Raw genomic sequence first — 72,089 nt, forward strand, 5'->3', positions numbered from 1 at the left:
AAACGACATCGGGTCTTTCATTGAATATTTTGATGGTTGGGCCAAGAGTTCAGCAAGAGCTGTTTCCAATTCTTCTACGGTTTAGAACTCACAAAATTGCAGTATGTGCCGATGTAGAGAAGATGTTCAGACAAATAAATTCGTGTCCACCCAGAAGATACAAATTGGCAACGAATGCTTTGGAGGGATAATCCTAGTGAGCCCTTGAGTACATTTAGATTAGTGACAGTTACATATGGGACTGCCTGTGCGCCATATTTGTCTACTAGAGTAATGAAACAACTTGCATTAGATGAACAAGTGAGATTTCCTTTAGCATCAAAAATTACCCTTCGTGATTTTTATGTTGATGATTTGCTTTCAGGGGCACAAAGTGAAGAGGAAGCGAATGTTCTAGTTCAGCAGTTGAATGAAATGATGAAAAGGGGTGGATTTCGCTTAAGGAAGTGGATTTCAAACAATTCAGCTATTTTAGAGAATATTCCCGAGTGCTTACGAGAATCCAATATTTCTCTTGAAATAAACAGTGACAAGAAAGTAAAAGTATTGGGAATTAATTGGAACAACTCTAGTGATACGTTTCACTTTTCGGTATGCATAAGTGATAAAGAGTTTACTAAGAGGACTATTTTATCAGAAGTAGCGAAAATCTTTGATCCAATGGGATGGTTAGCGCCAACAATAATATACGCGAAAATATTATTACAAGAGTTATGGAACTTACAGCTGGGTTGGGATGAACTCGTTGATAAGAGAATAAGTAGGAAATGGAAGCGTTTCTATCTAGAATTACCCTTACTTTCATGCTTACAATTTCCGAGGTATGTCTTGAGTCCGAAGGCAGTAGTGATAGATATCCATGCTTTCTGCGACGCTTCAGAAAAGGCTTATTGTGCAGTCATCTATCTCCGTACAATCGACCTTGATTCGTCAGTCAAAGTCAGCCTTCTGACATCGAAAACCAGAGTAGCGCCCTTAAAAACCCAGTCTCTTCCGAGATTAGAGTTGTGTGCTGCGTTACTTTTAACCAACCTCTTACATGCAGTATTATCATGCATAGAACTGCCTATTAACAATATTTACGCATGGACCGACTCGCGGGTTACATTGGCATGGGTTTCGTCCGAACCTCGCCGCTGGCTACCTTTTGTGGCAAATCGAGTTGCAAAAATCCAAGAAGCTGTTCCAGGTATTCAATGGAATTATGTTGCTGGGAAAGAAAATCCTGCAGACTGTGGGACCAGATGTTTTATTCCATCAGAATTCCTACAATGTGAGTTATGGATGAAGGGACCGCAGTGGTTAAACGAATCCGTAATTCATGTACAGCAAAATTCAAGTGTAGAATTAGAGGGTGAAGTTATGTTGAAGAAATTGAAAAAGAGTTTCAGTTCAAATGCTTCCAAATTTGAAGAGCCTAGTGTGTTTTCATGATTTTCGTCATGGTTAAAGTTATGTCGAGTGTTAGCGTGGTGTTTAAGATTTAGAAATAATTGTAGTAAGTTACCTACAGAGCGTATAAAGGGGTATTTATCTACTGAAGAATTCTGTGAAGTTACTTCTATGATTGTTAGGATTGTGCAAAGAGCCGAATTTCCAGAAGAATTATTCTGTTTAGACTCTGGTAAACCCTTGAAGACATCAAGTAAATTACTGTCTTTAAGTCCTTTCTTGGATTCTGCGGGAGTAATGCGTGTAGGCGGAAGGCTCAGAAAATCTACAGTTTCAAATAATCAGAAACATCCTATGATTTTACCTAAGAATCACAATATTACGCGTTTAATTATTAAGCATTATCATGACACGTATCTTCACGCAGGTACGCAGCTACTCACTTCTGTCATACGACATAGATTTTGGATTGCGAATGCTAGAGATATTATAAGAAAGTGTATAAACCAATGTGTTATCTGCCGTAGAGTTAGAGCGCAAACTGCAACTCAGCTAATGGCAGATTTACCCGCTTCAAGAGTTACTCAAAGTAGAGCTTTTTCTCGTGTAGGGATTGATTTAGCAGGACCATTTAACGTTAAATAGATAAAAATAATCGTCCTGGTAGAGGAGTCAAAATCTTTAAGTGTTACGTATGTTTATTTATTTGTTTTACTACAAGAGCAATACACTTAGAATTAGTCGGAGATCTTTCAACAAAATCATTCCTCGCGACACTTAAGCGGTTTATAGCTCGTAGAGGCAAACCGTGTGAAATTCACAGTGATTGTGCAACGAATTTTATAGGAGCTAATAAAGAATTAAGGAAAGCCTTTTCTATTTTTCAACGTGATGAACAGCTACAGGGTTATATTTCTTCAGAAAATATTAAATGGTTATTTAATCCTCCCTCTGCCCCTCATTTTGGAGGGCTTTGGGAAGCGGGTATCAAGTCTATGAAACATCACTTAAAAAGATGTTTAGGAACACTTATTTTAACATACGAGGAATTTTTGACATTAATAACCCAAATTGAATCCTGTCTTAATTCTAGGCCTTTAGTACCAGCTTCAAGTGATTGTAGCGACTTGGAGGCGATAACACCAGGACACTTTTTAACCGGAGCGGCTTTAAGCGCTATTCCAGAATCTAACCAAATTCAAGAAACCATGAGCTGCAGTGACCGTTGGAGGAACGTGCAAAGGTTATTTCAACATTTCTGGAATCGTTGGAGCAGTGAGTATTTATCTAGATTGCAGCAGAGACCCAAGTGGTGCAAGGTACAACAAGACCTGAAGATTGGTGATATGGTTCTTATTAAGAACGAAAATCTACCTCCGCTACGTTGGAAATTAGGTAGAATTATTAAAGTGCATCCCGGTCTGGATGAGAAAGTTCGAGTGGTGAGTTTACGCACGTCTAATGGTGAAATAAAACAACCTATAGCAAAGCTATGCGCTTTGCCATTTAATTCTTGATTTAGAGACTTTAATTTTTTTTTCAGGTTTATGCAGTTCAACAGTTTAAATTTATTGTTTGAACCCCCTTGGGACTTCAAGGCTGGGGGTATGTTCGATGTTATGCAAATTGTATTTCTTTCTTTGTACCGAGGAGCGGCGCAGACGCAAATTTGTTAGGTTGTTAAAGCTCGCGGTTAGAGCTTCGAGGTTGCTGTGAATTACTGGAGTTTCAACTAAGCGGAGGTTCTTCTGAATTTGTGTTGGTAAGCCGCCACTGAAGTCGGAGTTTGTGTGGTCTTCGCCGTTCCTCTTCGCCTAACTTACTATTTGAAAGTCAATAAAGAAGTTTCGGTCAACGTTAGGAGTCTGAGGTTTTTTGAGTTCTATACTGAAGTAACATCAAGTTAATTTACAGTCCACTATTTTTAAACAACGGAACGTACATCATTATTCACAGGCTTCAACTATTTTTACCCTCTAATATAATTCTTACTCGTATTAGAAGTTATTGACATGAATGTATTAGAAAAATTCATGATAGTAATAGTAAGCATTTCTTGTACATTAGGTGGACTTATAATACCGAAGTTGTCTCTCTCGAGTTCTTTCTGTAGAGAATTTTTTTTTTTTTTTTTTTTTTTTTTTTTTTTTTTTTCGGTTACGAGAATGTGCAATCCAGTTTTTTCAAAACAACTGGCCCCTGTAATCTCTTATGAAATACTTCAGTTTTCCGATAAAAACATTGTCTTCATTCGCACTAACAAAGTAATTGAATTGTCGTGAAAGAAACAACAGGAGCGGAATCTCTAGATAACGAATTCCTATTAATTCTCATTTAGACATGAACGAAAACTGGAGATAACTAGTTGTTAGATTAAGATAAAATAACACGTCGAACAAGTATCAATTTAGAAGACAAACAACATTCATTTGCGCTTTGGCAGCTGAGAATGCTGTTTCGGTAAAACCATCGAAACTAGTCCTGTGAAAATTTTGCAAATATAACGCTGATTTTTGTTGTTTGACTTCTAAATTAATAGCTGTTAGATATTGAGAACTGTAAGGAAAATTAGAATTTTTTTTTTTAATTCCCTGTCCTTCTGTACTATTGCATGCTATTTGTAACTTATCAAACAACACATTTACGATTATATAAAGTAAAAGAAATTAAATTTTCAATTTATTGAGCCATTTAATCAATTAACCGTATTTTCATTAATATCATGTTTTTTGAATGGCATCTGAAGTAGGTAAGCAAAATGAATTTAAAACAGTAGAATTTTCAGTTATATGGATTAGCTGCAGTCAAGCCAATTTGCATAACCGGAAATAGAATGTAGGATTTTATGTTAATTAACCAATTATTATGATCTGAAACTTTACTATTACTTCTTTCCGAAGTTCTTACCAGAATGCAAATTAATTGTACAGTATTTAAGGCAAGGATTAGAGTGTTTTAGAGTAGTTCTTGCATCCTCGCTTGCAGTTCACGCGCTATCGCCAGCTCTGAAAAAATTTATTTTGGCTTCAGCCTTCCTGTTTTTGCTAGCAGACGTTAAATAGACGCCGTTAATGATTTAAGCCAATTTAAGCCGTTTATTTAGTATATATTCACAGACGACGTTGCTTAAATTTGAATTCGAATAATTTTATTTTCAATACCCACAAGTTGCGAAATTTCATTCTGCAGCACAAGTAAAGCCTTCTATTAAACTTCAACAGTTAAATAAAAAGGTTATTTTAATCTTCATAAGACCTTTGTGGATTTATTATTATGAATGATGGAAAACATTTGTATATATATTCATTAATATAAATCTTATTCATTACATCAATACTAATATCAACAAGTAAGTCTGAACCTCGAATATAGGATAGTCCCATATCCTATATCCTAGGTTCAGACTTGGTGTGTGAAGGTGCACTTGCCCTTCGCTCCCTATTTTTTGACTTTGCTGATTTGTTTGCTTTTTAATCTATGTTTTATATGTTTGATCAAATAGCTGGGTCAGTAAAAGTAGGCAGCCAGTGTAAATCTGATTCAAAATCCGGTTGCGACCACGTGTGTGCTGATAACGACCCCGTGTTTCTGAGACTCCTTTGCCAATGCTTTATTTTTATTCTTTTCCGTTTTCTAGTAATTTCATCCTCCTGATGAGGAGAGACCTTTAGCTGCCCTCGAAATCGATTGTTTTAATTATATGTACGCTAAATGCAAGGTTGTTATTGCGATTTTAATTGTCACATTGGCGTGTTTCTCTTCTATTCTATACTATAAATTACCTGTTTAATTTATAATTAAACAAATTTTTTAAAACGAGAAATAACGATTTAAATTATCAAGATGTGTGTTTAATTGCTCAGTTTTTAATTAATAACAAGCTGATTAAATTTGAACTACAAATTAAAATCCCCCCCTGAAACAAATTGAAACACTCTGGGAAATGGTTATGTGTGACGACGCGAGGAAGATAAATGTTCTTATGTTTCGCCCACTAGCAATATTTTCCAAAGACTTCTATATTTTTTCTATTCTTCTTGACCGTCACTTTAAAAGGTATGATCGTTCTATGGATTTTGTTACACCATGACAAGACTTTACACATTTCCTGATTTGCGTGATTTTTCCCTGTGTGTAATATAATTACGATTTTCATTTTATTTAGTAAGGTCTTTACAAAAGCATGCCTGTACATAGGATAGTAACCTTGCCATGCCTTGTCTCAATCAATTAATTAATGAAACCAATTAATTTGAATATTCGAAGTCCTCATCAGCTACTGATTTTAGGCCCTTTCCCCTTTCATTTTTCAAATATCACTAATATGAATTATATAAAGTATTTTATTATTTTATGAAATAATCTAATAAATCAATTTTTTCATTTAAAATAACAAAATTTCACCTTTTTATCCATTTTGTTCTAGTCTGTTTATATGTTGCATACGTATGTAACAGACTGAAACAAAATTGCTGCCTAAAATGCGAATTTATATAATTTATACCAGAGTTTCTATTATACGCTCATGTCCATAAATTAAGGATAATGCAAAATCAGGCAACGGAAGAGTTAGAAGCAAAACAAATTTGACTTCTTTGTAAAGCTTATTTATTAAACAAAAGGTAAAGAGCAAGAAAAGATGCTATATGTTTGATATTATTAAAAAATTAGCAATTTTTTCTCCCTGGAGCAAATTACAAAAAAAAACCTATTTACAAAAAAAACAATATTACATGGTCGGGATGATTGTTAATACATTGTATGTCTCCCAGACGATGCAATACAGTCCGTACAACGCCTAGGCATGCTGAGTATCAAATTATCTATCTGATCTCGGGGGATATTACACCACTCAAACAGCAATGTTCTCTCCGAAGTTCCGGTAGACATGTAGGAGGAGGTTGACGGGCTGCAACTCGTCGGCCAAGCATGCCCCACACGTGCTCTACTGGATTCAAGTCCAGTGATAATGCTGGCCACTCCATACGGGTGATATCCTCCGATTGAAGGCATTCGCTTACGATGTTTGCACGGTGAGGACGAGCGTTGTCATTCATAAACACAAATTGTGCGCCCATGGCGCCCCGAAACAATCGTACATGTTGTTCCAGAATGACGTCCCGATAGATTTGGCTTGTCATGGTTCCAATTTGAACATGCAGGTCAGTTCTGGAACCCGGAATAATTTCACCCCAAACGAGCACTCCTGTAAAACCGTAACGGTGTCGTTCAATGACGTTTTCTTGGTGGTAACGGGTACCTGGAGCTCTTCATATGAAAGCCCGGCGAGAATCACTGCAAGCTAAACCTGGACTCGTCGGAAAACATCACACAAGCCCACTGTTGCGGTGTCCACAATGCATGCTCTCTACTCCATGCTAACCGCAGGCGACAGTGAGTTGCAGTAAGTGAACGCATCTGACAGGTCTACGAGCATATAGACCAATCTGCCCTAAGCGTCTGTACACGGTCTGCCTTGAAATTGTCGTACCAGTGGCTGAAGATATCCGACGAGACAGGTCTGCGGCTGTGCTCCGCCTGTTTCGTTTGGCAGTAACTGCCAAATAAAAAATGAGGCGACCTGTGCTGTAACATCTACTCACATTACCATCATCTTGGAATCGTTGCCAAAGCCTGGAGATGACACTCTGGGCAATTCTAAGTTCGTCTGATACTTCCAGTTGGGTACTCCCACATTCCAGATGGCCGATAATTCTGCTACATAAAAAATCATCCAAATGCGTCCTTTGTGTCATAACTATTTGGTTATTGCACTGAAATGCTTATAAAGGGCCTGCGAACAATTTTACTTCTTTGCCGGTATTCCTTATATATCACTCTCTTACACTCTCGTCATTGTGACGTACCATCAGTGTCATCTGGTTACTTCCTGAAATTTGCATATGATTCTTGAAGATGTGTGTAGTGATTTTACAGGTGATATAATTATTTTAGAGTTCGATTTCCGCGTGACTCCGAATTATCCTTAATTTATGGGCATGAGTGTAGATATAATACCGAATTAAGGCAGTTAAATTATTTTTAATTTAATAAACAAGTGCATGAATAAAATGAATTAAAAAACATAGTCTCCTCTCGATCGTGGGACAAAATTACTTCTTTTGGCTCTCCCCCCCCCCCACTGTAAAAGCGATTTGCATGCATAATGTAAAAAGAAAAGGAAAATAGGCTACTATAAATTAATTATTCTTGGCGCAAACTGAAAAAAATGCTCCAAGAAAAATTTTGAAATTCATCGATACGTTTTTCAGTAAATTTTATAAAATTTAATATTTGAGCATAATTTAAGTCTTAGAATCGAAATATGGAAAAAAATCGGCATATAATTTCAGAAAAAGTCCGATTTTATGTCAAAATACCTACATTAGAACAATGCTACACATAAATGTAATATATATTCTAAGTTGCGCTTTCGAAACAGGAAAAATGCAATTTAAATTTCGTCAGTCGGCCCAGTAGAACGGAAGATATAGAACTGTCCTATTGTTTTTCTGTGGAAGTGTACTTCGTTCGCCTCTGTTTAAATTAGAACCCAGTTGTTAAATTAAGTGAGAAGATATGTTTCATACAAATGCAGATTACTTCTATTCCTTCATTTTTGTTACACTTGCATGATGGGTTATTTATTAGGAATTTACAACTGGTATGCTTTGTAGTCATTCGTTTTTAAAAATTTTGTTGCATTTATAATTTACAGTGATTAAAAACTGTATTGAAACAACTTTGACTGCTGTAAAAATATACAAATATCATACACTTAATTATAATATATTAATGGTAAAATGTTAGTACCACATTTTAATAGCATCTTTATGCTATTCCTTACAAAATTATGTATGAAATTACGGCCAAAAAATTGGGGGAGGACATAAAATTCTTGAAACATCATTTCCCCAGTAAATTTAACACTTAAAAAGAGTCTTCGTGTGTTATTTTTGTTAGAAATTATGTTTAAATAAAAATGGTTTAAATAAATCTCGCTTTAAATTTGATGGTTTTTAGGTTTGGTTTTATTAGATTACGGCAAAGCACTCGAGGGCTATCTGCCCTCGAGTGCTTTGCTTAAGGGAGGGATGCCTTCATGAAGGACTTTCTAAGGGAAACTGGCTCGTATACACGTTACACATGGGGAAAACCACGAAAACGCCCATGCAGCCAGCCCGTTCGCTGCTTTAAATTTGAAAATTGTAGGGTTTATATTTATTTTAACTAACATTTATTTTAAGTTTAAACTATCTTTCCTGTCAAGCCTTACTTTTCCCTGGAATTGCCAATGCCAGAGTATGTAAATTTTAGTAGAACGCGCAAAGTATTCAAAATAGTCAGCGGAAAGTATTCTGAGTTAAATAGAAGGGAAACGAGTTCGAAAGTGTGCTTTCTTGCTTCACGAGCGTGGAGGTGGCTAGTTAGAAATTGAAGAACCACGCGTTTCGGCCTGTGTGCTTGCCTCAGTAGATAGTTAAATCTTTCAACGTAATATTCAGAAGTTTGCTGAATTGTCATCGGTATCTTAGAACTCGGTTAGGTTAGTTACGTTTTAGAGAGCCTCGTAGGTAGTCACTTGTTATTATTCATTTTTAGTTTCTTATTTTTATTTTACCGCAGGGTCGGCGTAGTTTGTGAGCGTCAAGAGCACGCATCTGTAATTTCTAAAGTTGAATAAAAAGGGATTTAAACCTTTCTCAAGACTGTATACTTTCCAGTTCATAGCAGTCACCACTATTGTTGCGTGCAGGTTGGAAGCGGGCAACATTACAAAATTTATTATGTAAATAAATTTAAATTTTGTACATCATCGTACAAAGAGAGAATAAAGTAATGTCAAAGAGTAATGGGATTAGAAAATCCGCTTTTTTTCGTTTCCAGAATAAATATTTTTCTGAAAATTGCTAAAAATTTAGATTTACTGCATTTTGTTTACTATACTGTGAAGAATTATGTCCTTGCGCGATCTTGCAATGCAACTCCTAAAAACAAGTCCAACAAGTGAATTATCCGTGCTTAGCATTCCAACGAATTGATTTTTGATGCTTCATTCTTAAAAGCCTAATTGTTTCTACATATTGTTTTCACTGTTATAAAACAATTCAAAAAAGAAAACCGAGTTCCAAATGAGAAAAGAAGCTGCCATCTGCCAAACCTTACCAGTGAGACCACAGTTTTCTATTTCTAAGAATTTCACAAACTTCCATTCATTAGTGATATAAAAGTTTCTGAAGTATTTAATGAAAATTTCACACAACATTTTCTCTTGAAACAATCAAAATAATTGTCAGATCAGTCAGACCTTCAGTGTTGATGCGACCCTGCTGATAAATAAATCAATTATTTGTAATTTGTAGAGTTAATTTTTCAGTACTAGTAAATTCAGGGGGGATTTTTATATGTTCGAACATTTCAGAAATTTTCGTTTTCTTTTGAATTCTTATATGAGATTCTATATAATATTCTGTATGCATCTCAAATAATTAAAACGAAACAGGCAAATAAAGAAAATGGCGATGAAATTAGAATTTCAGATAATATTTAGATTAAAAAAACATTTGATTTGACACAAAGTTTTAACTTAAAATAAGGAAAGTTTCTGACTGAGCTTTGTTACTGAAAGCGTCTGAAATTTGGATATATATAAAAAAATGAATTTTTATTGTAATTTTATTATACATGGAATCTAAATACTATAAATACTTCGCATTTATATATAAAAATATTTTCATTATATTTTTATGATTATTATTCATTTTTATTAGCAAATGGATGTTTTCCATTCCCCCAAACAACAGTTAATATTAATTATAAGTGTGTTTGGTTTCGTTTTAAAAATAAGAAACTGATTTATATTCTGAACTACTGTAGAAGAAGTTGATTTATTCCAAACCAGTTCCATTTCAGTTTTGTTTTCATTCGTAGATAGAAAAGGCAGATTCGCATCTATAAAAGAGGGGGGCGGGAAAGATATGTAAACTTGATTATCCTTTTCAGAAAATGCACATCTAACGAAAATTGATTTTTTATTCTATTTTCAATTCTAAATCACTTTTTGATATCAATTCCATTCTTCTTTTCAATCAACCAGGAGATATTTCGTGTGCCCAGCGGAACCTTTATCACTTTCACTTATTGCCTCAATTTTTTGCTGGTTCTTCAAGTTATTTTTCTGCAGCGAGTCTGTAACAAAATTCACAAAAGCGTATTGGAAAACATGCAAAAAGAACAATCAGACATTAATTTCTTCCTACCATTTTTTGTTCAAGCATTCTTTGCCCTCGCACTGGTTTTTAATATTCCTGGTTTACCGATATTCTTTTACTCTAATAAAACTACTCAAAATTTCAAAATTTATTCATAATAACATGCGCCATTACATTCAATCTTATTTTGATGCAAGTGAATATTTAATAATTAGACTTTACTTTCTTACTATATATAGTGAACTTTGATGTTATTATTTACATTTTAAAGTAATAAATCTTTATATATTACAATGATGGAGAAACTTCATTGCTAATATAATTTATACAAAATGATTTAAAAATTTGGTATTTTTAAACAAAATCCATTACATTTATATTTTTCGACTATATTTGAATAACAGAATAACATTAGTTAGTTTAAGGTCTTTTAACATTTTAGGAAAATATCAAGAATCAATCTTTCGGTATAAAAAGACCTCGTAAATGTGCTGAGATGCTTACAGATTAATCAAATAGCAGTTTCTCTTTTTAAATTTTCTTCATATAAAATATGAAACTGATTTAAAAATTGAATGATTTCGAATTTCAAGGAATAGAGAAATACAATATTCTAAATCAATTATATGCTGCAAATATAACTTAATTTAGAAAAGAAGCATTAACTGAATTTCGAAACTTTATATTTTCGCGTTTTAAAGGAAGCATCTATTAGAAATATGTTTAACATTGTTAATTGTCAATATGCTTTTGAAATTGCTAATAGTAATAGCGCTCTTAGTAATAATCCCAAGTAACACAACAACGTCGTAACGACGTTGCAAACTCATCACAAAAACGTTGCAATATGTCGTCTTTAAGACGCCCAGATGTCTGCGAAACTCCACTGTTTTGCAACCGTTGCAAAGACGTCTTTATTACGTCTTTGAAGATGAAGTTTTCGTCGCATAGACGTCGTTATTGCGTCTTTCGGAGGTGATATTTTGGTTGTGAAAGCATCGTATCACGACGTCTTAAAGACGTCTAAATGTTCGCAAAATCCCACCTTTTTGAAACAGCTGTGAAAATGTCGTTATTATGTCCTTGTGTTACATATTGATTTATGCAGAAAAATAAGCTTAATAATTAATATAATTTCCTTTTTCTTTAAAGTTTTGTATTCCTTGTACGTTTCTAAAATTTAAATATTTTATCATTTCCTGAAAACCAGGAGATAATACATTTTTTTCTCTTTAGACTAAATATGCATAATTAATAATAGCTTTAATTATTTTCAGTACTTTAAACTATATTTTTTAAATAACTTAAATTCTAAGTTGCGATTATTTAAGATTTCATCATTTTTTTTAAGTGAGAGTAATTATGAAAGGGGTTATTATAAATATATAACATTAATAGTAGGTTTTAAATAAATAAAACTCAATTAGACATAAAAAGTAACGATATATATGTGAGTAAAAAAAAAGAGCGTTTCTGATAACAGCATTATCACATTTATTTCTATTAAATCTCAGAGACATTTAAAATTGCCCCTGTCATGATAAATTAGCAAGCGGTTCTTAAGGTAACATAATCAGTATTTTACCTGAACTCAAGTAGAAATTTATTCGCCTTTCACAGTAAAAAAATATAACCATTAACTTCTATATCTCCAAGATATGCAAATGAAAAACTGTATAAAGTAGTTAATAAATGTGATCAAAAATATTTCACACAAAAATATACCTAAAATATTCCCATATTCATATCTAAAATGAAATAATAACCTAACAAACAACATACATGACAGCACTATTTAACCGCTTCTCTTAAAAATCTTTTTGAAAAAAATTGCTAAAAATCATCACATTTTTTTTATTTTATTATCTTTTGTAACAAATGTAATTTAATCTAATGCATTTATTATCTATTACACAACGAAACGAAACACATCAAAATATGTAGGTTTTAAGTTGAATTTTTAATTTTTCGAAGGTGTAAAAGCATTTTTAATATTAGTTTACCATCCCGAGTTATCTCGGGCAAACGAAAAAAGTTAAATATTAGTCTTTGTATGATAGTTTTTCAAACAAAGGACAACACAAAGTTATACCTGTCATTCTACACTGGTATCTGGTCTCTTTTCTTACTGGCTTACCGCTGGAATCTCTCTCACGGGAGCACAGAGTACACGGTCTTGTTGGATTTTATTTTTATCACTTTTTTTATTTTTTCCACCTTTTCATAATCACTATCTGAAAAATCATCGCTTTCGCTATCTTGCATCGTCGCCATTATTTTATTTTTTTTCAACACATGTATCCTTCTTTATACATTCAGAGTCGTAGCTAGGCTTTTCAGCGAAGATTTCGCGCCCCCTACTGCTTGCCAAGGATGGAAAACATTTAATTCTAAAATGTCGTAACATCAGTTTGGCGCCCCTTGGATTCTGCGCCCGGGGACAGATGCCCTCCCTTGCCCCGCTCTAGCTACGCCCCTGTATACATTACTAATCCACACGCCGACGTATACTATACAATAGGGAAACGCGCGTAAAGAACCGTGCTACCAACAAAATTTGGCAAACCGCCGATCAAAGCTGAATGTTTCCTTTCCTTTCCCCCATGCTGAGTAAAACCGTGATAAAACAAATCGTACTAACAAATTCTGCTTCGTCCAGGTTTTTCTCGGGATAATAATTAACTGCAATATATACGAATTCGAGATAACTCGGGATAATCAGTCAAGCGGTTAAGAAAAAACATGAACTAGTAGTGTTTGAAAGTATAAATAGCAGAAGGAAGGTAACAAAACTAAATTTTCCAATTAATTAAAAAACATTGTGTTTTTTAAATAGTAAGCAATTAAAAGTGCAATAATTATGGATTGCAGTATTTACTAGTAATGCTGATGTTCCTTAACACCATTTCTTTCGATCATATGTTAATGTATTTACTTATTTTTAGTTTCTACATTTTGCTGTAGATTTAAAATGATTATTTCATGCACTTTTTATAATCAATAACTTTCCTTTTGTTACTGTACAGAAATAATTGAAATGCGATAGTAAGCTAAGTGCGTTAAATAGTACATGATGAAACTTTTTGTTTCTATTTATTATGAATTTCTTTATTATAACAAGCACATAAAAAGTAAGCAAAGAATATACTTAAATTTAATAAAAAATAAAACGTAATTTCCAACATTCATTTATTGAGATAATCTAATAAACATACATAACGGCAATATTTAAAAAAAAAAACGCGAATTACATAGTGTTTGGAAGAATAAATACCAAACGAAAAGTAATAAAACTGCAATTTACAATCAATAAAAAATATTTATTGTTTTTTAATATTACACAATTAAATATCACATAAGTATAGATTACAATATTTCATAGGAAATGCTAATGTTTCCTTAACACTATTTTTTTATCATACATTTCATACACTGTTTAAAATCATTAACCTTTTCTGCATACCATACAAAAGACAACATACTTATAAAATGTGCATTATTATTAATTTTAATGTATTTCTTCTTGCTATTACATATATCTAATTCATCTGCAGCAATCATATTAAGTACTAGTACCAGTCCAATAATTTCTTTCTATTTTGAAAATAATGAGCATATTATAACAGATTGAATTGTTTTTGCTTCTGTATTGATTGCATTTTCAGCAAAACCAGAAAGTGCCTTACCGTTGAATGTTATTTTTGGTTTTATATGAATTAATTCTGAGAATCAGCCTTTTAATATGAACACAATAATCGATTAATATTGTTGCGTGCGTACGGGTTCGTTACGAAATCAATGCACAAGTCCGAAGAAAAATGAACAAAAATTTATTATTATAACAACAAATACTATGATTAAATGTCCTCAAATAATCGTGCAGTATCACAATATATCACAGTAGTTATATTTTAACTACTGAAACGTTCAATAAAACTTAATTCAAAACAGCTAAAGAAAGCTAATCCGCGAATTCGCTACAGTCAACAAGAGCAGTTTTCTAAACAACAACAAACGAACTAACAACAAACGAACTGAGAGGTTTTCCTCCTTTTATAAGATTTTAAAATCGCACGAGAGAATTGTCTAGTACTTTCTCGAAATCAAAAAGAGATATTTATTAAATGTTTAATGCACGCGCTCTTGTATTTTCAATTTTCCGGCTTAGCTTTCTTTTAATATTCGTCACGCGCTGCACTGCGCGGGAAATAAAACCATTTAATTTATAATTGAACTAACATTAGTTTTTTAATTAACAAATTCGTAACACTGCCACCTTCCCAAGGACTGCACGTCCCGGGCAGTACAATCCCTGGACAGGAAGCCAAACTTACAACTAAGGCATAAGTGCAATACTAAGCATTACATTACAATAATAAACAACATAAACATAAATGTAATAACTAACTTAAACAAATCAAATGCATTTAAATACTAAATACAAATCAAATACTAAATACTCATTTAGAAACAAAAAGGACCATGGTCTTACACTATTTACAATTATTTACACTACGTACTATGGCCATAGTAATAAGCTATCCTGTCGTAAAGAACGACTTTAGGTTTACAGTTCGAAAACTCTGAACGTCATTCAGCCTGTTTAGGACGTGTACGGACCATCCCAAGGTGACTGTAATTTAGGATTGACTCCTTTTCGTCGTATCGAGTTCCACAACCACACCTTGTCTCCTTTGTTGAATCTATGTCCAGTAGCTCTCGTGTTGTATCTGGACTTCACTTTCTCCGTCGCCAAGTTCACTCGCTTTCGTGCGAAACGGTGCATCTGATTGATATTGAAATTATTTTCATCATTTTTCTTTTCTGAAAAACAGAATTTATGTAATAATTCCCACGAACCATTTTGTTCATGATCCAGAACTTCGTCTTAAAATATATAAGCACAAATTAATTTAACTTTTGTAGAACTATCGTTATTGCCCTGAATTATTTAGTAAATGCCACAAACAAGTAATCTTTTACTTTTGTGAATTTAAAAATCTTAATTTATTTTACAAATGCCATCTACATTTTAATCGGGAATTAGATTAAACTAAGTTTTTTTTATTGGAATAAAAAGTTTAAATTTTTTGTTTCGATGAATTTTCTGTAGGAAATCAAAAGATAATGCCATTAAATTTTGATTTTCATTACAGGGATTATAATATTAATGCTTTCATACTGTATTTTTTGTTGTTGTTGTTGTTGTTGAAAGGAAAAGAAATGTAACCAAGTATAAACAAATCATTGCATTACATTTCATAATCATTTCGAAGTGGACAAATACATAAGATCCTTCAAAAACGGTCTGAGGTACTTGGCACACTTTTTCGATAGCTAGAATCCTTTTTCGCTTCCTTTAATTTTGGCTTATACCACCTCGATCATAATTCATACTCCAGGAAATATTATTTAAAAAATTATAACTTTTTTCGCTCATAAAAATTTTGAAATATGAAAAGTTAATGAAACACACTTTTATGATAAAGAATAATCGCTGTTATCTGTTAACAACAGACTTGTATATAAGATGTGCCTCATTATCTTCTTATTGGTGCACCTTTTTGGCTATAGCAGAATAAGTGAAAACATAGATGGCTATCACTTTAAAAAAGGTATAAAAAAATCGCTTTATAAAAATGATAGATTCTGAATTTTACTTGTTTGATTATCAAAGCGGTTGATAGTGTATAATAAACCTAGATAGAGAAGACTACATTTGATGCATATTAATGAAGCTTTCAGCCGGTCTTGTTTCGGAAAACATAAATGATTAAGACTGGAAAACACTTTTCTTTATTTGTTTTGAGAGAAGGAGGGAATTTCTGTTTTATCTACGGCAAACTTGTTTCAAAGCACTTTTTTGTTCACTCTTTGCGATTTCACGGGAAGCTCTCAAAGCCATTTTATTTCACAAATAATATAATTTAAGTTGCAAACACTTTTTTAACGCTTATTTTGGAGTTTAGCTGAAACAATTCGAGATTTTCGGATTTCGTCATCATTTCTTTCTTAATATTTTAATTTAAAATAATGAAGTAAAATATAAAATTAATTTAATCATCCTGTTTTAGAATACCTGTGGAAGATTTATATGACTCTCTAAATGTTCGCATCGAATTTAGGCTTGTTTGATTAATTTGCATTCATCGAAAAGGACAACTACAACCCGTAGTTCTTCCTGACCAATCTTCCTGACCTCCGTGATGTAAACGACGTCAGCAGTCTAGAGTTCACATTTTCAGTGACTTGAAGACGCTAAAAACCATGCCAAACATGTTCATCGTATCGAAATCGATGAGTTATATCATGGGATGATGAAAATTCTGTAATCATTGACTGTTGATATAAATGCTGATTATAGTATGTTCAACATGTTAATTACCTATTTATACGTGGTCTTATCATATAATTAATATTGTAAGACAATTTTCCTAAAAAAGTGCAGATATTGCTTTCACTAGAAGAGTTGGATATGATAGTTTATCAAATCTAATTTCGTTCTAAAAAATAAGAACGATGAAATTCATTCTTTGAAATAATTTTGATCCAAAAGTATTTTGAAATTCCTAAAAATATATTATTTACAAAGAATAATGTTGAAAGCCTTTCTGAAAATAAAATGCTAGTTCTTTCGTGTATTTCTCTCTTGTATTCCTTTCTTGTTTTTCTTTCTTGTATTAAAGTACTTCTCTCTTATTTCAATTTTAATAGCTCTAACCTTGTAATTCTTTTTTGGGGGAAGGTTCAGAGCGAGTTGACAAAAACACTTGAAACAGTTCATTATTAAAAAACTTCCTGTTATTTCTCAGTGCAGTCTTTCTCCCTATTAGCATAGTCTTCTCAACTGGATGTCAAACTCATAACTCCAGTGTTGTAAAAAGATTCGTCACACAAGACTCGTGATAAAATTTACAGGGGCTAAGGCTGATGAATGGTGATGGCTGTTGATTATTTGTATTTCGTCTCTTCCGAAGCAATCCTGATAACATGAGATGAATGCGATGGTGTATTATCGTGTAGCTAATTCACGGAATAATTATCTTTAGAGCCATTTTATGACGAATGACTTGATACAATTTAGTTTGTGCGCAGGATGTAACTTTAATCTTTGAATTTTGGAGCTGAAATTTGGGAAGCAGTCGATATTTGTACCCTTCCCCCGAAGAAAAAAAAAAAAAAAGAAGAAGAAGAAGAAAGAAAAAGAAAATTCAGTTATTTTCGTGCTGATATTTTCCCTTCGCTTTCTTGGTGAAGAAAAGAGCCTATGCTGTTACTATATTAAAGTTTACTTCCTTTCGATATCATAATACATTGCTTTTCGTTAAAACTGTTACGCCATGAACGAAATGAGCAAAAAATCTGAGATTAGCATGAAAGGTAGAACATGTTGGAATATGCAAATATTTAACATTTCACAGCAAATGCACATGACAGGTAAGAGTAATAAAACCTTGATCATTATTCTTGATCAAGAACCAGAGTGAATAATAAAACATTAGACCTGGCATAATAAATCAGACCAAAATGCCAATTTTCCGTTCTGAAATCGAGTTTTCTCACTGTTTTACATTCGGAAATCGCGACATTTCTCCTCTTCACCATGCGTTAGAAGTTATGAGAAATTGCGGACGATGAATCCAGGATAATCATGCAAAGCGACGTGTGAGATCGCAGTGGCACCCAGTCACCGATGTTCGAAACAACAGTGTTCTTGACCTGTGCAACACACACACACATTCCCTATTCTGGAAATGTGTGTGTGTTGCACAGCTCCAAATATCCCTGTACACGGTGCGATGATATCTGCAGCTCCCCGGTTGTCAACAAAGCAATTATTGCTGTTGTTTTCCTTTGCGATATAGCACAGGAATGAGTTTCTGGAATGGTATGTTCAAAGACGCGTATGAACGTATCAATGGCACGACATCATCTTTTTTAAAAAAATCCTGCTTTTGCTTACAAGATCACAGTCACATCCATGCGTGGAGTAGAGATGGAGGATCCGTTCAGGAACCGACTCAAAGAACCAATGCCCTTGACCGAACGAATGATCAGCGCTCTGGCGAAAATGGACTTGCAGTTCTTTCAGTTCATCGAGAGCTGTTGGGAAGAGTACCAACAATTTGATTCCCATCAGTGTAAACACTAGCAGTCGTTCCTTTATCATTTACTGGAAACGTCTCTGACGTATTTTTAGGTGTGTATATGTGTCATGTATGTAAATATGTGTGCTTTTGTCTTGCTTGTGTTCCATCTAGTATTTAAAAAAAAAAAAAAAAAGTAAATTAAACAACGCATTTCAGCGAAGCTGATCACCCCTGTTTGCAAATGGGTGAGTCTTTTTCCCCCATTTGGCAGTGCGAGGATCTGTTTAAGTACGTAGATTATAGGAACTAGTTCTTCGGATTCTCAGCTCTCAGCGCTCCGGAACTCCGACACTGTTCAGAGTCATGACGGATCTGATTCCGACGAGTCTTCATTATTCATTCTGTCAAATCTAGCTCCTGCAGAGATTATTTGCTTCTTTCGTTTCCTCAAAGTTGTTTGTTCCTTTGAGTTCCGTTTCGATTCCTTGAATACTATGTTATAGTATAGCTATGTTCATTACCCTTTTTATTCGATATTACTGCAATATTTATGTAAAATAATAAATTATATTATTATTTATTTACTTATTTTACTGACGTCTTGTAATCAAGAGTTGTGAATTTCTCTTTAATCTTCTTTAGAATTAGTATATATTTATACACAAATTTTTCCATCTAATGTATTTTTTCAAGGTTGAAGAACAAAATGCGGATTCTACCAAATAGAAGAGAACCTCGAGCGATATTTTGGTATCATTTTGTCAAATGAGTTCTTAAAAAAAGGAAAACACTGGTATTGTCAGCAGACAATTTCCTGTTCTTCGGGATCTGCCTCCAATCTAAAAATTTATTTTAACACTGTGCTTTGTAGTACCAACAAAATAGTAATAAATAAATAGTAATACCAACAAAATAGTAATAAAATAATATACAGACTACTAAAAACACAATACAATTGATTGGTGCCATTCGGCGAGCTTTGACCTGGAAAGACTGAGCCCTCAAACTACTCTGCACGAAGAGTATGATATGACCATGTACACGGACGGTTCGAAAACGGAACGCGGAAGGGAAGCAGCTACTGTGTAATGGTAAAGAGTAATATGACTCATAGTTGAAAAAAATGCCTAGGAGCACAAAATTCTGTGTTCCAAGCGGAATTGACTGCTCTGCAAGCAGCCATTTGCTATGCTCTCGAACGATCTAAATATAGTACCATCTCTGACTAACAAATTTGAGAAATTGTCATGCAATAACGTTAATAATAATGATTCTGATGATGTCTAAACATTAGATGATTCTATGAATACCCAAACTGGATCTAGTAATGATATTAATCTTGTCCAGCCTCCAAAGGTGAGACCAATAATGGTAAAACCTGAGGCCAAATATAATGATTTTCTTAAAATATTTTTTAAAAAAAAGCTAAACGTGACTTCGCAGGCACAGTTAATGGTGAATTTTTAAAGATTTTCCCTACCACCGCAGATGACCACAGAAAAATTACCAGATATCTGGATTCTAAAAAAAATCTACCATTATGTCAAAAAGAATTGAAAGGCATTTAAAATAAAGCTATTAAATTTTTATTACCCTTTTGCTCAATCTATTTGTGTGAACAAGGAATTTCTTTCGTGGTTTGAGAAATAAGTACAGAACAAAATTAAAAATGGAGCTTAATTTACGGTTAAAATTAAGTAAATTAAGACCAGATATAAAGAAATTGATCGATGGTAAACAGGCCCAAATTTTCCACTAAATTTTAGAATTAAAGTATTATACCTTAATTTTGATAATTAAAATTGTAATAAATTTTTAATCTAATATTTTTATGTGTGCATATTGAATACAAATAGCCAATAGGTTGGTCAAATGGCAAAATATGTCTTTTTTTTTTTTTTTTTTTTTAGACTTAGACCGATAATATAACCGAACTATTGCACAGCGCACCGTTACCGGTTCGTGAATTTAAACCCTAGGGCACATGACATATAGAATTTTGGACGTGGAGACTATCTCTGAAGAGAAAACGGAGTAAAGGAAAAGGAAAGAAGTAACAAAAAGGAACAAGGCCAAAGTATCTGACAAGTTCTCAAAGGTGACGAGAGAGATTAGTTTTCCATAAGGATCCTAAGACAATGCAGGTTCAATGACAATAACTAGAGAAATACAATATACAAAACTGGCAACAATGACTAAACTCTAAGACAACAATTCTACAGCAATCTATTCTACGAAAAATACAACACAACTTCAATACAACAATACTACAGGAGTCAGGACTACGAAATTACAACACAACTAATGCAACAGTTCTACGTACAATACAATACAACTTCAGTCACAACAACTTCCAAAGAACTACTTCCAAACAGCTTAGAAACAACAAAGCAATAATCAGATGGATTGGAAGTATAGACAGCTACCAATTGACGAGCTAAGTGATTAAATTGTCTTCACCCATGAAAGTTGGAGCTGCTAGTGGCCGGATGCTTCTATCTTCAGAAAGAACTTCATAATTAAAAACTTGAGAATAATTCACGAAGTCGCATTTTACAGCTTTGGTGAAGAATTTTTCATTGGTTCTTTTGATATATTCTGGAATAGTCTCAAGTTTTAAGTCTCTGTGCAAAAGTTCATTTCGAATAAGATAGTGGAAATCAGTAATAATACGCAAAAATTTATTCTGTACGACTTGCAGTTGGTGTAGTTGATTTTGAGTAGCCGTATTCCGTGTAGGAGCTGCATAGCAGAGAATTGGCCTAATGCAGGCAGTGTAGATGTGCCTCTTGGTACGGAAGCTAAAATTAGAGTATTTTCCTATGACTCGGAGAAATCTACACGAGATACCTATGGCTTAGCTTTTAACACTTTTAATATGGTTAGATCAAGTGAGTCGTTGATTTAAAATAATGCCTAAGTATTTTGCCTTTGTGAACAATGGTACTGGTTCTTGAAATAGGAAAAGATCTTTAAAAATTATGTGCTTCTTGGTTTTGCTGAGGATTAAAAATTGCGATTTACTATCATTAATTTTCACTCGCTAATTGGTGCACCAATCTTCAACTGAGTATAGATAGTTTTGCATTTTATCGACAGCGTGATTTGCTTTGATAGATATAATGGTAATCGCGATATCATCGGCAAAACATGCTAGAAGAGAGTAGTTGTCCAAACCAGGCTGGGAAAAGTCCGAGATGTAGAATAGATAAAGCACAGGACCAAGGATACTGCCTTGCGGGACGCTAGATCTTATAGGTCTTGGAGTAGACTTTTCATTTCCTTGAGCAGCGAAGAATGTACGGTTTTGTAAAAAGGAGAAGATCAGAAGTATAAGCTCTCTAGGAAGTCCCAAATTGATAAGCTTGAAGATGAACGCCTCATGCCAGACGCGGTCAAACGCTTTTGCCACGTCCAGCAAAAGGAGCGCAACACTTTGCTTATTGTGGAATGCAGATCCGACGAATTCTACATTTCTCACAAGTTGGCGAGTTGTACTAAGCGTTGTCTCACAAGTTGGCGAGCGTAGTGATCGTTAGGTAAAAGATGAAAATATGGCTCTAACCTCGTAAGTATTAGGCGTTTGTAATTTTTTCCCAGACTGGATAACAGACTGATTGGAGGATAGCCGTCAGGTTTGGTCACATCTTTACCCGGTTTGGGAAGAAGAAAGATCTTTGCTTGTTTCCAGAGGTCAGGAAATAATTAAGTGTGAAACAAGCGTTAAGAATCCTGGCAAATTTACTGATAAGATTTCTAGGCAAGTTACGAGGCATTTTGTTGGTAATTTGATCATTTCCTGGAGCTTTTTTGATGTTAAGATATCTAATTATATTTGTAATTTCCATTGGGGGTAGTAAGTCTTGGAATATTATGAGCCGATGGAGAATGGAGCCAGGAGTGAACATAGCTTTAGAGCACATCTTTAAAAGTCCGGTTCATGGGTTCCATATTTGGAGTAGATTGTTTTTCCAGATGTTCAGCAAAGATGTCTACTTTACCTTTAAGGGAGTAGGCAATTTTAGTACCCGAGTCTTTTTTTTTTTTTAATATTTTTATTGAGAAATTGGAAAATAATTATTTTAAAATGTAGTGGTGGCACTAAAGTTTTTCAATTTTTATTTAGATGGCACGCGTTAGTGAAAAGTTAAGAAACGCTGTTCTAAGGTATCATTCCTTTGATTGAAAATCTGAATCAATCTTGAGTGAATTTTTACTGCAAAACGGCTATTTCCTTTTTAGCTTTAAAGCATGATTAAAAAAATTCAGATCCCGCCCTTTATCATAACATTTCTTAATTTTTCAAAATTTGTTTAATTTTAAACAGAATCAAAATTTAATAGTGGGATGTGTAAAACCGCGCGTCTTTAAGACACAATAACACGCCGAATAAGTACTAATTCAGAAGTCAAACAACAAAAATCAGCGTTAATTTTCAGAGTTAATTTTTAATTTCGAACGTTTCTGTTAATCAGCGTTAATTTGCTGATTTTTATCGTTTGACTTCTGAATTAGTACGTGTGTCTTTGTTTTGGTCTTTTTTACGCATTTGTTTTACGCATTTTTACGCTTATAAAAATATTCCTTTTTCCCCAGAATTTTTTTCATTAAATGATTCATTTCGTAAAAAGATAGAAGACTAGTGTAATTCAGACATTTTGTTTATTTATTTTTTTAAATAGTAAAATTCAATTTTGTGCCACTGTAAACTTTTTTATCGCCTACGAGTTCGATGCTTTTCGTTCGAACGTTTCTGGTAAACACTTTCCCGGAATCCTTTCTTAAGCCCACGCCATTTTTATTCTAAAACGTTAAAGAAGGCAAATAAACGCATTACATCCGTTTCTTATGAAGCGCTCGCTCCTTCATTCACTTATCGCAGATATTTTCTACCTACATGCTTGTAGTGTTTTCATTAAAAATCAAAGTTCCCTGCTCAGTTTATTTTGACGTATTAGAAGTTCCTTGACTGATTTATTAATGAAAATAATTAAATCATTTTACTTTTTATTATGTACGGGGAAAAGCGCTATTGAATTAAAAATAATGAAAGGAGAGATTTATTAAATCTTTCTTTCTAGGTGTTAATTTGCGCTGGAGTGACATTTTGTTCCTTGCCTCCCCCGCGTCTTTATTTCGGCTTCAATCTCAGAAGCCGGTCGCGCAGTGGAATGAATGACCTTCGTACTACTCGTCTTGACCTTCAACCTGCGATCACAACGCACTAGCGACACTGCCTGAGGCACTCCGCTAAAAGTAACCTACATCTTCAGGATCTGGTGGAAAGAGTGCAGCTGTTCTTGTTGCCCTTTCTATGAGTCTTTTGCACTGCGAATTTAATTTTGCTTCACTAATGTACATCTTAAGCGTTGCATAAACCCAGGGAATGAATTAAGTTAACGTATAAAAGGATTTCGAAATATATATCCAGTAGGACATCGACACAGAATTAATTTTAGTTATTTCCAGTAACTACCAGTTTTAAAACAATAGAAAAAAACTATATACAACAGCCATAACATGATTTCCCCCCCCCGTTTGAAAATCTTACGGTGATTTATCTACAGTTATTTTAACAATGACAAATGCCTTTTTCTTATAAGTGTATAGGAAAGGATTGAATTAGAGTTATTTGAATTACGGCCAAGCACTCGAGGGCTATCTGCCGAAGGGAAGGGATGCCTTTATGGAGGAACTTTTTAATGGAAACTGACTCTTATTCTCTTTACACATGAGGGTGGAAAACACAATACCCGGGAAGCCGGCTCGTTCGCCGGAATTTAAACCCAGCTGGAACAATTAATGTTCTACAGTTTCATCGCTTGGCCACTCCTGAGTATAAATAAGAAAATATGAATAAATTTCTTTGTTCAGCAGTGACTGATAATCAGAGTTCATGTAATTTTCTCGACAATAACGAACGGTTACATTTTATTTATGAAAAATAAGCTATCTCTTAGAAAATTATTGTTAAAGGAATTATATGAGGTTGTTTAATAATTTATTAGCACCAGATGTGCTATTCTCTCTATCCTAATATGTGCATATAGAAGTTGGCCTTTATGCTGCAGAAGAGACATTATTGCAAAATTCTGTAAACATTTAAAATTTATCAATGATGCTTATAACGCAATCATCGTTTGTAACTTATTTTTTAACGCTTATAACCCATGAATGTTTATAATGTTAAAAAATATTACAAAGTTGCCGAATTTTTGCTTTATCGGACGATGATGTGCATCGCTTATAACGCATGTAGCGCTTATAACTTATTCTCTCTTTTGCATCAAGTCACTTTGGAGGTGGTTTGGCTTGGTACGGTTTATTTCATTATGGCAAAGCATTCGAGAGCTATCTGCCTAAGAGGAGGGATGTCTTCCTGAAAGACTTTATAAAGGAAACTGGCTCGGATACACGTTATACACGGTGAAAACCACGAAAACGCCCATGCAGCCAAACCCGTTCGCAGAATTCGAACCTCGGACCAAATTACCAGGGTTCAGCGACTTTACCAACTGACCGCTGGTGGGCCACTTTGGAAGTGTACCATTTTTCACATAACGTATGAACCCTAACAACGCTCAAAAATAACATGTCAAATGTTTGCCTTTCGGATGATAACGTGTATCGCGATTAACGCTTGCAACTTACTTTTTTATAACACTTAATATATATATACTATATAATGTTGTATGATCTTAAATTCACTTATTTCGAAAACAAGTTATTCTAATACTTGCGCAATAGCTGCAAAGTAAGGTAATAATAATTTATTTACTAAAGAAATATTGATTATATTATTTCCTAATATTAATTTTAGTAGAAGTATCTAAAAAGAGGGAACCCATGGGTAGGAAGTTTAATTCCGAAAATTGTTTTAAAGTAACATGAATGTAAATTGTTAAAAATGTTTAACGGGGACTTGAATTAAATCATGAATAACAAAATTTCAATTGCAAAAAAAGAAATTAAATTAAAGACAAGTAATTAAATTAAAAGCAAGTAATCATTGCCAATGATCGGAAATTAGTTGACTTTTCAAGGGGAACAAACCACCTCCCGTTCAATGAACAATAATTAAGAAAGAAATACGAAGGAAAATAAATACGAAGGTGTTTCATCCTTTACTCAAGTAATAAGGCGGTGCCAAACTGACAATTTAAGTTAGGCCAAATATTTCCGTGAATTGAAGGGATCGAGAACCAATGCAGAGCCCCAAAGAACTCATTCTGATTAAGCATTTTCCCTAATTCAATTGTGAGTAAAAAGCAATTTATGCAGTAAAATTTGATAAATTACTTGAGTAATTGTCCCCCGACACCCTCGTGTTTATGCATTTTAATTAAAAACTATTTGTAAGAAATTAAACATTAGAAAATTACGAAATATAAGAAATACAATACAATCTTTGCAAAAACAAATCAATAAATAAAAATTGAAATTTAAAATATATATAATAAAAAAAGGGAATGTACATGAAGATATAAAATGCCAGAAAAAGCATTAATTAACTTACGTTCTTTCTAGTGGGAAGTGGGCAAAGTGTTGTCTTCGCGTCTTTACCAGAATTTGGTAAACTTGGAAGCAGGTCCTAGAAACGACCTGTTGAAAAGTTTCCACATTCTGAACTAAAATTCAAGAGCCTCGTTTACATAAAACGAACTGTTTTCTCAAAAATTAGAATACATTTCTGTAGATATATCATTTTACCATCTCTTCTTACAGGAACCTTTCCTGGTCTTCAGCAATCAGACTTTTCTCTTCCTTCCAGCATCTGGAAGGAATAAGTATCAGTATCTTCTAAATACATTATAATTTACACTTTCTTAACACTGGACAAAGTTTTTGTTTTTGATCGTTTTATTTTCCTCAATTAACTGCTTAATTCACATTCATTCAAGTATTCAAACATGAATTTAACTTTACGCTGATTCTCCACCATGTGGGGTGTCAAACGGGAATATTCGTGTTTTAGTATTACAACACTTCCCCTAACCACAATGATTTGTTATAATTCAACGACCAAATAGACACACCTTAATCGACATTCTGAAACTCGATGAGCTTTGTTTAACATTCTTAAAATTCAAGTGTAGGTGGAGAACCCTACAAAACACATTCATTCTAATTTACCCCTCATTCATCTTTAGACATGCAGGCTTTCGCTCTAAAGCATGATTTTATCTACAGTTTAATACTTAAATTTGAATTCATTTCTTTCGAGTATTTACTTTTTTTAGCATCTAAAATTTTATACTTCTAGACTAAATTCTACTTTTACATAACTTTCAAGTATTTACGTATATTTACAAAATTCTAATATGTATGATTTTTACAATTTACCATACAATGAATAAGATAAAAATAAAGTTTTACTTCACGCTTTCTTCGCCAAGCTGGAGGCACTGAAACTAAATTTCTCATTAATACAAGAATACGAAGTTATTTTACTTTCGGCCAAATTTTGGCTTTAACATAACAGAATTAGTCTTTCGACCAACAGGAACTGCTTGTTCTTAGATTTTATACTTAAAGAAAATAATACTTTTTGCCTTAGCTAAATAAAGTAAAACAAAACTAAGTCTCAACCGAGACAAATTGACTTCCGTCAAAACATAGAACTTCGTATTTACGCATAACATTTCGGAACAAAAGAAAAAAAAATTATAGAAGATTTTAACTCATCTTTGAGATTTCGATGATTGGAACTCCGACATCCTCTTCTGGCAGAACTGCTCCCATGTTAGAACATGTAGGAAGGAACCAGGAGATACACTTTTAATATCCCTAGAATTAAATATTTTCATTTAAGCTAGGGTTTTTTTTTTTTTTTTTTTTTTTTTTTTTTTTTTTTTTTTTTTTTTAATATTGCCAATGATGCCATGAAACACAAAAACTCAATTTATTGGTCAATAAATTTAAATTCCTTTCGATCCCTTAGTAATGTAATCCCTTAGATAAGGGCGCTATCTTCTCTTTTCAGAATAGGTATGTTGTTCAAATGTCAAAACCATTTATATTAACGTTAGCATACTGAGCTATTATGTATATATGCTTGTGTAAGATAAAATACATGTGTTGTAAATAAAATGATAATAAAAGGAGAGGTTAAAAAATAGCTAAAGCCGTAAAGAACATTTGAAGTCTATTTCCAGAGATTACATGTTAAACAAAGTTGAAACAACCAAAACGAGTTAAAGTAATAAATTGTTCGCCAAAAGACCTACGTATTAAACATGAGAACTGAAGAACATGAAATTTTCTAATCTAAACCAAAATCTTCTCTTGGTGTGCCTTCATTATTTGCGCAAATGTATCTTTTTAGCTTCAACTCTCCTGCAGTAAAGATGCTACCTCGCTTCGTTTGCTTTTTCGTGCTACTGACTATGCCATTATCTAAAATGTGATACTCTGTGTATAAAACTGTGGGATCCATCGTCAATCTGTTGCAGCTTACTCCAAATCATCTTATTACATATATATTAAAATTAGCAGGAAATTTGTAGGAAAAAAAAAAAGACTAAAATTTGAGCTGAAGCTACACAGAAAGGCAATAAAAGTATAAAAGTTATTAAATAATAAGAAGAAATTATCCCCAAGAAGAAGAAATATATATATACTAGAAAACCCGGCCGTCAGCCGTCATACGAAATGACTGCTGTTCTAGATATTATAAATTCTAATTAAAATTATTTGTGCAAAGGTGTCTGCTAATTTAAACTAAATTATCCAGGGCAGGCGGCGAAGACGCCCCTTTGCTTACTGCCCCACGAGGTTTCCCTCTTCTATTTTCTTAATTGCTTAAAGTAGAGTGCAATGAAGGAAACCACTGGCGGTACATTTCTTAAGAGCCACCGCTAGCTCAATAAATAAAGGTGATTTAAATAATGAAATGTTAATTCACATGTTAAAGATCTCTTTGTACACAACATTTCTTGTGTAGATCTTTCCATCATTTTTAAGCTCGCCTTGCAGAGGACCATCCATTATTTTTAATTTTACGTCCGTTCTTTCACGAACTCTTGAACAGGCAATATAAAATTGACCGTGTCCAAATGCATGCTCAGGTAACAAAAAGGCCAACACGCTTAAGCGTTTGGCCCTGAGACTTATGGATGGTCATAGCAAAGGCAAGTTTTACAGGAAATTCTCTACGTCTCAGTTGAAACGGCCACCCTGTGCCGTGGCATCTTCACCCTATTGGCTAGTACAATTACGCAAGCAACCAATAAACTATCGGCGACAAACAGACACTTAAGTCGCATATATATATATGGGGTGAAGTAACATCATCTCCTCCGAAACGGCTGGCTCCCGGGCTTAGCGAAGCACACAGTTGGATACCGCAGGTCCGTGGCAAGTCATTTTGACCATTCGCGTCTTCTTGGGACTTTAATTAGCCGAGATATTAATTAAAAACTAATTTTCCCCCACGTTTTCTCTACATTTTCCACTTTCTTGGGTTTTAACCTATTAGAGGGATTTGGCTACGTGCCAAATTTTTTTTCTCGAATGTCTATGGAACGGCGCCTAGTTGAAATTCGAGACGCGTATCCTCGGATTCCAAAAAATTCTCCAAATCCATCGATGTCGTTCTCATCTTCGTACGACTTTAATCGGCCGAGATATTAATTAAAAATTGCGGAAACGTTAATTTGCGCACTCATTTTTCTGAGTGGCAACAATAAACTATCGGCGGCACACACTTTAGCCGCTTATATAACGGGTGACCATAATTAAACTGACAGTGGTCACAGTGTTCTGTAGCGCGATCTATTTGCGAGAATGACGCCACATTTTGTAGGAAGATTAAACAAGACGGGGTACAAAGGATTCCGCGAAAAAAAATTAGTTCCAAAAGTCACCGCTAGGGGAATATTTGGCGCTGTGTAATAGAAAATAGAGTGTTAACAAATGCAAATCAATACGGAAATTACCTTTTATTTTGCATTCAAATGAGGTTCAATGTGGCTGCCGTTGTTGTGGACCACATATTGCATTCTGTGCACAGTATGCACAACAGCAGAAAGTAACATGTCTGCAGGAATCTCCCGTACAGTCCGTGATATGTTATCCTTCAACGTAGCCAGGTCCTGGACCACTCCTTGATAGACCTTGGACTTAAGGTAACCCCATAGCCAGGAGTCGCATGGGGTAAGATCAGGCGACCGAGATGGCCATGTAGTTGGAAAGTAGCGGCTAATGACTCTTTCTGTTGTGAATTTCTGTCGTATCATCTGTTGCACCCGTACAGCAACGTGTGGAGGGGCTCCATCTTGCATGAAAATGATTTCGCCCAGATTGTCTTTGTTGAAGTGCCGGAATGACAGAGCTGTTCAACATGTGGCGATATTTCTCTCCGGTAACAGAACAGGTTTCCGGTCCTGTCGGGGTAATGTTCGCATAGAAGAATGGACCTACGATAAATTTCGCTGTGAACCCACAGCAAACAGTTACCTTAGGTGAATGTAAGGGAATTGCTGTGACTGCACGCGGTGATTTGTCATCCCAAATTCGGCAGTTCTGGGTATTCACAGTTCCATTCAGGTAAAAGTGGGCCTCGTCTCCCCATAAGATTTTCCACGGCCAAGCATCATTCACCTCCATTCTGGCAAGAAAGGTGAGAGAAAAAGTCAATCGCTTATCATGGTCGGGGTACAGTAACTCCTGTACACGGCTGATCTTGTACGTATAGAAGTTGATAATCTTTCGTAAGATTTTCTATACCGTACTGTAAGGCATATCCATATTCCATAAGGCATATCCATAATAAAAGGTAATTTTATTCCGTATTAATTTGCATTTGTTAACACTCTATTTTCTATTACACAGCGCCAAATATTCCCCTAGCGTTGACTTTTGGAACTATTGTTTTTTCGCAGAATCCTTCGTCGCCCGTCTTGTTTAATCTTCCTACAAAATGTGGCGTCATTCTCACAAACGGATCGCGCTACAGTACCGAGTTTAATTATGGTCACCCGGTATATAAAGATATATAGTACTAAGATCTAAGATACAATGCGAGCACAGTACTTAGACCACAGTCATTAGAATTAAAATTATTTAAATATGAATTTTGTTGTTCTGCTTTGAATAATAAATTCCATTATAGTTGCATATCCATATTCATTGTTATCGGTTTTAGAATTCCGTTTTTATCTTGTATGTATCCATGACAACGAGACGTTCTACGATCTAGAGAAAATATTTTGTGTGTGACTTGTGTAAGGCTTCTAAGTTAGTAACAAAGTCTCTTAGTAAGAAATAAAATATTTAGTTTGCGACTATGTGATCTTTTTCTTGAGGAGTTACAACAATTATAACGTCTTCATAAAATAAGGGCAATGCTTTAACGTTCAAGAGAAATTATGCCCCTAAAGAATATGATGGAAAGAGTAGTAGTGAAATTTCAGTGATGTTATCATCATGTGATGATTTGCAGGTATTTTATTCTTAATTATGATATTTTATACGAAGATGTTTTAAAACAGCGCAATTTTTAACTGCTATATTTTCTACGATGATGTTTTCGAATTGTAAGGCTTTCTGTTTGCTTTCTTTTCTTGCACGATGTTTTGTATGATGATGTTTTCTTCCTGCAATGTTTTCTCCATGATGTTTTCGCTTATAATCTGAGAGAGAAGTCCTCTTAGGCCCCGTTTCTCCAACTGATGCAGTAAATTGGCCAGCATGCACTGTCTTCATATCTTAGGGAATGGACATTAGTAAAGAGGATATGACAGCGCTCAACTCGTTTCTTTTGAATTTCTGACTCTAAACTCCATGACTCTTTATGTAACTACAAATTAAACGCAGTTAGTAAGAGCTTGAATGAGTTAAAAACAATCATTCTTCTCTCCAATTTTGAATTTGCTGGCATGAGACGATGTCCTTGGAACAGCACGAAGATGACTTCACCAGACTTCTCTTGCCCCTAAATTCTCTAGGCTTTAACCCAATCGGGAACTTATCAGACCATCTCGATCGGGTGTTCTCTGTATGGAACCTCCGCCACGCATCCTCCAGGCTGCAGTCAAATGCACTGCAGTTAACATGACGTTCGTATAGAGGTGGACTATCTGCTCCGGAACTGATTAAAAGAACCGATTCATTTAACTGAGCTCTCTGCTGATTTGCTCTGATTCCAGAAAACGGAATTGTAGCTCTCTTACAGTTCACAGAGAGCTGTTGTTGGAAAAGTGCCAGGAATAGAGATCTGTTACACGTTGACGAACTGAATCACTTAACTGAGTGAGCAAACACCTGATTCACGAAGGGTTGGAAACAGTGTTCATACTAGAACCGTGGCAGGAACGTGCGGATCCATTTTAGAAGAGAAAAAAATGTTTATTTTCCCATGCTAAAAGTGAGAATAATCTTTTTTATTTCCCAACTTTTTGAAAAATTTGTATTCTGGAATTTTATTGTTAGTTTTGTGTAAAAAGGTTGTTTTAGAAAATCTTAAAACTATAGCGGAAGGAAATCAGTTCATGGAATCAGCGTCTGACTGCTTCCGATCATACTCCTCGTTCGATTCTTTTTGCTCTTCGCTGAAACCTCGCTAACAGCTCTTGATTCAGCCTTCGTCCTGGTTCTTTTTTTTTTTAACTAGGTTATTGTTACTGAGCGCTCAGTCATAAAAAACAAATTCATTCATTTCAGTGAGCGAACGGTTCTGATCCGATCCCACAAAAGAACGGTTTTGTCCATCTCTAGTATGAACGCTTTCCAGGACCTTACTGTATCTCTGTCATCCCATCTACCTGCTGCGCTCCAAATAGTGGCTGTTCTGGATATTAAACATGCGGACTGTATATTGTATATTAGTATAGTAAATATATTATAGTAAATAAAAGAAAAAGCAAGATTTCAACATCTGAAGAATATCATGAAAGAAGTCTACGGATGAGATTAGGTGTCGAATATATCAATTCCGATATTAAATGAAAACGACAGACAGAAGCACATCGTCACATCGTCGAAAAACAGGAGTTGCTTGTATATAAAACACAGTTATGAGAAGTCGTACGATTATCTCTAATTATACTGTAATGAAAAGTGCGACTGCAATTATCTTCTCTCCCCCCCCCACACACACACATGCGCAAATACACCAGAAATTGCAATCAAAAAGTTCAGTTTACAATCTAACTTCTGAGGCAACTAAAAATTTTATGGAGAGGAAATATGATTTTCATGTTCAGTTTGCTGTTTGATCCTTGAAACTGTTTCAAACTAACAGTTATGACAGTTGTACTAGTTTACGAATTAATCCTCAGAAGTTCATTAGCCAAGCCTAAAATCATATATTTAAAATGAACTCTTCAAAATAACAATGTGAAACAAGAGGCAACTTTCTGTAATATTGTTTCATCAGAAATTAATTCCATAGAGGAATTTTTGTGCCTATTTAGTAAAAATGTATAAATAAGTAAATAAATAAAAATTAGTCAAGACGTAGTGGTGAGATAAAATTATTCCCCCCCCTCCCCCAATTGGATCACTTGCATACCATGCTTATAGTAAACATGTCCTGTAAATTAAGTGGCCCAAAAATATTTATTTTGCTAGTCACACGAAAGTCGCGTTGAGAAAACAATCTGTCCGAGAACTTGAAGAACTTAGGTGTTTTTCCAAATATGAGAATTACATTAAAATATTAAATGTTATTCAGTATAACCTATCTTTCGTGCAATGACATTTTGGATGTAACAGGTTGTGATCGTCCATTAAAACATGCCGAATTCATTTACTATTTTTGTAACGTGATGGAAAAGATTTACGTTTATTTGTAAATTCAGTTAGATGAGCTTTATGAAAAAGAATTATATTTACTTTCAAATACATTAATTATAGTGTTATGTAAACGAATTATATATTTTGTTTAGTTTTATTAATAAATTAAAGATTGCTGAATTTTTGATAAAACGTGTTATATAGTTTCCAGTATGTTTGTGAATATACGTAAAATTGAATCGGTTCTCTGGCGTAGATAATTCGTTCTCTGACATTTGCGTTAATTCCCAGAGTATTTAACGATTTTAATAAAATCTGACTGTGTAGCTGTATGCACGAGATTATCATTAAAATTACTACAGGATAAGATCTTATTCAGTATAATAAATAGCACGTTCGTTTAACACATTATTAAAACAACATCACACTAAATTTAATGCCACGTGTAAAAGGTGAATAGTTATTTCAGGCATACGTGAACAGATCTTTCTCATGGGGAAAAAAATTAAAAAACTATAAAGATATTGTAGTTTCAAAATGCTCGAGTGTAGATGCGATTAACTGGTAGTTAGCTGAGGTGTATAAGTTTTTGATTTGTGCATATGTACGTTCAAACAAAGGGCAATAAAAGAATATTATTGTAAAAGAAAAATCGAATAAAAAATATTTACTACCTAAATTTTTGTAAAAAGGCTTTTAATTCGAAAATCTTATAGAACAACAAAAAATCATGATTAAAAATATTAATTATAAATCTTTCAAGTTCTGTATATATATATATATATAGTTAAGGAATAGAATTCTGTATATATATATATAGATAGATAGTTAAGGAATCTTATGACATGAACGCTGTTGTTTCAACATTGTAAAAAAAAATCTGGATAGTTTTAAAATATATTTTCGAAGAAATAGGTTTTTTTAATAACCCTATGATTCATATTTTCTAGTTGATTACTTAAAATTCAAGAATAATTTCAATTTTTTACAAGAGGGGGGACTTATAAATTCCTTATTACATACAATATGAACCCAAAACTTCACGATTTCCGTTTTCGAAATGCGAATTTTTCCACTTATGCCGCGCAGGGAACGCAGCGAATAAATATTGCGTTGGCATGTGATTGTAGCGAGATTCGCCATGATTGTGTGATTTGGGATTTTTTTTTTTTTTTTTATCTAACACAAAAACTATTTGTTATTGACTCGACGTCATGTTCTCCAGAAACAGTATGATTATTATTCTTTAAGCTTTAAAAATAATTTTTAAAAAAATAAAAATTCAGAAAGAATACTTACTTTTTAAGTACCACATTAGCCAGAGATGAAGCGAAGGCCCGTTAGCTCAGTTGGTTAGAGCGTCGTGCTAATAACGCGAAGGTCGTGGGTTCGATCCCCCCACGGGCCATCTGAAACTTTTAAACACTTTTTCGATTACTGCTTATTTTGAAATGAAATCTAAATACTTTTATATAATTTGCTGTTTTGTATATTACTGTTCATTATTTTTAAACTATAAAACGCACATACTAATTAATGGGATGTAATAAACAATAATAATATGAGAAGCAATAGCATATTGGGTATTTTTAATTTCAGTTAAATGACCCTTCTGGTACTGCTTCGAATTCTGAATACTAGTTTAAAGCAAAATAGTGTGTAATCAACATGAGTGAGAGAGTAATTACTAGTTCGTAGATTTCGATTATAACTTAAATAAATTTTCAAACATTAAAAAACCTTAAACAATGTCTCTCTTCACAGTTCGTTTTTATGATGATGACAAAGAAATAATACATAAATATTATACATTTAATAAAGCATCATTTTACACAACAAGTTTATAAAATTGGTAGAAATTATTAAATGTGTTACAGCGCTGAACAAACAGCTTTTTTGCTAAATGTAATGAGTTTTTGAAAACAACCCTATATGAACACAAACAACGCAAAACAAACAAACAAACAAAAACAAAACAAAAAAAGATTTCTATGAAGATATTTTTTTCAAAGGGTGGTTCGAAGCAAGAGAAGAAAAAAGTGGGAAAAGAGGTCGTGAGGCCCAGTGGGTTGGAAGCAGATCATTGGTAAAGAAGTTTCATCCCTTTAAAAAAATGTTTTAAAAAAATCACCTGTTGCATCGTTCTTTTCAACAAATAAATTACGAAAAAGGTTCGTACGGATTCGTATCATGCATAAATTGGCTACATAGTCCTTATCAAACGGAAATGACACTAGATGGCGTAGTATGCTGTTCGCGTTTGTTCGTTACGGATCTTTTGCTTTTGTTCTCGGTAAATATATGTGCTGCATGGTAGAAGTTTGTTTTAAAAACAGCAAGAGATAAATTGAAAATTTTCGTGCGGTTTTTATTTTAAATCAAATGCATTCAAGAAAGACAATAACAAATCTTTTCGCGTTGAATTATTTTTCATTTTAAAAGAACTATTGTTATCTGTAGACAGAAATCAAAACCGTGATAATCTATTATAACAACACCTGAATTATTCGTCAAGAAGTTAATGTAAAAGTTTACTAGTTAGATTTTTCAGCAGTTTTAAATTTAACATTATATAAAATCATGTTCAGGTTTTAGTACTGGATATCAAAGGGTTAAATATATCTCCTTTACAACTATTCTATTCACATGTCATCAATTAAGATTACAATATAATTTATTTACATTTTTTTATTAAATAGAAATTCATTTAAAAATGAATGACTAATGACATACTCGAATAGCTCTCTAGAATTTCACGATATCGTGCAAACAGTTCTATTCTGGCACTTAAATTAACCTATGGAATATGTAGGGCTAAAATATCCGAAGATTTAAATAATGTACGGTTAACTTATACATAATAAAATATATAAATATATATTTGGATCTCCGAAAAAGATGAATAATTTCATCTTTAACAACTAAACATTTCATCTCAAATCAATTATCAAATGCAAAATAATTGTTCAAGAGCAACAGGTAGTTTCCAATTACTTTTAGCTTACTTTCAACAAATATTTGAGGAAAGTTTGCCTGAAAATTAAAATACTTGCCTCAGTTCTCAAGCTACAAGGCATAAGGTACTGATTTTACTGAATATCCTACTCCCATAAATTTTTTGTTAAGAATATTGTTAAAAGTTTATTATCGAAAATATAAAGCCTTCTTAAAGAAGATATCGTTCTATAACAGAAAGCATTATTGTTTTTACAAGGATATACGAGAAGCCCCAGTTACGGGATCTGAGGCCCAGGCAAGCGCCCCGCCCAATCATAGGAAAGAGCGGGAAGAAAAATCAAGTAAAATGCCTCCAACCACCTAATCGTCTGATTTCTCCACTTCGAAAGTTTAGTTACGAGCATTGCAGCGTACAGCCTTGCCTCTACCACACCATTGCCGTCGCGGCGACTTCGCTGGCATTCTTCCAACGACGAGTTGAGGTAGCTGTGTATAGTTGCTCACGTGCTTCGCGCTCTATCTAGCTATCTCATTGGCTGACGGCACACCGAATTGGGCAAGAGGCTGGCTTCTGCTTATGACGTCAGTTATTGGCTTGCGTCATATAACCAGGTCACCCGTGCTTGGCGTCGGGTACGATTTGGCGATATATCGCTGTTTTTCACATTTAATGCTACGGATATCTGCAGATGAGCGATAAAGTTATGTTTCTGGCTTTGTTCGAACATTTTCTATTAGCCAGAAAGAGGGATGTTTGAAACCTCAAGCTTCGGTTGTGCTTGTCAGATCAAAATTTGTTTACATATCTGAGGTTTGAAATTACATCAACGCTTGGAAATAGTTGATTGCAATTCTGAGTTCATCAAAAATATGTATTTGGAGATGTTAATAAATTTAGATTCTTGTAGTATATTTTGTAATTTATATTTTATAAAGACGAAATAGAATTTAAAAAAATTTTGAAGTCAAATAATTGCCTTGTTAGAACTTGCTTGAAATAATAATAGGCTCACGAAAAAGGCATACCAGAAATCTGATCACGTGGCTATTGATGCGACAAATACAACACGTCTGAAAATGTATTTAAAAATCGACAATGTAGAATGAACATGAATAAAAATATATTCGTATTAAATCTTCTAATTATACTTTGTAGTCTAAGCATCAATGATTTTAAGCTTGAAGTCAAATAATTCGATTTCCTGAAATAAATTATTCAGCCAAGTCTTAAAATTAAAAGGCAGGGGATAAAATATTCTTTTGTGCCGCAGTACATAAATGTAATGCAATATATATTATACTCATAATGTAATTCATAACTTATCTAATATACATTAGATGGGTTAAGAATTGCATAGACTAGTGATATCATTAAAAAGTAAAGCTATAAAAAGCATGCAGTTTAAGTTGCAATCAAATTCTAGTTTAACATATGAAAGCTGATGTCAGTTTATGCCCTTGCAATATCAAACGTGCGAGATGGTGATACACTAATTGACCTTTTCATTAGGAATGTTCATAAACTTTGCGGAAAATAATTGCCAGACTCCTTATTTGAACTATAAAAAATTATTATGTAATCGCTTCCGAAGTAATATCCTTGGATGCAAACACACTTGCCAGCTCTACAGACAGATACTTGATCAAGCACTGGCTGAATGCCTCTTTTGATATATGATATAGATTAGCTGATGCGCATTTTTAGATAGTTTGGCTGTCTGAAATCGTTGTATCTATGAAACCATTTTTCTAATAAAGCGCAGCTCTGAAATCTTGCAAAAATGAAGTGCTTGTGACCAGGGCTTACTTTCCAAAATTAAGAGTGGCGGAGCCTTCTGGAAAGCTATTAAAAAAGGCGAACAAAAATAAATAAGATAAAGTTGAGTAAATTAAGTTAAATTACTGATAATAAATTCGGAAACTCATCTTATTTGGGGTTTCCCACTGGAATTACAATTTCACGCAAAAACCAGGACATTGCGTAACCGGGTTCTGGCTGAATTTAAGCCTTGAATGTACAGTGTAGTATACTATTTCAAGGGAGAAATAAAGATAATTCTTTTTTCTAGCAAATCAATAAAAATATGACGATAAAATAACTAAAACCTCACTAATGAGAATAGGGATAATGCTAAAAGTCGTATGATGCAGAAGAAATTTTAACAGGTATGAAAACAGCGAGAAATGCAACACTTTCTGTCTACGACCCCCTGCTAATATAATTCTAGCTGTCAAGATGAACGTGACCGGGGAAAAAAATTACTTCTTAATGCGAGTGTTAATCTACAAGCTAAAAACAAAGGTTTTTATAAAAATGTTAATGTTTCTTTATATAGAATAATATTATTTTAATAGAGAAGAAAGAAAGAGAAACATTATTTTTTAGTAATACATTACTAAAAAATAATTAAATTTAATCATTACTAAAAGAATACTAGAACATTTTAAGCAGTATTAATATATAGATAACTATTATTAATATTTATTTATTTATTTATTTATTTATTTATTTAAAAAGTCGAAATCAAAATCTAACGAAGCTGTAAGAATATTTGGACTCTACCTAATTCTATATTCGAAATACATAGCAAAAGAAAATTATTTTCAGAAGCAGAATTAGGTAGAAGGTATTATTTCGAAAACAGAATTAGGTAGAGTCCAAATATTCTTACAACTTCGTTAGATTTTGATTTTGACTTTTTAAATTCATTTAAAAATTAAGTAGCCCTAAGCGCTAATTTTGAACTTATTAGTACTTTCGTACCTTTTATAAATTGAACTCAGACTACCTTCTAATTTCTTAATATATATAGTATATATATATATATATATATACATCTGTTTAAGTACCTTAAATTTTTATTTACGAAATTTCACTCAAAATTACGTATTATTATTGTGAGACTTTCATTGTCTCAAACCTCTCCCATTAAAACCATATATATGTCCCTGAAAACATATAATTAGATATTGCTTTAATTTACGGCGTATGCTTGTACGAGGTATTCGACCGCCCAACCGGGATAGTGATTGAAACCGGGACGCTGGCTGTCGCACCGAAGGGCACAGGTTCGAATACCGGAGAAGGCGTAAATGTTTGTGAAAGAATAGTGTCTGTATGGCATGAGGCACTCTAAATATTAGGCGAGCCAAAAGTCCTCTCAAGAGGTTGCTGGAAGGAGAAGAGGAGTGGGAGACCATCGAACTCCTCCTCCCCCGGGGATGGTCCGACAGTCTCCGATACTCCATCGAAACTGAGAGCGAAACTGAGCAAAGTCGTACTATCATCTGAATGGTGCTCGAGGCTCTTGCCAACGACAGGCCCAGTCTTGCATTCCTTGACAAAATGAAATTCGTGGGCTTGTTCTGATGTTACCATCAGACGAGTGAGATAAGTCACGGCAACAACGGGGTATTGAGGACAACATTCAGACAATCACTTGAAGGACTCCTCGCACAGTCCTTAAATATTTTTCAGAATAACAACAAAAATAACATCACTGCAGTTTTCAATTCAGGTTTAAGTAGTTTTCTGAAAACAAACATGTTGCGCACAAAGCTTGGCCGTTTTTTAATTTCCCGTACTACTCCACCGCCAAGATCATGCAGTTTTGTAATGACGTCATTTTTATGAATGGCAGACACATTTTCCACGAATACCGTTCACATTCACAACCCCTTTTACAAATAATGATTCCTAAACCTATTTTCACGGATCTTTGTTCTTTCAGCCACTTTATAAAAAAGCGTATTTGTTAGACACATATAAAAACAATTCTTAGGAAAAAAGGGATATTCTAAATGAAAATCTATGCTCTCAGAAGTTATTTACAGAAATATTAGAGGACATTGCTTTTCATGAAATTTCAGACATAAATCTGAATTTTATGTTTTCAAAAGTTTATTTTCGAAAAACATCTCTATATGTAAGATTTTTATATGTAAAAGCAAGTTGATAAGTATATCATCCTTCCAGTCAATTTATCGGGTGATTCCTCGTCATAAAGTACCTCGCAGAGCTTTCCTTTTTTCTAATAATTCATTACGTTTCTACATTAGGCGAGTGTTTCATTTCGTCACTTCTAGAAAATACACAGAAATTAAAAATAACTCTAGTGTGAATTAGTTATTTATTTATTGATGGATAGTACATGTTTTAACGTAAGTGATAAGATATGTCAATCATTGTCATCTCAACAGCATTACCGACCCTGAGGACGCTTATTCTATGATCACTGGATCTGTCTACAACTTGAGCGAACAATATTGACTCAAAAGAACCGGTATGGACAGCCATCCCAACTTACTAAAAAAAAAAAGTATCGGAGAAAGCCATCCTGTGGCAGGGATAAATAGAAAGGGCTAGCTCATTTCTTTGTTCGACTCCTCGCCGACGCGAGCCTAATGGGGGGACTTAACAGGCAGTAATCTGACGTCACTGTGATGCCTCCTGTTCTGATTTCCCGTGTTTAAAACTGCAGTTTCATTCAGCTGCGAGACGATTTTCTAGAGGTTACATATCCCAAATTAATTTTAATCATATATATATCTGTTTTCTAATAATGTATATATTTAAAATAATTTATATATATGTAATTTTAGTCAGTTTTTATTTTAAATTCTATATTGTAAAGTATCGTTTACGTAATATGGCTTTTTGCGCTGTAGTAACGTGCATTTACAAAAGTACGAAAGGATGAGATATTTTACTTCATGGGACCAAAGGATCCAAATGAGATTTTGCTTTTGACGAAAGAATGGATACACAAATGTCAAAGACAAGATTCTATTAATGTGAAGAGCGGAAAAATCTGCAGCGAACATTTTCTATGCAGTGTTTATGAAGATGATATGAAAAATCGCTTGTTTGGATAGCCACAAAAAGAAAATGTTAAAGTGGAATGCTGTGCCGAAAGTAAATTATGATGACAATAATAAATCAAACTTTAATGATTTTGAAATAAAACTCACAAATGAAAATGTAGATATTTCTAAATACCCTAAGTTTAAGGATAAACAAAAATGCATTGATAGTTTGAAGAACAAAATAATATCCTTAGAAAATTGTATTAAAGTATTGAAAAATAGAGAAAAGAAAAATTTTAGAATGTTTGTTCAGCGGCAAAGAAGGTGGACGACATCTAGACAGAAATTGGTATCAGAAATTAAAATCTCAAAATAGCGAAATTTTGGGGGAGGGGAAGCACAAATCCTCCGAATTAGGTTTTAGTGTTGGTGTATTTAATTATGGCAAAGCACACTAGGGCTATCTGCCTAAGGGGAGGGATGCCTTTCGTGGGGGACTTTCTAAGGGAAACTGGCTCGTATACACGTTACACATGGGGAAAACCACGAAAACACCCATGCAGCCAGCCCGTTCGCGGGATTCGAACCTCGGACCGAACTACCAGTGTTCAGCGACATTACCTGCTCGGCCGCTAGTGGGCCCTCCGAATTAGGAAAAATGTCTAAAGTCTATTTTTACAAAGACGCAGATTAATGTATTACTGAAAAAGAAGGAAAAAATCAGGTGGACTAGTGAAGACATTTCACGTTGCATTGTCATCAGAGCTCTGTCATCTTAAAGCTATGATTTTTGGAAAAAAAAAAAAAAATAAGAAAAAAATTGGAATATCTTTACCTAGTATTAGCAAATTAAAGAAATGGTGCGCTAAACTTTAATGTAGTCCGAGAATTCAAAGTGATGTTCTTACTCTAAAGAAGGAAAGAGGCGAATATTTGTATACTGTAGAAAAAATATGCGTTCTCAGTTTCGACGAAATGCATATAGATTGAAAATTCTGCTATGACTCTAAACTGGACCAAGTTCTCGGTTCTTTTCAAAATGTGCAGTTTGTTTTAACCAGAGGTCTCATTTCGCGCTCTGCCTCAAATGACTGAAAAACCGCGTTTTAGATAAAGAATTTGTTTTAGAAGATGGAACTGTTTTAAATTTTGATATTATTAAAGTGGTTTTTAAATAGAGATTGAGAAGAAATCAAATTGTGTCACAAACTAAAACCGAATTATTTTATGGTCAAGGGAAACGAGAGACAAAAGGTCGCTCCAGAGAAAATATTATTTTCAAAAAGTACCGCAAAAGGTATACTCCACCCCACAGGAAATAAAAAAACATCTGACTTCTATGAGTTAATCGATAATATCTTCGGTATTATGAATAGTACCAAAATAGTACCAACAAGAATAACAAGTATTTAACAAATTAATTTTGTTAAGTACTTGTTAAAGTTATTCTTATTGTATCCTTTGTAACTAATTATTGATTAGATTTTGTGCTAGATTAGCATTCTAGATAAAATATAATAGTGTAAAACATCAAAGTAATTGGCATAAAAAGAACTGCTTCCTTTACTCACGCTTTTTAAAAATTAAATAATTGTATTAGGTACTCCGAGTAAAACTATTTTGTCAAAATTAAGGTAACAATCTTGCATACATTTATTTAATTGTAATATAGATATAAGTATAAATTACAAAATTATTTTAAAATATCTATTATTATATTGAATCGGAAGAGAATTATAACAATGTAAAATTTACAATTAGGCAAAATATCAAATGTAGGTTAGCAGAAATTTTGCCATATATGTCATATATGTTTAAAACTATGTCAATGTAAAATTGTTTTTTGAGTAAATTTAAACAGCTGCTAATATTATAGTTATCTTAGAAGCAGTATAAATATTCTCTCAGTTAACATGAAGATAAAGAAATGATAAGAAATAAACGTGCATTAAATAAAAAAACCTGCAAATAAAAATAAAAAAAAACCCACGGAACTTTATGTTAAAAGAGTAGCACATTTTATCAATTATTTTAAAATTGAGTAAGTATTATTAAATTTTTTAATGGTTCAGTCTAAAATGCATAAAGCAGTAACATTGTTTCTTCCAAATTATAGCTATCTTTCACACACAGCTCATTTTAAACGCTGGTTCAAAACGCTAATTTCCAAGCTATGAATTGCATCTGCGCGCTCAGCGTCATCATGACTACGTCATCACTTCTCACTTTCTGCTTCAGGGGGAAAAGCTCTATGAGCTAGCCCTTCTCTTCTAAGTCCTGATTCTGTGGTCCTCAGTTGGTGGGCGGGTGGGTCCATTTAACTTTACTGGAAGGGGACAAGGCTTCAAGGAGCTTTAGACCAATTGCAGTACAGACCGAGTGACGAAATTTATAACGCGCGCTGGCTGAAGTTCTAGGAATATTCTCCTATTATTTCACTAGCTCACACGCTGCATTTGTAGTTCGAAAAAATTGCACAAAACAGTATTATGACCAATACATGCTGAATATGCTGCTGTGTTATGTGAAAGAAAATCTCGTTTTTTAATGGGAAAGTTAACGCAGGAATTTAGAGCTAAAAAATAAAGAGTGATATGGGATACCACGAAAGCAATGGTAATAGATAAGAGTAAATGAATTAAGCTTACTTCAAATCCTTTTAGAAATAAACCATTTTAATTATTTAAATTTATAATATGATTAATTTGCATTACAATCTAATAGCAAACTAAGTTTTTTTTTTTTTTTTTTTTTTCCATGTTTACATTAAAACTGTTTTCCCGCAATTTATTTTACAGTTACTATTTGAAAAATATTTCTTTAAATAAGAAATTAGAAAGAAAATATTTCTTTCTTAATATTTCTTCCCTTTTTTTATTTTCTTTTTCTATGAAAATTATTTCTTTCAGGAAAAGAAATAAAATTCATTCGCTATTACAGTATGGCCGATTGCTGCTGCATTCAGTTATCAGACACGCATCAAAATGCTTTATTTTAAATAATTTATTCTATAATTAACATGAAAGAAAATATTTTTTCAATATAAAATATATAACCAAAATAAAATTATTCTATCCTGTATGTGTGATTAATTCGTTTTGCAATTTTTGTCACACAATTACTAATATCTTTTTTTCAATATTACATTGCTGTTATTTTAATTTTGTATATATATAAGAACTGCTCAGTTTAATTATTCTTCCTTCTCAAAAGATTTTGTTCTGTGAAAATAATTAAAAGATAGTAATATTTTCACAATGGAAGTACTAAAGTAAAAATAATCAGTGTAGGTCTCCTGCAGTTCAAGTTCCTTTTCAAACCAGCGTTTCGACACATTTTAAATAGAAAACTAATAATAATCAATATCTCTTTTAATATAAAAATAAGAATGCTATGAACAGTATTTTTATTATTTATTTATTTATTTAAGTTTGCAAAGAAACAATGATTTTTTAATACTATAATAGGTTACAAAAGTACTATTCCATGAACAAACCCTCAGTCTTATAGCATTGTTACTTTATAGCATAATACAATAATAATACAGTATAATTCTGCTAACAAGCCCACCAGCCGCCGAGCGGTAGAGTCGCTGAACGCAGGTAATTTGGTCCGAGGTTCGAATCCCACGAACGAGCTGGCCGGCGTTTTCGTGGCTTTCCCCATGTGTAACGTGTATACGAGCCAGTTTCCCTTAGAAAGTCCTCACTTAAAAACCAGTTTTAAAACGTATTAAAATTACACACACACACACACACACACACAAAAAAAAAAAAAAAAAAAAGAAAGAAAGAAAGCCTTCAGATTTTATATTACTCCCAAAGGGCCATTTTTTTAACGTTTTGCGTGTTACCTTTATTTATTAAATATCATGTTTTTCGCACTTAAACCATAAAATTCAATTCAACAGCAATATCATATAATTAAAAAAAAGCATATCTTTAGAATTTCCGATACATAGTCTCGCGCGCTAGAGATGAAAATGTTTTTTGCCATTGCTCGCTTTAAAATCGTTGGGTTTCTTAATCAAAAACTCATAAATGCTTTACAAAATATGATATATGAAATGGATAGTAATACAAATTCCCAGTTAAAATTTGGCCCTCCAGATGCCTCTATTAGGATGGAGGATTACGTTATTCAGAATTTCATGGCTCTAGGTACCGTTGTTTTATCACAGTGCGAGAAACATTCATGCATTCTGCAGATTCCTCATTATTTAATTTCTTTAAATATAATAGAGTGCGATAATACTTGGTGGCAACGATTTGAAAAGTGAAACGCCATTTATCGTGAAACGCCACAAAATGGCAAAACGAAATTAATAGCCCCTCTGGGCTAAAACTTATTTTTAAAAGTATCACACTAATAGTAGTACAATTACTGAAAAAAATATTATAAATCTATTTTATAGTTTTATAATTATTATTATTATTATTATTATTATTATTATTTTAATTTTATTTTACAGTAGTGTGAATTTCGCGTAATAATGAACGACATTTTTGTGTTCACAGTATTATTCGTAAGGTATTCAACTGTTAGATTTTAAAGTAAACGTAATTCTTGCTGTACATAAATCGAGTAGAAGCTTATCGGATGTCTATATTTGTATTAAATGAAGAAGGTTTATGTGCTTGATAAACTTATTATCTTCTACATTTTTAAAGCGTACAATTACAATTTATATCTATAATTTCAGGAATAGTATAACCTTTCTTTTAGTAGAAATTGCGTTCTTGTTTTCTGAATGTGGCTCCAAATACTCTCTCAGTTCACCCCAAATTAAAATAACTATAAATTTTGGGAATCTGAAATACGCAATGAAAACATCTTTTGGCAGAGCAAAAGCATCAACATATTTTCTATAAATTCGCCACCGATTCAGAGATCTACGACCATATTCTTCGTTTAAATATGAAAAAATCAGCGGCGAAAACGCATACAAAGTCATTGTCTACTTAGTACGTCAACTGGACAACCCTGATTGACGACGCGGCAACATTTTTTCACGCGCTTTCGACAACTTCCGTACTCAGAGAATATAGGATGTCGGGCAGACCTGTTTTTTACTAGCAGCGACATCTGGCGGCCCACAACTTGCTGTCGACTCTCGTAGCGTAGAATAACCGTCCTCTGGGCAAACTAGTATACTGGATCCTACGACAACCACTTAGAGAAATTAAATTTAAATGACCTGTAATATAAAACATATATTTATTGTATTGGCACTTTAGAAAACAAAACAAAACAAAAAACTGATGTATACACCATATGACTTCTTTTAACGAAATATTAAATTATACTCATTTTTTTCTGCATTTGATTTAAACTTATTTTCTTGAATTTCATTAGAGATATATTTCTCATTCAATTAATTCACTTCTCACTTCGCGAGAAGGCAAAAATACGAAAAAACTCCAAATATCTATATTAAAAATTGAAAGATGTAGAAAAAAACAAAACCCCAAATACATTTAAAACAATTCAAAAAATTTTTTTACAATTAAAATTACAGTTTCTGCGCAAAAACAAGCAATTCTGCCAGCTGGCAAGAAGGCAGATTTTTCGGTGCACAAAACTGGAAGTTTACTTTTGGTCTCACTCGGCAAAAAGATACTGAAGGCGTAGACACTGATTTAATTTGTTGCAGACGCTATGCTGAGTCAATATATGAGATAATTTAATAACTTAAACGATAATTCCAGAATGAATTAAGCATAATTTAATTCGCAATAATAAAAGAAGACGTTACTTTGTTGTTGCGAAGCTTAGTTTCTCTAGATTGGCAACAAATCCACTATTCTGCTATGTTTCAAATGTAAACAAATATGGCTGCTATAGTAAAAAAAATTAGGCTTAGCTGCACTTAAACAACTTTAAAATTGTTGATAATTCTACATATATAACATGCAGGTTAACTAAAGGCATAAATACCGTGACCGGAAGATAAGAACAACATAATTAAATCATTTTTAAAGCAAAAAATGCACAATTTACAAACATATAAGAATAGAGAAACTGAGCTCACTGAGCCGAGTAACAGAGTGGATATATATATATATATATATATATATATATATATACTTTTGGTACAAACCAAAAACGGAGGTGCACATCTACATGTTATAGTAGTTCCACATACAAAATTTCAACGTTCGGAGGCTATTCGTTTTTTGAGTTATGTGAGATACATGCATACATACGCACGTACGTACGCACAAACGCCACGAAAAATTCTCTTCAGAATTCATTTTAAATCAGTTTATTAATTCGTTTGAGGAAAAAGAGTCCTTTATTCTGTCCTTACGTACAGATGTCACTCGAAAGCATCGTTAAATTGCATTCGATAGCGGTCAAAATGGATATTTTCGTTGAAATATAGTACCCGGAGTTTTTCGTGATTACAATACTTCTTTCACTTCGTACAAGGAACTAAAAAACATATCGAAAATAAAAGAATTTTACTGAAGTAAATTAGATAAAATGCTTAATATTTAATATCAACAACGAAGTGTTGTAACAATAACATTTGTTAATATATTCAGTTTGTATTACATAAGTTTTATTAATAATTTGTTACCTTCTATTTCTAAATGTGTTTAATATGTAATATATTTCATTACTGATTAGTAATTAACTTTTTTTCAATAATTTATTACACAGAAAATAATGTAATAAATATTATTACTAAGTTATGCATAATTATATATTAACTACTTAACGCTATTTTTAAAGCACTAAAAAAAGACATAGGGAAATGTGTAGTTTTCCTAACCTCCTCTTCAATTTCCAAAACTTCTGAAACTTTTTCCTTCCATCACCTTCCTATATAATATTACTGGGTTTGTGTAAGGTAAATAAATTCTTTAAAGATTCATTTGTAACATCATCATGTTTATCGAAGTATGAAACAGGAAAAATGCTATGCCCTCTAAGGATTCGCACTCCGGACCTCCCGATTCTTAGCTGGACGTGCTTTAAATTACCCCCCAAAGGCTCACCATACGGAGACAAAAAACACCTTACACTAGCGTTTTTCAGTCTGTGGTCAGCAGTTCACTAATGGTCCTCAAAACCTCCCCTTGTGACCTCCTAGATTCTCAAAAGTTACAAAAAATTAAAACTCAAATTAACTGCGTGTACCACACTATAATTAAAATTCTTTCTTTTTTCTTTTTTTTTTTTTTTTTTTTTTTTTTTTTTTAAGTTGGGGAAACGATAAAAATTAAACTCACTTTTAACATGAGAGGACAAACACCTTTTCCTATCTTTAAATGAAAAGCTGACGAGCTTCCAACTTCCTTCCGCCGATCAAGCCTTCTCTGGCCCAGTAAAGTGAATCAGTTCGCAAACGAATAGTAGATCTCTATTCCTGGCACGCTTCCGACAAGAGCTGTCCAAGAACTGTAAAAGATCTGCAACTCTGTTTTCTGCAGCTGGAGTAAATTTTAAATTGGCTCAGTAAAGTGACTCAGTTCCGGAGCGGATCGTCCAACTCTAGTCTTAACAACAAAAGAGGGATTTAAAGCACTGTGATTGTAATGCATCTTTACTAGCGTACATGCGATCACAGAATAGCTATGCAAGAATCAGAGGACGTATTCATCTCATTAATGTGAGTAAGAATATTTATTTAATTTTAGTTTAATAAGGTAAAGATTATTCAAACTCTAATAACCCTTGAATACAAATATAAACAAAAATAAACAAATATAAGTTTTCTTCTATTAACTTATTTACTTTAAAGCAACATAAAGTAAAATTAATTTTCATTAATTGCATTTCAAGAAATGTAAGTATACTGATAGTAAAATATGCTGAAAATATTGCTTCCGAAGGCGATAAGTGCAAGGTGGTTCTCAAAACATTTTAATTTATAAAAGTGGTCCCCATTTGAAGAAATTTTCTCCTATCTGAATTGCAATCAACTCCAGATCAACCGGGCCTTATTTAAAAAAAAAAAAAAAAAAAAAAAAAAAAAAAAAAACACTTTATTGAAGAATGGCAAAAATGCTATTATCGCAATTCATCATAATAAAGCAAAATTTCTACGAGAACTACAAAACTGCTGCAAGGGAAAACGGCAGGGATAAGCAGACTAAAGTCGCAGTATTTTGGACTTGCTTTTATCTGCAATAGTGCAATAGTACATAATTTATTTGCATATAATCTGGAATATGTAAATGCTGTTTAATCGTCTATTAAAACCAAATTGTCAATTGTTAAAATAAATTAAGCGTGCAGCTATTAATCATGTATTTTTCTATTGACACCTGTGGAAATTTCGTCCTTGTTTTAAAGGCTGATTTAATTCAAACAGCCAAATGAACTTATTCTCCAGCGTTAACTGCTTAAAAATGCAGGTGAATAGTTAATAGCATTTTTCTGTTAATTACAATATTGATTATTACTCTTCCTTGTGTTTTAATGAGTTGTGGCTTATCTCACTTGTCAGATAGTAACATCAGAAGAAGCCCACGAAATTCATCGTGGCAAGGAGAACAATATTGCGCCTGTCGTGGGCTAGAGCACCATACAGGTGACAGTAGGACTTCTCTCAATTCCGCCCCCAGTTTTGATGGAGAGCACCCCGAGGATCTAACACCCCTCTTCCCTTACCACTAACCTGTCGAGAGGACTTTCGGATAGCTCCTTATGCCGTGCAGACACTATATATTTACAAATATGTATGTCTTCTCAGGGATTCGAATCCGGGTTCTTCGGTGTCGCAGTAGGCTCCCCTAACCACTATACCATCTGGGTGGCTTCCCCCTTTTTTTTTTTTTTTTTTTTTTAAACTGCTTTCGGATTAGCCGCAATTTTAAGTTAACCGTGACGTCGTTTCTAGTATTATCCTGTGGTATACTGTATCTATACTGATAACTAGCAACTGCTAATTATTAATCCACAATCTACTGTATTTGCGTATATAAAGTAGCGTGTCTTTTATAAAACTTACGATTTCATTTGATGGGATATATTACACATAAATATCAGTTTTATTTTGTACGCTTAGTGAACCTAAGAGAACTGTTACATTAATCGTCTCTAACATGACACTCGTACCTGAGCATAGTGTTCATTATATTACTTCATATCGTAATTTAGTGAATAATAAAGAACATATTTAATAATTTTAAGCCATGAAGTATGTGGTATGAAGATATAATATTAATCCATCTTTCCATTCTTTCATAAAAGTAACTATTCCTTGAGCATGCATAAAACTGGTTTTTGATGGAAGAAATGTGTGCTTCGGCGCCTTTTTAAAGTTAAGTCAAGTATTATTGCGTAACAGTTCAGATGCGCAAAGAAATGCTAAGCTGAAAATTCCAAAACATTTTTTAAGAATTGCTGAAATGTTAATCAAATTGCAACAATTCTTAAAAGTATGTCCGACTTAAAATTTAAATAATGACTAAACATGAAAAAACTGCTATCAAGCTGTCGTCTTACAGTAATTCGTCGGTCGTTCTGTTTCTGGCACTCCTGCTTCATTTAATCGCATCTGATAATGTTCCACCACTAAAAGTGAGTTTGTTAAAATAAAACCTACCTTAATTTGTTTGATTTCTTGCACTCAGTGACCTAAACAGTTGTGTATTTAAAAACTGAACAGCCTTTCCTGTAAAATAACTTTGAGTTATCTAATGAATTTCCTTTATTTTTCTAAAATATTGTGTACATTTGTAAATTCGTTACATATAGCACACATTTTGCTTTGACTGATACAACATAAATTTATCTTGAATATCATAAATATCCTAATCTTTTGCCTTTTTTGCCTTTTAATTGTAAGTAATGTCGAAGTTCGCATCAGTACATTGTTATAAGAAAATAATGGCATACAAAATCTAACGGAAAATCAATAGTTCTTAATAAACTCAATAAACATCTCTAAAAGTATGAAAAGTAAATCGATCATTATTACCTAATCCATTATACATTAACAAACACCATCAAAATTTTGAATATTCGGCTCAGCGTTTGGGAAAGATCCGAAAAGGGAAGAATAATTTGCATTATCTGCCAATGAATTATAATTAAGCGTATAAAAATAAATTCTTGAAAGCGCTTGCGTCAGATTCTGTGAAGTTTTCTGAAATTCGTTAGCTTAAGATTTCTAACGGACGTGCTTCAACTGTAATTAATGGAAGTTGAAAACATTGCGAGTTTCCCTAAAATAGGTGGAATTTTCCTTCTTTTTATTAATTGCGATAAATTCGACTTGTTTCTAATAAAAATCTATTTCAAAACCGACTGAATTATCCTGGATTTTTATGTTAGTGAAATTTTATGAATGATGGAAAATGTTTACGCACTCTTTTAAAAGAATATTTATCTACAAAGTTTTACCATGCCATCACGAAATTAGCTAGATAAGACACCGAATTATATTAACCCTACCTCGCCAAAACCAAGAACGTGCTTTTTTTTTTTTTTTTTTTTTTTTTTTTCATCATAACCTAACCATTCGCTTATATTTATTTTGAAACTTATTAATTTATTTGTTTTAATTTATACTATGCTGCAGCATAGTATAAATTAAATACAAATTAAAAGATATAGAAAAGAACATCCTATACTATAATGACCAAAAAGTACTGCTAACAATTTACCTGAATTTTCAAGCAGTTTAACCTGAGGAATAAATTGGTTTAGTTATGTAAATTAAAACTGTATTCAAAGCAAAAAGAACACGCTATAAATAATGGAAGACTAAACATCACTACAAATGAGAAAAGTAAGTTATGAAATAAAGAAAATATAAACAGGCAGTAAAACCATAAAGAACAGTTGATATAAACTAAATGTAAAGAACAACAAGTAGTAAAGAACGTATTTAGGGCCTTGATTAAGTTAACACTTGAGCATACAAATGAATTAGAACTTTGCTTTTTGTTTTAGTAAATTAATTTTATTATGTTTTGAGTTTTATTGCACTAGTATACGGTCTGGATCCCGCGTAATTAAATTACGTATTGTTGTAAACAAAAACTCCTCCGAAATACTAGGACATCATCCGAGATATCTGCTGTTATCACAGTTAGTTTCTTTTCCTTTTCATATTTCATAAGCAATTTTGTTCAACGCTGATGTTTCGTGATGATAATTTTTCCATCCTTTACAATATACAAACTTAACTTTGTTTTAACCAGTGCTTGGCTAGTTCGCAACTCGGTTAATTCACCTACGGTTAATCGGGAGTTGACTATATCAGTAATTACATGATTACATGATAAGTGAATAATGATAATTAATTTTTTATTAAGGAATTACATGATGAATACACATTTTTTTTTTCCTGGCATCAAACCTTTTACACACGTTTTTCTCAAAATAATGATTTGAACATTTGTCACTTTGATGTGAGAGCGACAATATAATAGCTGTGTTTCTGAAACGCCGGGTTGTAATTTTTAAACACCTGATTATATTATGCATTTCCTTTGCATAATAACTTTTTAAGCAATTTTATTGTATTCTTTTTCTCGGAAGCATTCAAAAACGTTTACGAATTTGAAATAAAAAATCATGCAGCTTCAAAGAAAGCGTTACTGTAAGGAGACGAATTTATAATATTGTGCAGTAAAGCATGAGAAATATTAATTAATGACTCCCTAATCTTTATTAACTAGTCTATGCGCTGAACTCATCTATTCAGTTGGTATCGGCTCTCATCGGCTTCTATCGAATAAAATGTATAAAACTACATTCAGATTAACTTCAGAAAACAGAAACATTAAAAAACTAACAAAATTATAAGTTATAGAATCAATGGATTTTCCAGATTAAAATTTATCTATCAAAAAAGTTTTCCTTAAAATGCTCCTTTTATATGTTTTAAAATTATTTCTTACACTAGTTGATAGTACTTTGAAATAACTGTTTTCAATAAACATCTTCCTCGAGATTATGTTCTACGTGCTTTAGACTAGTTATCTTCAGACAATGGTCAAAAAGCCCTAAAAATATAACAATTTTTTTAAACGTCTCAAACTATAACTTTTTTAAAACTGTAAGAAAAATAAATGCTAAAAAAATCTGACCTGGACATCATATGACTTCCTTGTACGGCCTATTATATTATATACATTTTTTTGCTTAAATTTATTTATTATTTACTTAAATTTCACTTAAATTTATTTCCTAGAATTTCAGAAATGTATTTCTTATCCAATCAATTCAGTTCTCAGTTCTCGGAAAGGCAAAAAAACATAAGAAACTCAAAACAACTTTATTAAAAATTGTAAAATACAGAAAAACATTAAAACACCAAATAGACTTAAAACAGTTTAAAAAAAAGATTTTTACAATTAAAATTAGAGTTTCTACACAAAAACAAGCAATTCGGCTAGCGGGCAAGAAGGCAGATTTTTCAGTGCACAAAACTGAAAGGCTAGCTCGGCAAAAAAACACTGAAGTTGGTGCACCAACTGACTTAATTCACTATTCTACCAAGAGTTTCAAATGTAAACAAATGACGGCTTCGTTAGGCTTATTTAAACTTTTAAATTGTTGATAATTCTACAACTATTGCATGCAGATTAACTAATGGCATAATAATCCTAACTGGAACACAAGAACAACCACTTTTAAAGCCAAAAATGAACAATTTACCAACATATAAGTATATAAAAACTGAGCTCATCGAGTCGATTAACAGATTTGTTATATATATTTATATACATAAACAAATAAAATAATATAAAGAAGGACTATTAAGAATTATGCGCCTAGGCTGCAATGATTTAATTAAACATAATCATAAAAATGAATACTCTTATTATAATTCCTATATTTCAAAGTAAAATTAAGAAAGCCAACAAACAAAACTAAGAATACAATTTGAAATCTATATAAATCTCAATTCGCCAAGTCGTAATTTTTAAGTAGTACTTAAAAGAAATATAAAAATTAAAATTGAAAGTTTTTGAAAATATTTTTTAAAAGTTAAGAAAATTTTAGAAAAGATTTTTAAAAATTACACGAAACAGTAACATGGAAAGCACATGGAAGAATTGCTGTACAAGCAGTGGCTAATAGTAGTGGATATGCATAAATCTGTCATACAAAAATTGCTAGTAATAATTATAGCCATACAAAAAAGTACCTAAAAATGAACAACTGAAAAGATAGAAAAACAATACTGACTCTTCAGGGAGTATTAGTTTATTTCACATTCCTTCCAACCGTTCAGACATCGTGTTTCGTCCTTGCTATCCATATGCAAATCGAAAGCGGAAATAAAATTAAACATAAATATTTAATTTCCCAAATTTAGCAAACTCATATGCATATCAAGAATTCCCCTACACGATGTAAATCAAGTTAAAAATTATTTGGAACATTATATAAAATGAAAAACATTATTTAAATGCTAAAAGAACGGTTAAAATAAAACGCAAGTATAGATTCAATGATGTGTTCAAAACATGTAAATATGTAAATAAAACAATAATGCAAATGTAAACAAAAGAAGTACACGTTATATTACAAAAATATTAATTTAAATGAAATAGTCATATTTTAAAAAATTAATTAGGCCATAATAATTTTGAAAGCTAAAAACTTACTCTATACTTCGTGCTAGTAACAACAATGAAAAGGGGTTTTTTGCTTTATTCCAAGGGCAGGTGTTTTGCCTGCAGTTGCCAGGTTTATGACAACAGCAAAAATTGGGTTGTTGAAAATGTTAGTTATGGCATTATTGAAAGTGCGACTAGCTATTAAATCGAATAAGTAAGTAAATTTATTTTTAAAAACTAATTTTAAAAGCTAAAATTTTATTTTCTAAAACTTTTTTAACTTAACAATTTTTTAAACTTTCAATTTAATTTTTCTGTTGCTTTTAAATATTACTTAAAAATTATGACTTTGTAAATTGAAATTTACGTAGACTTCAAATTGCAATATCTAGTTTTCTTTGTTGATTTCTTAATTTTACTTTGAAATATCGTAATTATAATAAGAGTATCCCCTCCTTTCATTCTTATGAATATATATGTAAGATAGCTGCTTTACGAATAATTGGCGACCTCAAAATTAACTATTCTAAATTTGGACCTCTCCCCCCCCTAAATTCATCTGTTCTCCAAAATTCGATATCTTTCTGTCTTATATAACGCTGTTTGAAAAGGGTAACTAAAACTAAAATTAACCAATCATTGCTTGTCTCTACAATTGCATCTACTTCGGTATAAATACCGCTCTTGGGTAAGTTACGTCATTCTTTTCCTAGCTGCTGCCATGCTATCAGCTCTATGCTACTCTGCCTGTCCTCTTATTCTAAATTGACGTTGTATCCCCCCTTAATCTGTGGATAGAGAAAAATATTATAATTGCTTATGATCTAGAAGTATATTGTCTACGAAGAATTATTCTAATGTGCCTAGAAATAAAGATGATAATTAGCTGAACTTGGTTTGGTATCAACATCTTCTTCCCGTCTTGCCAATACATAAAGAAACCTAATTTGAGGATAAAAATTAAAAACAAAATTTTTATACCTGTCCTGCGCTATAGCTTCAGGCTTGAAGTACAGTAAACTTAAAGCATTTAAAGAAAAAAGTAAATTGAGGACAAAGCATGGCAATTCTTCAACAATATTAATAATTGCAACCCTGTATAAGAGGTTTAACATAATTTCAAAACGAATCAAAATTAAAATAAGAATTCATAGTAGTACAAATTCGATAAATAAAAATGCAAAAGGAAAAATATATACAAGATAATAAAATTTTTTAATTAATCTCTTTTTACTGAAGCTCCAATTCAAAACTCGTCAGGGGAAAATGAACTAAAATTTCATAAAAGTCGATTAATATGTCTAGAAAATCGGTCTGTTCTCTTGGTTCATTGAGATCAAAAACCAAAAAAAAAAAAAAAAAAAAAAAAAAAAAAAAATCAATTAAATTTTCATTTAAAACATGAAAATTCATATAAAACCGAAAAATCGAATCTCAAATGTGCCAGGAGTTTCCCTACACGCATTTACATACATTACACCTTTACAACATTTGAAAAAGGTATAAAAACCTTACATTATGTTAAAGTGACTACTCAAAAACCATAAAATTTTGCATTATGTAAAATGACCATTCATAAAAACTAAAATGGTTTAAAATCATTATATGCAAATCCGAAATGCAAAAGCAAATACAAATAAAGAGCCGTACAAATAAACTTTAAACCAAATTGCCATTTAAACAACCCTCAAAAATTGGGCGGTCCCCGATTATGCTAAACTAAACTTTTAATATCGAAAAACTTTTCAAAGAGATTTTCTTTAGGTAATAAAACCAAATCTGAATCTTAATCAGCTAAAAACTGACCTATTAGAAACCAAAACTGAAAAAAAAAAAAAAAAAAAAAAAAAAAAAAAAAAAAACGCAAACTTACTGAAAACTTAGGACAAGCTTTGAAATGAGAATTGATTGAATTATTAGACGACCAAATTTGTAGAATTCATAGGAGAAGCTCTGTAGAAGTCAAAAATTGTAGTTCTTGGAAAAAGTATGCGATAAGGTTCAAAGTGTCCAATAACGGAAGTATTTAAACTGTGTTCAAAATGTTTTATACTGTTAAATTTTGTGTGCGGGGGTGCCAGACGTTGGATGCAGTCTGTAAAATTTATTACCTACGAGGAGGTTGTCGTCGACTCCAAAATGGAGGCAAAAGAAACTTCTAAAAGGCGCTGTCTTCTGTAAAACCTTAAAAAGCGAAAGCAATTCTAGCTCAAAGTTGAGGAAAAAGAAAAATATACGTTATAAAATATAAAAAATCTTCACGTAATCGGGGTATAATACGTCTTTGAAATTAGGAGCCCCAATTTTTTAATAAGAGCTAGATCACGAAAACTCAAGGTTTCGCAAAACACAACATGAAGACCTTTGCTTTTCTCTATACTTTAGAATCTATAGCATAGTCTATAAACTGAAACATTTACAAACTACACTATAGAATCTACAATATATAGTCTGTTTGACATTGCTGTAGAATCTACACGAATTTGTAAACTGCAACGTTAATAGACATTGCAAATTACAATACCTGTTTTCATGCTTGAACATGCTAATGTTTTATCGATGGACGTGTTTCTAGTCGCGTTTTGTTGTGGATTCAGTCAAAATAAGTGGACTCAAAAACTCAAGGAACAATAATGAAAGACTATGCGTAGGGTATTTCTATCGCCTTACATTCTTTTATTGATTTATTCTTTACGATATGTTTTTAGAATGTTTCGAAAAAAGAACAGATGTATCAGTGTGTAAAATATTATTCATGAATTTACGTTTGTTTCCTTCAGATAAAAATTCAACAACGTTCAATGGTTTCGAAAAGTGTATCAGGTTCAAAAATATTTTAGTTTTCAATTTCATATTTATCATATTTTTACTTCCTTGTACGAAGTAAATGTACGAAAACGCAAATGTACGCATTTTTATTTTCTTGTACGAAATAAAGTAAGTATTGTAACTGCAAAAAAATTTCAGGTATCATATTTCAAAGAAAATATCCATTTTGACCGCTCTCGAATTTATCTGAACGATGTTTTTGTGTGACATCTGTATGTACGGAAAAAATAAAGATCTCTTTTTCCTAAAATTGATTACAATATGGATTTAAAAATGGATTCAGAAGAGATTTTTTTCGTGACGTCTGTGCGTATGTGCGTATGTATGTATCTCTCAAAACTCAAAAATTAGTAGCCTGAGAATTTGAATTTTGTATATGGGACTGCTATAACATGTAGCTGTGCACCATCCGTTTTGGTTGCAATCGGCTCGATGAGCTCATTTTTGTTTCATTCTTATGTTGGTAAATTGTGCAAATGTAATTGAATTATATTGTTCTAATGTTACGGTTAAGGTTTTTGCCTTTAGTTAATCTGCATGCGATAGTTGTAGAATTAACAATTTAAAAATTGTATAAGTGCAAGTAAGCCTAACTGCGAAGACATTTGTTTACGCTTGAAACTTAGCAGTGTAGTAAATTAAGTCAGTTTCTGCAATTTCAGTGTCTTTTCAATTTTGTTCTCCTGGCCGTTGGCCGAATTACTGTTTTTGCGTAGAATCTCTTATTTTAATTGTAATTTTTTTACTGTTTTTAACTCTATTTGGTGTTTATAGGTTTTTTTCTTTATTTTACAATTTTTAATGAAGATTGAGTTTTTGTGCATTTTTGCCTTGCTTCGAAGTGAGGACTAAATTGATTGAATCAGAAATATATCTCCAATGAAATTCGAGGAAACAGGTTTAAACGAAATGAAGCAAAAAATGCGCATAATTTAATAGGCTGTGCAAGGAAGTCATGTAGTGTCTACATCAGATATTTTTATTTTGAGAAGCAATGTTTAGCATTTCATTAAAGATTAAATTATTTTATTTTGTTCCTTTAATTAAATTTTTCTATCTATTATTCTATTGTTCAGCGACTTTACCACTCGTCCGCTGTCGGGTCCACAATGAACAGTTATAAAACGCCAGTAAATTCATGCAAATAAAATTCTTAAAATGGCCGGAAAATTATAACGCATGAATTAAATTGCTAAATTTTTGGGGTGAAGAGAATTGTTTAACATTCTTTTTTAATTTTTTTTTCAAGAATTAATAAATTAGAGCCCTGTTCTAATTTTTAGTAATATTTTTGTAATATACAGAAGTGATTTTGGTTTTTGATACTGCTATTGATTAATTACATATAATCTCTAAATTATCATCTACGGAGCAAAAATTTAGATCCAAAATAAAAGAAACGCAGAAACGTTTTTTGATGAGGCGAAGAATAAAGTAATAATAAAATATATAATAGCAATCTGTACATAAATATACTAGTGCTGAAGTTTTTTGCGATATTATGAAAGTTAATTAAATAGATATGAGCGTTAACTAGTTACGCCTTAATTTAGTCATCATGCGAAATGTGCGCCCACAAATGATGGTTGCGAGTTGTTCTAATACGCATTAATTAGATGATGGCGTTAGTTCAGATTTTGTTTCTAAAATGCAAGATTTTTGAGAAAGGCAATGCATTAAACTACCAACTCAACAAATAACCCTGGAATTTCGGCGTGTTATTTTGCAAATAAAGATAGTCTAATCAAAAATAAACAGATGGAAAACATTTTCTTACAAATAAATGGTGATCTCATTCAAACGCATGCGCAGTTACTGGAAACTTTTTGATAGAACGCTTGCTATCAGCTTAACTGATAAGGCGAGGCGTTCCGAAAATGTAGTTTTAATGTTTTTTACCACTTAAAAAAAAATGAGAAATTCCAATTTAGATAGATTTGGAAAGCGTTTCCGGTTCAGGTTCTGTTTAAATTCCCAATAGAATTTATGAAAGCTGTTTTCCTTCCATTACGTAGAGTAACATCTGATAGGCAGTACAATCGATTGCATGCTACTTAGATATGGCAAAGAAAAATACTAAAGAGCTATGATTCGTTGTTAATTAAAGAATAAAATTGTATAACCCACGTTAAAGGAGGACTGTATCACTGTTTCTTGATAAGAATTATAGTTTAACTAGCTTTAGAAGCATAAACTAGTTTTAAATTCCTATCAGATGTAAGGCGAATTATCACTGTGTCTGAAACAACTGTAAAAACTTATATATGTATATCTTGTGCTCACAGAAATCGACCACCATTTGTGGCGCTGCAACTAAAGTAACAATCAAATTTTAATTAAAACCTAAGACTAGTAGTTAAAGACTACACAATTAAATTTAAATCGAAGTTGGCTCAAAACGCTAACTGGCATAACAATTTTAATGTTGGCAGCAAATACAGCAAAGCCGAATAATTACAAACTTAACTGAGATGACAGAACTAAAGTAACATGATCTCGAGAGGGAGAAACACGATTTGTCTTACAAACCAAAAATCTCAGCTTAAACACTCCGTAACTCATTTATATTTCTGATGAGGAAACGGAAAGGAGAAGTTATATTAAAGACTAAAACTATAAATAACTGGATAATTTAAATAAAAACTGCTACAAGAATTGGAAATATTTAAGTGATTATAACAAAAACTTCTTTCGATAGATAACAAAAGATTCGAAGATAACAAAAAGAAGTAATCGAAATTAAAAAAAGGTGCAGATCCTACTTTCATTTTAAGACATTTCAAACAAGCAAAGGCTTCGAAACCCTTTAAAACAGCCTTTTATTTTCTTTGCAAGAGAAATTTTCGAGAAAAGAAATTCATAATTCTCTTCAAAGGTCATTTTCAGGTAACTTGTTCTCTTTTAGCAAATCTTTTGGTCACGCAAATAGAAAAATTTGTTAACTAACTAAAATGTTAACCTTCAGCCATTAGAAATCAAGCCTGTGTCAAACCAGCTGTTTATTCACGCTGTAGTCATCATACGATTATTAAGCTTAATACTTCAAAATAAATGAGACTGAAAGTTAACAAAAAACTAAAAAATGAAAATTGTGCAACCATCTTCTAAAAGCCAATTAACAGCTAAGATAACAGGCATACGTCTAACGCAAATTCACTAATAGAACATTTTTTCCACGAACAGTTCAACAGGGCTGCTGCCTCTCGATTTGTTTGGATTGGTTTAATTGATTATGACAAAACACGCCAGAGCTACCTGTCTAAGAGAAGGGATGTCTTCATGGAGGACTTTTTAAGAGAAACTGGCTCTTATCCACTTTACACATCGGAAAAAACACAAAAAAGCGCATAAGGCCAGCCCATTTGCCTGGAATCGAACCCAGGTCGAAGTACCAGCGTTCAGCGACTTTACTGATGGGCGTAGTGGGGATTGTTATGCCTAGAAATACAATGATAGTCTTTGATTTCAGTTATAGAAGTATACCTATTTATTTCATGTATATAATTACAAAAAAATTAAAGAACTGAATATAAACATGCCTCGTATTTTCGAGCATTAGCTGCTGAAAAATTATTAGTAAAGACATAAAGTAAGAAATTTAGAACTAATTTTTCACAAAGACCAAAAATTGAAGTTCATAATTGGTAAATTTCGAATAATCCTATAAATGCAATAAAGAATTTAGACAAAAGTTAAAACGAAAACTTTTCAAACAAGCAATACCCCAATTCAAAAAAATGAAATTAAAAAAAAAAAAAAAAAAAAAAAAAAAAAAAAAACCATAATAGAAGAGGAATTCCAACAACCTCGATGCCACTTCGTCAAGAGAAGGAACACTGAAATCAATTGAAATCAAGGCCTTGCTTTTCTGTATCAAAATTAGCCGATGAACAATGTATTTTAATTATAATAGTTCACCCTAAAATTTTGTCCCCTCCCCAAAGCAAGGCAAAAAAAAAAAAAAAAAAAAAAAAAAAAATTTCTATTTAAAGAGTTGAAAACGGAAGTGAAATAATAAAATTCTCCAGTGAAAATCCATATAAAAAAACTTACCTTTAAAGAAATAGCATATAATCTAACGAATTTAAAACGTAAGTGAAATTATAAAACTTTAGTGAAAAGACTTTATTATATATATATATATATATATAATGTTGTATGAACTTAAATCCATTTAGTGCGAATACAAGTTATTATTACTTGCGCAATTGCTGCAAAGTTAGTTAATAATAATTTATTTCCTAAACAGTATTGATTAATTGATTATATTATCTCCTAAGTTTAATTAAAGTAGAATTATTTTAAAAGTGTGCATCCATACTGGTAAGTTATATTTTGAAAGATGTTTTGAAGTAATTTGAAAGCAAAATGTTAATAATCTTTTAACGGGGACTGGAGTTAAATCATCACGAAGAATAATATTACAATTGTAAAAGTAAAAATTAAAACATGTAATTATTGTCATTGATCGGAAATTAGTTGACTTTTCAAGGGGAACAAACCAATTCCCGTTCAATGATCAATAATTGATAAAAATACGTAAATATGAAAGTGTTTCGTCTTTACTCGAGTTATAAGTTAAAGCCAAACCGGCAATTCTAGTCAGGCCAAATATTTCCGCGAATAGTTGTTACTCAAAGAACTTATTCTCATGAAGCATTTTAGTCAATTCAATTTGGAGTAAAAATCAATTACTGTAGAGAAATCCTGTAAAACTCGAGTATATATATATATATTATATTAAATTATTTTCTTTAGACATTTAAAGAAGAATGAAGGTTTCTTCCGAAAGAGAATCCGATTTCCTTTCTTCATAATGAATTGCTGAGGCCACAGGAGAACATTTTTGTGCGATTCAAGCACAAAATGTTCTTTTCAAGCGATTCTTCACAGAATGGCAGCAGTAGTCACAGCTGACCAATAGCTGTTCAATATAATAGTAAGAGGTTTTATTGGTTTTTTTTTAATGTTATATATTAATCACTGTAGCAAAGAAATATACAGAAGTGCACCTTTAAACTTGGAATTTTTTTGCTTTTGAACGAAGTCTGAGGGGAAGGGGAAGTCAGGCAAAGATCATCTACTGTTTTTAACTTCCTTATACGAAGTATGACAATCGCGGAAAAGTTCTGGTATATTTTGACGGAAATATTCATTTTGACTATATTACATATTTTCCCGTATTCATTTGGGTAATTTTTTTGCGTGAAGTGTGTATGTACGAATAGAATAAAGGACTCCTTTTTTTTTTTTTTTTTTTTCCAAAACGGAATGTAAAATGGATTAAAAATGAATTTTTTGTGACGTTTGTTCGTATGCATGTATTTCACACAATGTATGTGTCTCTAGCACGCGAGCCTGTATATTGGAAATTCTAAAGATATGCTTTTTTAAATATTTTGCGATTTTGATATTCAGGTGAATTTTATGTAGCGTAAGTGCGAAGAACATGATATTTAATTAATAAATTTAACACACAAAACGTTAATTAAAAAATCTGATATGTACACCACATGACTTCCTTGTACGGAATATTAAATTGTACGCATTTTTTCTTGCATTTCATTTAAACTTATTAGATTGAATTAAACCTACTTCGCCGACAGCGCATAAACCACAATAGAATAAATGCATTTTTTAAAATTTACTTTGTTTACCATAGCGACGCTCTGGCGCTAGGTTTACTTAACAGTATTATATTTCATTCATATTATAACTCAGAATGCACAAAATGTATATCATTTAAAGAATTATCTAATCGTTGCCACATGTTCTATTCAAATACTATAATAAAGCTAGAACTATGTATAAAAGAAATTAAGCAAACAAAACAAAACAGAAACAGTTTTTCACAGACGATTGAGTATTTCTCATTTAATTAATTCAGTTCTCACTTCGCGAGAAGGCAAAAATACATAAAAACTCAAAATATCTATATTAAAAATTACGAAAGCGTTTGAGTAAATCTCAAACGCTTATTTCCTCGAAAAAATTCCAGAAAGAATTAAGCATGATTTAATTGGCAATAATAAATGAATGCGTTATCTTTGTTGCTGCGAAGCTAAGTTTCTCTAGATTGGCAACAAATCCACTAGTCTCTTGTTTCAAATGTAAACATCGAGTAAAAACAGGCTTAGCGGCAATTAAACAACTTTAAAATTGCTGATAATTCTAAAAATATTGCACACAGATTTACTAAAGGCATAGAATCCTTAACCGGAAGATAAAAACAACATAATTCAATCATTTTTAAAGCAAAAAATGTACAATTTACAAACATATAAGAGTAAAGAGACTGAGATCACTGAGCCAGGTAATAGAGTTGATATATATATAAATATATTTATATACGTTTGGTGCGGCCGATTGCAACCAAAATACGAGGTGCACATCTACATGTTATAGCAGTCCTATATACAAAATTTTAACGTTCTGAGGCTACTCGTTTTTGAGTTATGCGAGATACGTACGTACGCACGAACGTACGTACGTAGGTACATACGTTCGTACAGACGCCACGAAAAATTCTCAATTTATTTTAAAGCAGTTTTATAATTTTTTTGAAGGAAAAGAGTATTTTATTCTGTCCTTACGTACAGATATGACGCAAAAGCATCGTTAAATTGCATTCGATAGCGGTCAAAATGGATATTTTGGTTGAAATATGCTGCCTGAAACTTTTCGCGATTACAATACTTCCTTTTTACTTCGTACAAGGAAGTAAAAAAGGAAAAGAAGTTTTGCAAGCCTCTTACTGAAGAAAACTATACATTCATATGATAAAGTGAGAAAAGACGGAAAAAATTAGAAAAAATGTGTGACAACACTTAACACTTCATCGGAATTCTAAACACATGCTGCTTTTAAATTTTTTAAAATTTTGCTGTTGAATTGGCGTAAGTGAGAAGATGCATAAGATGTAAAAATGATGCTTAATAATAAAGCTAGCAGTAAGTGCATCAGGCAGACTGTTTTAGACTGCGAGCTCAGAGACAGCGTAGAAAAACTATAAGAAATCCTTTTAGGGCGACCGTTATAATATGAGCCCTTTCTAGATTTATATATATATATATATATATATATATATATATATATTTCAGGGCCCAAAAGTGCTATTAGTCTATTGTGTTGTTTCGCATTTGTATTTTGCCTTTCAGACGGTGTAGTGGTTAGGGGAAATGAGTGCGATACTGAAATGCGCGGGTTGGAATCCCGAAGAAGTCGTCTGAGGAAGTTAATGGCGTTACCTATTAGATACCTCATAATAAAATGCCCACCATTTCTGACCTTAATAGTGGCGAAAGAGAAGTGGCTAGTGCCCGTCATGAAGAAGGGAAAAAAAAAAAAAAAAAAAAAAAAAAAAAACTTTTCATTTCAGCTTGCTGCTATTCGGAAAAAAGTAAGATATTTTTTCATATTTAATTTGTCTTTATTAATTAATAAACTCTTTTGAAACAATAGATGCAGTTCTTAAGAATATTATTTCTTTACTTTTTAAGCTGATTGATTTAAATGCATTTAATAAAAAAAGGATTGAATTCAGGATATAGCTAATTAAAAACATTAAATACTTTAGAACTGCATTACATATTTTTCCCATTTTTTAAATATGCAAAAGATATGTAACGTTCCCTTCTTGATCTAAATCTATATTCATCTGATACCCTATAAAATGTTTCACTATATATACCTGATAAACCATATTAAAGTTTTTAAAAGATACCTTTTCCTAAAATCTTAGCCTTTTCAGATTTATTTATTTATTTTTAATGATAAATATTGGCTCTCAAAGAGAAATTTGCTATTTCTCTTTGAGAATTTTGCTGAAAGTAAATGAAAGTCCCCATATGTAGCCAGCCATTTTAGCTTGGAAATGAATTAGGATATAATTACAACGGTGTTCAAAACAAATTTTACTTTACAGAGTCTCAAGTTTAGAAGATTAAGATCCATATACCTATATAACAGAAAAATAGCATTGCTTCTTTAAAGTAACATTATAATTTCTTCAGTGTAACAAATAATTTTTCATAGTGGGGAAACAAATTAAGTACTTCTTGCGTACTTATATTATTTTAATATTTACTTAATCAAATATAAGTTTACACTGAGTTTCTTATATTCGAAAAATAGCAGTTCAGCTTTCAGCTGTTCAGCTGAATTAAACAGCAGTTCAGCTGAATTAAACAGCCGTAGCATTTTTTAAGTAATTAAATATGCGAGGATGAGAGGGCTGTTTAATTAAGGGGGCAGTGCTTTTGTAAAGGTTTTTGTGATATAAATTGGTTTATATTCAAATCATATTCCTATGCATTCAGCCTATTCAAATCCTAGAATTAACTTTTTTTGCAATTTCACATTTAGCTGTTGGTGAGGCTTATTAATTCGTGTATTTGTAGAACATAATATTTATTAACCGAGTTTTCACCTATAATATGCCTAAGTAGGCTAATAAATGCAATAATAAATATTTATGAAAGCCCCATGAAATATTCTAACAGATTTCATATATCCTTCGGAATACAAACTTTTTTAATTTCAGGCTATTATAAATTTTTATAAGCATGCATATGAAGAGAGATAATCATCGAAATTAGATTTCATGCTACAATACACATTTTATAACTTTTCACCAAATAATCTGAGTAATATTTTATGCGAATAATAGTTTAGGTTTTGTGCATTTGAATGTAAAAATAATCTCATTTGCTAACACTCACATAAACGTACAACACTAAAAATTAAGAATTCTATCAGAGCGCCACCAACTCATGATCATCTGCTTCTCACTTTTCCATCAGTTCTCTTTCAAAGTCAAATCCCACTTGTTGCTGCTTTCTAAATAGTAGTTAATGGAATTTTTCCTACTAACTCCTGTTTCCCTCGCTTAGCCACAGAGATCCCTACTTTAGTATCTAGTTCTAAGACTCGGCAAGCAAAAGCAACCGGACATGCGAAAAACCAGTCTTCTGTACCATTTTTCCTTATGTTATTGGCGCCAAACACGTAGACGTGTTTTGGCGATAAAAGGGAATGGGTATTTCCCTACGGTTCCAGGGTTTTAGGGAATTTTAGTACAATTCGCTCTGTGTTCTATGAACTTTTTCCGGTTGTTAAGAAATCCTGGGTTAATTTATAGGCATATTAGACTTAATTTAAAACTGTACGGAAGCGTAGAAAATGTCTAACCTTATAAAACAAGCTGAATTTAAAAAAAAAAAAAAAAAAAAAAAAAATTGCATCTGGAAACTTTAAATTAAGGCACTTTCAAAAGAGTTTTTTTGCCGTTAAGGCGGGTTTATTTCAGATTCCAGTTTAACACCTGAAGCAATTTTTAAGTTAAACACAGGTAAACATAGTTACGATAGGTCTATTTGTTTAAGAATTATTCCCCAGAATTTCAAAACGTAGAGCATAAATGCAGCTGTACATAGTTTTCATTGAATGGCGTATATACGGGACTTGAAACAAACGTTTCCTACAGGTTGAAGGGATGAAGGGCCTCTGTTCGCCAATTATTTAGAGACGAATGTACTTTACCATGCATACATTTAAATAAATACAGTTAAACTCCTACAAACTAAAAATGAAAGGAGTAGGACAGAAATTTCGAGAAAATGAAAATTACAGTCAACGAAATTTGTGGCAAATTGTGCCTAAAAAATACTTGGAATGATTCTTTTTTTTTTTTTTTTCTTTCAGTCATTATTTAGAATGGAAGAGAACGTGACAAAATGAGTGTCAAATAAACACAAACAAGAACGGGAAGTGCAAAAAAGAAAGTCGTTGCCTCATTCGACTTCTTGCCTCCCACTACCATTCGAATAAGACAGCCTCATTAAGGGCTTGCAGTACGAAATGTAGTGGCCATGTATAATAACGTGGTCACCGTAAAGCGTGCAGTAAGGATTCGGAAAGACATCAGTTTTAAAGAGGTGGCCAGAGAAACAGCCATGCCAAATATAAAGCATCTAAAAATTGCAACCGCCTCACAGCGTGGCCAGCCAGGTATGTTTATTTGCTCACCAAACCTCCAACGTTTGGAAGCAGTTCGAGTGCTCAGTTCCTCAAGATGGTGAGAAGAAAAACAATTCCTGATGATATGTTTTGTCGTATAAAATGGGAAATTGTTACAGGTAATACTCCAGCGCCTTGCTTCACCAGCGCGTCAGCCTGTTCATTGGCACTTATTCCACAGTGACCCAGGATCCTCTGAAGAACAATGGTTTCTCCCATCTTTTCCAATTTCTGTATGGGTAGTTGATATTCTAAGACATCTCAGGAGGTAGTGTCATGAGGTAACCAAATGCACTGGATAGCAGTTCTGGAGTTGGAGAGAAAGACGACCCATCGAAATTTATCACAGCAAATAACAAGGTGTTTCAGAGCTGTGCGTATAGCCGAAACCTCTCCTCCAAACGCTGTTCGAAACCTTCCAGTGAGGTAATAAAAAAAAGTGAACAGGTCACGCCTGTAATTAGGTTTTTCATTAGAAAACGAGCTACTTAGGTTCAGGGAACCTGTTGTTTAAAGTCACCAGAACGAGGATATGAAGAACTTTAGGAGCAGTACCGTACTTTAGAACGAGAATTGAAGATTTAATTTGGCCTTTATTTAATCCATTAGTAAAGGAATACGTGGTTTCAAAACTTTATCCACAGTTGCAGGGAAAGAAAGCGAACTCCTGCAGTCCAGAACTCTCTAAATAAAACCACTTCGTGTTTTAAGATTTATAGGTAAGTTCTGACAATTTTTTTAAAAGACATCATCAAGACGTAATAATTTTTCATATAGAGTGGTATCTTTCTCTTCGAAGACTATCTTCAATGATTTGTGAGTAATAACAGGAAGTCAATAGGCATAGTCTTAAAAGCGCAAATAATAAGCCTGACCGCTTGAATTTGCATGATCTCCAGCTTGTTCATCAGACTTTCAGGCATAGTTATTAGTGGTTCACAACAATAAATGAACACTGGCAGAATAAAAGTTCGGTAAATACTAACTAGGGATGAACGCGCACATCCCTGAAGACAGCCAGCAAGTCTTTTTAAGCTAGATAAACGCTTTATCACGAGGTCAGAAATATACTCAATATAGTTCTTCTAGCACAGTTTGGAATTCAACGCAATATCCAAATAAGTAAAAGTGTCTACACTCTCTAATACGGCATTTTGGTAATATAGTGCAGGTTTTAAAATTTGGTGCATCAAAGAAAAGGTCTGATTTGCAGTTTTGTTTAGATTAATGGTCACATTATTTTTTTTTTCCCATGTCTTCACCACGTTAAGTATTTTATTTAAAATTGTCTCAATTGAAGATTTGTTGCTCCTCTTTGATGATTGCGTCCACGAAATCAAGCCGTCAGCAAAAAGCAGGCAGTCAACACCTGGGACTAACTTTAATGATTGTATTAGATTTTTAATGTAAAAATTAAAAAGGGAGCAGCTGGAAACAGCTCTCTGTGGTAGACCAAAGTATAGCTTAGATAAGCAGTTGTCATAGAGGACGCAACAGTTTCTTTGGTAGAGAAATGAACGAAACCAGTAAAGCATCTCTGATAGTAGACAAGTTATGGAGTAACTTTCTCTCCAGAGAGAGTTGTTCGCTCACTTAAAATCAACGTAAACGGGTGTAAGAAAATCTCTCTTATCCAGTGAATCTTTTATCATCATTTTTATCATTTAAATCACACCGGTTCGATGGAGAATTAGATGACATATGTTTACTTCAAATTGATAACCAAAGTTAATAAAATGCCTCCTTTGCTCTTGTTAATAGAGTGTACACTTGCAATCTATTCAATTTTGCTTTAATCGATCTCCGCTTGTCCGCACATCAGCGGCCGAACGGAAAAATCGCTAAACACTAGTAGTTCGAACTAGATTCAAATCCAAGAGAACGAGGTTTCGTGTTTTTTCTCATGCGTAACATGAATACGAGCCAGTTCCTCTTAGAAAGTCTTCCAGGTAGACATCCCTCTCCTTAGACAGATAACTTTCGGCTGCTTAGGTTGATGACGTTAATACATTTAAGATAAAAAAGTATATAAAGCTAAATTCTAACTTTAATTCTTGAAGGTCCCTTAATTCTCCTGCCGATCTAGGAATAGTAGAAATTTGCTATTTCCCCCTTCCCTTCTAGAAATAGTATCTGCTTATAAACCGCTGTAGACCACTGCATTCTAAAATTAATTCTATGTCATATCATTCTTACAGAACGCCAATGATGCAAATAATTTTGCAAAGTGAAACTCAAATAGCCAATATCGAAACATTTTTCAGCCAATAGGAAAATTATGGAACCGTAGCTCTGATTTCTTTGAACTAAGCTTTAATCTTTAATACTTGACTTATTGCTAGATTTGTTGCTGCTGCTGCTCCTTTTTCAAAAAATATAAACATTTCTAGAACAGGATCGATTAATGCACTTTATCTATGTTGGCCTAGAAATATTTATTAACGAAGACAAAAATATTTAAATCAGTCATATATATATATATGAAAAAATAATAGAAAAAAGCTGAGTGCGTAGATGATGCGTCGTACTTGAAGAAGCTTGGAAATGAAATAGACTTAAATAATATTTTGTTTACTTTAACTAAACTTTTGGGGGCCGTTAATATCTTGGCACACAAATCGCGCGTGTTCCAGGCATAACATGTACATTTTTTAGATTGTTGCAATAAAAAGAAAACAGCGCAAGAGCAGTCTGGCTAGAGCGAGGAACAAAAGCAAAGTGTGATGTGTTCATGATGAAATCTTAAATTAGAGTGAGTTAATTACAGTTTCAATAAAATTTGATTGAATTGCTCTAAAATTATCATTGGCTCTAAAATTATTATTGGCGTTTTGAATTTTAGTTCCTTAACGAACTAATTTAATTACCTAATTATTAGTCCTCATTTAATTAACTAATCGAAACATAATTTTATTGCAGGATAATTCAATCAGATCATCTTTCTGTAGATAAAATATTTTTCAATCATACTTGAATGCAATAATTTCCATGTACACGGGTTTTAAAGTATTATGTCATCTTAAGCAAGTAAGCAGCAGTTTGGATTGGGAGCGTCTTGCCAGTAGAAAAGCTTAAGTGGAAAAGGACGTAGCGATTCAGAGGAAGTAGGGAGGGAGTCAAAAAGTTTCAGTTCCGAGTTAAAAAAGTTTCGGTTTACAATTTGGTGATTGGTCAAGAGATATCTGCATTAAGCGTTACGTATGATACCATGATTAATTTAAATGACGCAGTTTAGACTAATAACGCTATTTTTAAGATAGAGATTAAGTCCCCAATATTACTTTCAATGCAAACTGCAACAGATTTACTAATCTTTATGCGATTCCCAAATTCCATAAAACACCATTAAAATTTAGATTTATAGCTAATGGAACTAATAATTACAAGAAAAATATAGACTATTATTTTTCAATTCAACTTAATAAAATCTGTAAATTTATTTTCAATGATTGTAACACTAATCATAACTATTGCTGGATCATTCATAATAACACTCTTGTCATTAATACCATTCATACCATTAACATCCAAAACATTAACTGCTATGATTTTGAAAACTTATATACCTCACTTCCTCTAGAAGAAATCTATACCAGTCTACTTGATCTCCCAAAACTTTTCCCTAATATACTCAATATCATGACTCTTGACAAATGGAAAACCTACCTAAAATGCACACTTTTTCATAACTACATCAAGTTTCAAAATCAACTTTTTAAACAAGTCAGAGGATTGCCAATGGGCTTACATTCCAGCACCTCGATCTGTAATAACTTTTTATTTGTCAAAGAATTTAACTTCCAAAAAAATCTATAACCACAAGAGTTAAATTACTACAAACACACCTACAGATATATTGATGACCTTATTACAATTAATAATTTTGGTAAAATTGAAAACTCCGACATTTATCCGAATTGTCTTAAACTTAATAAAACTAATAATTCACAAAATAGCATAGACTTTCTAGATCTTCAAATCATTAACTACAAAAAAATTTTACTTTTTGACAAAACAAGAAACTTCAATTTCAATACTAACAAATTAATAAATTGGAACTCCAACATATCCAAAAAAGTAATTAACAATACTATAATTAATCAAATACAACGAATTAAAACTATATGCACAGATACAATAGATTTACAACGCGAAATTTTGATCCTTATCAAAATTCTCAAAAATAATCTAATTCCTTTTCAATTTATCAACCATTGCCTTAAAAGAGCAGGCGTTAAATACTCACTCTAAATCATTTAACTGATAGGGATATGATAATTTATTCCTAAACCTGAGAAGGCGGTATAAGTTGGATGACTGTCAGTTGAAAGATTTGTATATAGTGTAATTACTCAATTGTATATATTGTAAAAAGCTAATTGTCTTCAGACATATACTGTTACTATACTGTTACTAAAAAAAATGGGCCTATTTCCTGCTTTTAAGACTGTCTACTAGCTCTTGGACAGCGAAAATGCCTTTTTCCTTTCTTAAATTCTTAATCATTGCGACACGAC

At 32.6% G+C, this 72,089-nt stretch overlaps 1 non-coding gene across 1 annotated transcript; it reads left to right on the top strand.

Annotated features, from left to right (window-relative positions):
- Positions 1–34,764: 34,764 nt before the first annotated feature.
- On the top strand, positions 34,765–34,838 carry TRNAI-AAU (transfer RNA isoleucine (anticodon AAU)). The gene has a single exon. It is a non-coding gene; the product is annotated as a tRNA-Ile (tRNA).
- Positions 34,839–72,089: the final 37,251 nt, after the last annotated feature.

Source organism: Stegodyphus dumicola, chromosome 7, assembly GCF_044657685.1.
Source record: "Stegodyphus dumicola isolate Sdum_Otavi_A_Nest chromosome 7, ASM4465768v1".
NCBI lineage: Eukaryota > Metazoa > Arthropoda > Arachnida > Araneae > Eresidae > Stegodyphus > Stegodyphus dumicola.